Source organism: Pongo abelii, chromosome 3 (assembly GCF_028885655.2).
Source record: "Pongo abelii isolate AG06213 chromosome 3, NHGRI_mPonAbe1-v2.0_pri, whole genome shotgun sequence".
Lineage (NCBI taxonomy): Eukaryota > Metazoa > Chordata > Mammalia > Primates > Hominidae > Pongo > Pongo abelii.
The window spans coordinates 33,031,858-33,103,946 of record NC_071988.2 but is presented as its reverse complement, the minus strand read 5'-3'; the positions used below and the strand labels follow the sequence as shown (position 1 = coordinate 33,103,946).

At 34.4% G+C, this 72,089-nt stretch overlaps 1 long non-coding RNA gene across 1 annotated transcript; it reads right to left on the bottom strand.

Annotated features, from left to right (window-relative positions):
* Window positions 1-15,205: 15,205 nt before the first annotated feature.
* Window positions 15,206-47,903, bottom strand: LOC134761348 (uncharacterized). Its single transcript, XR_010139869.1, has 3 exons — window positions 47,793-47,903; window positions 21,532-21,618; window positions 15,206-15,657 (listed from the first exon to the last, which is right to left on the bottom strand). It is a non-coding gene; the product is annotated as an uncharacterized LOC134761348 (long non-coding RNA).
* Window positions 47,904-72,089: the final 24,186 nt, after the last annotated feature.

Sequence of the window (72,089 nt, the reverse complement as noted above, 5' to 3'; positions counted from 1 at the left end):
ACAGTTCAGGAGAAAGGTTATTGACTACATGTATCTATAGTATTGTCTAAGCAACCGTTAGGAGTTTAGTTTGCATGTTTATTATTTTTGAGAGTACATCAATGTAATGAAATGTATTTAAAATTGTACCCATATATGCATAATTATATATATATATTTTTTACAGCAGTGTTTATCCTTGGAGCTGATTCAATCAAATTGCAGAAGAGACACTTCTAATTAGTTATTGGGAAGTACAAGCTAGGATTATTGTTTTCCTGAAAGTTTGTGACTAGCAATGATCTCTTACAGACATGGGGGTCTGGACACTTGGACCTTAAATTGGAAATGGTTAAAAAATTGTTATCCAAAGAATGAAATGGTCTGTTTTCCAAGTCTTTTTGTTTTGTTGTGTTTTGTTTTGTTTTTTGAGATGGAATCTTGCCCTGTCACCCAGACTTGAGTGCAGTGGCGCGATCTCAGCTCACTGTAACCTCCGCCTCCCTGGTTCAAGCAATTCTCCCACCTCAGCTTCCTGAGTAGCTGGGATTACAGGCAACCGCCATCATGCCCAGCTAATTTTGTATTTTTAGTAGAGATGGTGTTTCACTATATTGGTCAGGCTAGTCTTGAACTCCTGACCTCAATCAATCCATCGCCTCAGCCTCCCAAAGAGCTGGGATTACAGGCGTGTGCCACCGTGCCCAGCTGCCAAGTCTTTTTGTGTTAGAATTGCTATTGAATATATCCAGTGTTTTCATTCAAGAAAATACTGAAAAGCCATTTTAGGGTAAAAGAACCTTTCTCAGAACTATCACTGTACACATCTTCCTGTTTCACTGATCCCTCTTCTCTCCTTTAGGTTTAGCCTTTTGTGGTAGCTCTTTACGCATCTTCTCCTTCTGGGGTCATTGAAGATGTGTTCTGTCTTATTGATGTCTGTTACCACTAAGTACTTCTTATCCCTAAACAGGTGGTTTGATTTTATGACCACCCAGACAACTCTTAAGTAAAATGCAAGCACGTGCTACTTTCCCCTACTCTACACTCTTAAACTTCAAACAACAATTCCCTCTTCTGTCCACATCTTCCAATAAGGATATAGACTTAGAACTTTTAAAATCGATGGACAACCACTCTTTACTGCAAGAGTGGAATACTATATTGGACCATGATTATAGGCAAGATCACCTAAACAGAACGGATAATTTTAACTCTACAATGTGTGTTTAAGTACTCACTAGGCACTCTCCTTGTAGTGTCTCTACTTGACAGAGAAAAGTATTAGAAGAAAAATGAACAGCTTCATTCTCATGATTTATAATATGTCATCATAAATATGAGGTCCTTCATTTCTGTTAAGCAGAAACCCAAGATGATACTGCTTTCAGAAAACCATCTGTCCATGTTCATCTATATCAACAAACTTCCAGGCAATTTGCATTGGCACAAGCTGTTATTTCTGTCTTTGCCAATGTTTAACAATGTCAGGTGATTCTACTTCTTCCCAGGCAGCAAATTCTATAAAATTCTCAATGACATATTTGATACTCTGGAAAGATAATATTTTTATTCTTTACAGGGTAGAACATGCATTACAAATTCTGTGATCAGTAAAATACGTGCAATGAAATGGTTTCAATTTCATGTATGAATAATTTTTATGATGGTTATCTAATAAACTAAAATATTTATATTTCAATTAGTGTTTTACTTAATACTTTGTATTCCTTCCTTTTAATCAATCAGAAAAGAGGTATTACCTGCCCAAAGGAAGCTTAGCTATGTATTGTGCATTGGAGACTACATTAAGGAATTCACTAGGCAATGAGTTCTAGATGTTAAAAGGGGCATTAATTTAAAAAAGAATATTAAAAATGTGAAATTTTAAAATCCTCAGTCTTAGGTATTTCAGGATTGGTACTGGTAAACTAAAAGACATGTGAATAAAAAGTTTAAAGAAGAAAATACTGTGTTGACTGAACAATATTTATTTTTTCCCAAATAACTAAGCTTTCAAATCAGGGACTAATCATGAAGAACCACATGACTTATTTTTAAATTAAAAACCATATTGAAATATCTTTTTCTGGTTGAAGAGAGTTTTATTCTAAAAAGAAAAAATGTCTATGAAGCAAAAAAAAAAAAAAAGACAACATATGCTCTCTTTTCTTATGTTTGCTCAAGCAGAATTTACCTCTGTGACTCATACAATTGGTGCTATAATTATGTACAGATATATTTTGATACTTCAAATAATCTATAAAATTCCCTAAATGAAAATTATTTTAGATTAAACATGATTTTAATGATCAAGACAGCTTTTTTTTTATAAGCAAGTTAGATTATATTGCTTATGAAAGTTAGTTTTTTATATTTTTATTCCATGGATCATGCAAAAAATCATGCTAGACAATGAAAGGATATCTTGTTTTCTCCTTCTTTTTACCTTATTACCATTTTTTTTTCTGTGCTTAATTCTGCCTTTGCTATATAGTTTGGAAATATAAAGAATTACAAGAATTGCTCAGATGTCTTTTTCAAACCTCCAGGTTGCCAATATATTCACCTCATCACTCTTTTCTGATACTCACACATTCCTCTATGATCCTACTGAGCAGTATGTTTATTGTAAAATCTAACAGACCACCCAACTATGGTTTGCAACATCATACCATCACGCGTCTTGTACACAATATATTAGAAAATTGGATTTTTATATATCAGAGTAGAAATATATTTCATACATATTTGAGGCATTCTGTTATATTTTTAAACAAATAATATTTTATTTAATTGAACCCACATGATTTTTACTATGATGTAATTACTCATTGACCACCAAGTCTACAGACAGCCTCTACCAGAATCAAGACACACATAGGTAAATGATTTTGAATATCTTTTGAAATCTGGGGTGCTCAATTTGATCCACGCAGATTACCTTAATTAGTATACATCTATTGGTCATTGGCATACTTTTTAAAATGAGATATAAAAATTATACAAATATCTATAAGTTCTCTACAACATCTTTTCCTAGCAGGATTTTACAGCAAGCAGAGGAGGTTGCCAGTAGGTAGACAAAACAAAAAATAGAAACACTTCTTCTTAAGCATACTTTTTTTTACATGTCATAACATGAATCTACTATAATTTTTTTGATTTTTACTTTTGTATTCTGAAAAATGTTAAAATTGGTTATTACCACTGTCTCTCTCTTCTTTCCTAATAATGTCCTTTTCCTCTATTGTCAGCATTTTAAAAAACATTCTTGATCTCTCTAGAAAATTCTGCTGACAAATTAAGTGGCAGCTAGAACAAGAGGAGATTTAAAGAATTATTGTTGATAATGAAAGCAATTAAGTGCATATTTGGCATGGGCATGTTGCATGTTGACAATATATTATTGCATAAATATTTGAAATACTTTTCCTTTATGAAGTAATTGTCATCAAGATTGAAGCTATTGAATATATTTGCTGTATAACATTTTGTATAAAATATTTTATCTTGCTTTGAGATGAGCAGATATTTGCAATGAAACTGTCCTTGGCTAGAGATGTTATGTTCATATTATTTTAATTTTGTCTTATAACTGTCATTGGCAAAAATGTATCTAATTCCTTATCTCTTTCCTCTTCTCTTTCCCCCAATCACACACAACTGAAAGATGCTAGTTCTGGTAAAGTAGTCTTCTAAAATTCTTTTTCATTTATGTCTAGAGAAAAAAATGTACAAAAATTCAGGACAGATTTTTCTTCAAGGTGTCAAGAGTAGACCATACTTTTTTTCCAATAAATTTTGAAAGCTATATTTTAGAAATCAAAAGAGAAATATTTGCATTAAAACCATTATTCCCTTAATTTTAGAGGATTCTGTTTGACTTTGGCATGAATAAAGTCCATTTTCTTATTTGCAATGCTATTAGATATGAGGAGTTTTAGCAGAGATTCTGGAATAACTTCTGCCTATCAGGGTGTGAAATCAATGACATGGAGTCCTGTAGAAACTATTTACTTTGCAATTTCTCCTCAATATATGTATATACAAACAAGATCTTTGGCACTGGCTTGAAATCCACAGCAAGAGGTACACCAGGAAGCATCAAAAACTATTAAGTATAGACAAAAATAGTTGACTGAATACCTCAGTTAGCAATGTTAACAGAGTTTGTGTCCCAGAACCATTAGATTTTGCTACCTACAATTATCAGACCAAATTAAAGTAATATAAACACAACATCTCCACTCAAGGACAGTATCTTTGCAAATATCTGCTCATTTCAAAGCAATATAAATATGTTTTATACAAAATGGCACATAATAAATGTATTTGATAGCTTAAATCTTGATGCCAATTACTTCATAAAGGAGCAAATATTGTCAAATATTTATGTAATGATGTATCATCAACATGCAGTTTGTGTTCCTTTAACATAGTAAATGCTTTCTTCTGAGAGGAAAGGGGCCTTGATTCTTCTATTTATTCATTCTTGCTGGAAAATTTTGCAAGTATAGGAAGAAGAATAATCTCATATATATACATGTATATGTATACATATGTATATATACACATATATACGTGTATATATGTGTATATGTACATATATACATATGTGTGTATACATACGCATATATACACACATATGTGTGTGTGTATATATATATATTTTTTTATATATATATATATATTTTTTTTTTTTAACGGAGTTTTGCTCTTGTTGCCCAGCCTGGAGTGCAATGGCACGATCTCAGCTCACTGCAACCTCCGCCTCCTGGGTTCAAGCGATTCTCCTACCTCAGCCTCGCGAGTAGCTGGGATTATAGGTATGCACCACCACTCACGGCTAATTTTGTATCTTTAGTAGAGACGGGGTTTCTTCATGTTGATCAGGCTGGTCTCAAGCTCCTGACCTCAGGAGATCCACCCGCCTCGGCCTCCCAAAGTGCTGGGATTACAGGCGTGAGCCACCGTGGCCGGCCGAACCTAATAATTTTTTAGACCCTCTTTCGTGCAAGCCAGACATTGTCCTAAGCATTTTAGAGACACTACCTCATGTATATGTTTGGAAAAGTTATCCCTATGAAAGCTAATGTTTCTAAACTGTGAAAGATACCTTATTTGCTCCTTTAAATTCATGTGCCACTTTTTTTCCATTACCTTTTTTAACGTACATTTTGTCTTCTGGGTCCTCTGACTTCTAAATGGCCTCAGCTAATGGTGAGCCTTTAACAGGAGCTGCGAAGGATGAAGAGTTAGACAAATATACTAATTCATCTTGCTTCTTTCCTGTAAGTAGCTACATCTTTAACCACTGATTCAAACAAAGCACAGACTGTACAGGATGTTTTGCTTCTGATTTTGATCTCCTTCAGATGTGCTTATGGTAAGGAAATGGCTGCTAGGAAGTGACAGGTTACTTCACTATCCTTTGTGGTATCTCTACCCCAACCCTAACACATCCATTTGTAAATTAACCCTTCAAGAATTACACTAGTCTCAGTGTTCTATGTGTACTGTTTATGAACTGACATCTGTGTAAACTATTGAGAATTCGAGAAGCTTAACTCAGACCTTGTTTGGACATCTTGTGGAAATAGAGGGTGTGTCTCCACATTTCTATGAATATTAATAGAATTGATTTTTACTCTCTGTTGATTTTTAGCTTCAGTAAAGGTAATTTTTATGTTTTATACTTATTTTTATTTATCATATGACTATTAATTGCTCCTAGGTAATGTGGACTAAAAGGGCTTTCTTAGTTTACACACACTCATGCACACACATACATAGACAGATACGCATGCACACACATGAGACATTTGCAATTGTAAAACCTACTACGGAGTGAAAACTCCGTAAATGCCATGGCTTACCTACAACTACAATGTGGATATTAGATATTTATCTTTTGTTCTTTCTTCATAGAATTGCTTTAACTGCTCAGGCTTTTAGGGACTCCAAATGAATTTTAGAATTTTTTTTTTCTAATTCTGTGAAAAATGACATTCATAGTTTCATAGGGATAGCACTGAATCTGTAGATTGCTTTGGACAGTATGGCCATTTTAACAATATTGATTCTTCCAATTCATGAGCATGGAATAATTTTGCATTTGTATCATCTATGAGTTCTTTTACCAGTGTTGTATAGTTTTCTTCTTAGAGATCTTATGCCTCCTTGGTTAAATGTATTTCTAGGTATTTTAATTTTTGTAACTACTTTAAATGAGACTGTGTTCTTGTTTTCAATCTTAGCTTGAACGTTATTGGGGTACACAAATGTGACTGATTTTTGTACATTGGTTTTGTATCCTGAAGACTTCCTGAAATAATTTATCAGTTACAGGAGACTTTTGTAGGAGTCTTTAGGTGTAGAATAATATCAGGTGAAGAGAGATATTTTGACTCTTTTTCTATTTGGATGTCTTTTTATTTTTTTTCTCTTGCTGATTCCTCTGGATAGCAGTTTCAGAACTATGTTGAATAGGAGTGGTGAGAGTGGCCATCCATATTTTGTTCCAGCTCTCAAGGGAATGCTTCCAGTTTTTGCCTGTTCAGTATGATGTCAGCCATGGGTTTGTCATAGATGGCTGTTATTAGGGAGCATGTTCCTTTAATATCTAGTGTCTTGAGAATTTTTATCATGAACAGATGTTGGATTTTATTGAAATATTTTTCTGCATCTCTTGAGATGGTCATTTTTTTTTGTTTTAATTCTGTTTATGTGGTAAATCACATTTATTAAATTCCACATGTTGAACCAAATTTGCATCCCAGGAATGAAGCCTACTTGACTTGGTGAATTAACTGATGTGCTATTGAATTTGGTTTCCTAGTAATTTGTTGCAGATTTTTGCATCTCTATTAATCAGAGATATTGGCCTGTAGTTTTCTTTGTTGTTGTTGTGTCTTTGCCAGGCATTGATATTAGGGTGATGCTGGCTTTGTAAAATGACTTGGGGGGAGTCCTTTCTTCTGAATTTTTTGAAATAGTTTCAGTAGAATTTGTAACAACTCTTCTACATACATCTGGTAGAATTTGGCTGTGAATCCACTTGGTCCAGAATTGTTTTGATTAGTAGTTTGTTTTTTTTTTAATCACTGATTCAGTGTCAGAACTCAATATTGGTCTGTTGCAGTGTTTCAATATCTTTCTGATTCAATCTTGGAAGATTGCATGGTCTCAGGAATTTATTTCTTCTAGATTTTCTAGTTTGTGTACATAGAAGTGCTTATAATAGTCTCTGAGGATCTTTTGTATTTCTGTGTGATTGGTTCTAATGTCACCTCTGTCATTTCTGTTTGTGCATAATTAGACCTTCCCTCTGTTCTGTTAACCTAGCTTGTGGTCTAACAGTCTTGTTTATATTTTCAAAAAATAAACTTTTGGTTTTCTAATTTTTTGTATGGGTTTTGGGGTCTCAATTTCATTCAGCTCCACAATGATTTTAGTTACTACTTCTCTTCTGCCAGCTTTGGAGTTAGCTTGTTATTCTTTTTCTAGTTCCTCTAGATGTGATGTTAGATCATTAGTTTGCGATCTTCCCAAATTTTTGAGGTAGGTATTTAGCTATAAACTTTCCTCTTAACATTGCTTTCACCATATCCCAGAAATTTTAATATGCTGTGTCTCTCTTCACTTATTTCAAAGGATATTTTTCATTTCTGCCTACATTTTTGTTGTTTGCCTGAAAGTTATTCAGGAGCAAGTTGTTTAATTTCCTTGCAATTTTGTGATTTGAAGATATCTTCTTGGCATTGATTTATATTTTTTCCTCTTTGTTCCGAGAATGTGGTTGGTATGACTTCTATATTTTTCTTAATTTATTGAGACTTGCTTTATGGCTGAGCATGTGGTCCATCTTGAAATGTGTTCTATATACAGATGAGAAAAATGTGTATTTTGTCATTGATGAATGGAAAATTCTGTAGATGTCTATTAGGTCCAGCTGACCAAATGTCAAGCTTAAGTCCAGAATTTCTTTGTTAGTTTTCTGCCTTGATGATTTGTCTAATACTGTTGGTAAACTGTTGAAGTTTCCCACAATTATTGTGTGGGCTGTCTAGGGCTCCTTGTAGATCTAGAAGTATGTGTTTTATGAATATGGGTGCTCCAATATTGGGTGCATATGTAATTAAGATAGTTTAGTCTTCTTGTTGAATTGAACCCTTTATCATTATTTAATGCCTTTGTTTGCTCTTTTTTACTGTTACTGGTTTGAAGTCTGTTTTATCTGATGTGAGAATAGTAACTCCTGCACTTTTATGTTTTCCATATGTGTGGTAGATCTTTCTCCAACCCTTAGAGCTTATGGATGCCATTACATGTGAGATGGGTCTCTTGAAGACATCAGATAGATGGGTCTTGGTTGTTTTTTTTTTAATGTTGATCATATTTTAGAAAGGCATTGAGAAAAGTTTTCTTCCTGATAAATGTCATACTTTAGTAACTAACAACTTGAGATTCACATCACAGAATTTGCCTTAGAGGTTGAGCAATAATAGCCTTTTTTTGACTAGGCTTGTAGCTTCTCTAAAAATTCAGCATCTGGCCAGGTGCAATGACTCACGCCTGTAATCCCAGCATTTTGGGAGGCCGAGGCAGGTGGATCACAAGGTCAGGAGATCAAGACCATCCTGGCTAACACAGTGAAACCTTGTTTCTCCTAAAAAATACAAAAAATTAGCTGGGTGTGGTGGTGGGCACCTGTAGTCCAGCTACTCGGGAGGCTGAGGCAGGAGAATGGCATGAACCCAGGAGGCGGAGCTTGCAGTGAGCCGAGATTGCGCCTCTGCAATCCAGCCGGGGCGATACAGTGAGACTCCGTCTCAAAAAAAAAAAAGAAAAGAAAAGAAAAAAAAAATCAACACCTAACAATTTATACTTTCTTCTAGTCAATTTATTTCTATTTGCATCATAAATTAATAACAAAAGAGGTAGGTATTTTATTAAGCCATGGTCCCTGAATCAAAACCACAATCTGGAGGTTTCCGTCTCTTAATAAAAGAAGTTAAAACTCAGTATGTGTTGCTAGATGTCATTTAAATGATCTTCATACTTCTCTGTCCAAGAGCAATGGGAAGTATTAGGCCAGAGAGAGAGATATAAATAATCTTTTCCCAAACACCCCATGCTGGTCACAGAAGCTGGCTCTTTAAAGTTTGAGGAACTGTCACTTTGTCAGGCATGGTTATAAAGTTGCCAGAAAGAACTAGTAAGGAGCATTAATATCAGATTTCCCCAGATGCCAATTTTGTTTTCTGCTGTATCTCCCTCCTTTTTGAATTTCCTTATACAATATTTCATTTAAAATGGAGAATTCAGCTTTCTTAATCCTATAATAAACACATTTATCTGTCTTGATTTGATACAACTTCTCTTGGCAAGCATATTTTTTTTTTTCTTTTCTTTTACAAATAGTCTGGCATTTTATAACAAGACACATTAAAATATCTTTATAGATAGGTGTTGCGGGAAGTCAGGGACCCCAAATGGAGGGACCGGCTGAAGCCATGGCAGGCATTTTATAACAAGACACATTAAAATATCTTTATAGATAGGTGTTGCAGGAAGTCAGGGACCCCAAATGGAGGGACTGGCTGAAGCCATGGCAGAAGAACGTGGATTGTGAAGATTTCATGGACATTTATTAGTTCCCCAAATTAATACTCTTATAATTTCTTATGCCTGTCTTTACTGCAGTCTCTAAACATAAATTGTAAAGATTTCATGGACACTTATCACTTCCCCAATCAATACCCTTGTGATTTCCTATGCCTGTCTTTACTTTAATCTCTTAATCTTGTCAGCTGAGGAGGATGCATGTGGCCTCAGGACCCTGTTATAATTGCATTAACTGCACAAATTGTACAGCATGTGTGTTTGAGCAATATGAAATCTGGGCACCTTGAAAAAAGAACAGGATAACAGCAATTGTCCAGGGAATAAGAGAGATAACCTTGAACTCTGACCGCGGGTGAGCTGGGCGGAACAGAGCCATATTTCTGTTCTTTCAAAAGCAAATGGGAGAAATATCACTGAATTCTTTTACTCAGCAAGGAACATCTCTGAGAAAGAGAATTCGTGCCTGGGGGTAGGCCTATGAACGGCCCCCCAGGCGTAGCCGTCTCTTATGGTCGAGACTGCAGGGGTGAAATAGACCCCAGTCTCCCATAGCGCTCCCAGGCTTATTAGGAAGAGGAAATTCCCACCTAATAAATTTTGGTCAGACCAGTTGATCTCAAAAACCCTGTCTCCTAATAAGATGTTATCAATGACAATGGTGCCGGAAACTTCATTAGCAATTTTAATTTCACCTCAGTCCTGTGGTCCTGTGATCTTGCCCTGCCTCCACTGGCCTTGTGATATTCTATTACCTTGTAAAGTACTTGATGTCTGTGACCCACACCTATTCGCACACTCCCTCCCCTTTTGAAAATCCCTGATAGAAACTTCCTGGTTTTTGCGGCTTGTGGGGCATCATGGAACCTATCAACATGTGGTATCTCCCCTGGACGCCCAGCTTTAAAATTTCTCTCTCTTGTACTCTGTCCCTTTATTTCTCAAGCTGACTGATACCTAAGGAAAATAGAAAGGAAAAGAACCTACGTGAATACTGGGGCAGGTTCCCCGATAGATAGGCACATGATCTGATATCTGAACTATAGCAGTTAACTCTTTAATATTTAATGTATATCATTCAACAGGTATTATCCACTTCCTACTTGGAAATTAAACACTTTCCTGCTACATGTCTCATCTCAATTAATAAATCTAATTGTACATGCTAAAGTTTATTACTTGCAACACTCCTTTAACAAGTACAACTGACTCAGGAACATATGGTAAAAATACTACTTAACTCTCTTAATAACCAGCTTATAACCAGTGTGAGCAAGTAAATATTTAAGAATCATCTCTCCACCAGGTGCCGTGGCTCACAGCTGTAATCCCAGCACTTTGGGAGGCTGAGGCAGGAGGATCACGAGGTCAGGAGATCGAGACCATCCTGGCTAACATGGTGAAACCCCATCTCTACTAAAAATACAATAAATAATTAGCCGGTCATGGTGGCAGGTGCCTGCAGTCCCAGCTTCTTGGGAGGCTGAGGCAGGAGAATGGCGTGAACCCAGGAGGTGGAGCTTGCAGTGAGCCGAGATCACGCCACTGCACTCCAGCCTGGGCGACAGAGCGGGACTCCATCAAAAAAAAAACAAAAAAAGGAATTATCTCTCAGAAAAGTTTTATATGCAACTTTTTTTTGTGTTTTACTAATATAAAGATGCATAGCATATAACGCACAAGTAATAAAATAGTAGTTCCCTTTTCAGGGGGAGTTTTTGTTAATTTTTGCCAAACTCTTAAATCCATAGATAGTGACTGCAATTAGCAAATGAATAGAGTTTCAGTATGAATATTGGTTACTATTTTTATTTACATTAGTGGTAAGATAAAAGTAAAATTAATTAAAACCTTTACTTGTTCACCAATGATACACTTTTCTGAGAATCATAATTTTTTAATACAAGGATAATATGTCTTTGTATATTGGGGTGGTTCACAATGTAATGGTTACAGACACAATTTAAAAAATAATTTGCATTATTAACATACTTTTATTCATTCTTTATTTTTACTTTTATTAATTACTTTTATTAATTCTACACAATCAACAAAATATTAAATTGAACCCTGATATGCGGTGTTAATTTTCATGCTGTAAATACTGTCTTCATGACTGAATTACAGGCTACAACCTGAGGCCACTAATAGGAAGTCGGAGACATGCACATTAGCTTGCCATTGTACAGTGTTGCCATGATACAAACATCATCTATGTAAATATTTTCAGTAGTATAAATCACAGCAAAATACTTAGGAAGTGATGAATTTAAATAATTTATTTTCCTTATTTTTAATATAATTTAATTATAAATTAACATGTTTATTTTTAATAATTTCTGTGTCTAAAAATGACCTCAAAAAATTTCTAAAAATTTAATAGTTGGATCTCATAAGTTGATGTGAGATAGCTCTCAAACACAATTGTGTATAACTAAAAAGTCGAGAATTATAGCTAGTTTTAGAGTCAGGAAATAAAATGATGTGGTCAGAATTTTATTTCTCTCATCTAGGGAACAGCTAAGATTAAATTTTATGTCTAGATTGGGTCACATGTTCATATCTGGAAAAATTAATTACAACCATCCAGTTGGAATACACTAGTCAGAACTGGGTCATGGACAACTTCTAGAATTTGCAAATTTATCAGGTTCACCTAAACCTCATTGATTCAAACTTAAAAACATTATTCCATCAAATAAAATTGGCTAAAAGAACTGCTAAACATTTATTGCATAGTCTTTCCAAAAATATACACCTACAGTATAAAATACTAACTAGTAATGAGAATATGTTTATTGAAAATTTACTATATTTCAAACACTGTGCTAAAAACTTTTATACATTATCTCATTAGATAAAATAATACAACTTTATCATTCATATTATTTATTTTCATTTTAAATATGAGTAAGTCTCTAGTTATATTTTTCTATTTAAGATCACATATGGAAAGTATTAGGATGGTGCAAAAGCAATTGTGGTTTTGCCACTAAAAACAATGGCAGATTACTTTTACTTTGTGATGGTAGATTGAAATACGTGTTAAAATCTGTATTCCAATCTTGACTCCAAAACTTACATTTTACATATAGAATGCAACACACTTAGTGAACCCCACATTCTTATCATTAAAAGTCCATTCACTTTTGTTCATGGCCCTTTTGATCATAGTGTCATAAAATATTTTAGCTGCAGAACAAAGCTACCCATTGTCTAGAACATGAAAATAAGTGAGAGGTACTGTCAATCTAGGATAAAAAGAGTAAGAACATGGTTCTAATGTATGAAGAATGTCTTCTTTAGGAGATCAATAAATAGTAAGTTGGTGATTGACTAAGTTTGAATAATGAAAAAAGAAAGAGAAGACTAGAGTGGCAAGTAATGAGCTGAAGCTGGGGACACATGGAAAATTAGTAGAAAAAACGTATTGAAAGAAAAAGTTGCAAATGCCTTTATTTTTATTTATTTTAGGTCTGTATGGCTTGATTAAGCTTTTCTTCCCAAATCCATGTATTCCAGGTAGATACAGTGAACTTCATTAGATTTGCTTCCCATAGTTTGTAATCATTGTTTAATTGGGGATTTTTCTGCTACTGCAAATATCATATGGAATCCCAGTCATCTCTTAGTGTCTTTTTTAAAAATGAATTTGCCAATATTTTATAGGTAATGCAAGTCCAGAATAGTAAAATTAGCCAATAAAGGCAAGCCAACTAATCAATTAATCTGAAAATAAAATTGTCACCTGAAATTCTACTATGTAGGGGTCACTGCTGTTAAACATTAGGGCCCTCCACTCTTGTGGGGCCAATTTAGTTCTATACACTTTCTGATACTCTCAACTTTGTCACTATAACATGTATCCCTTGTCCCGAACACCAAGTCTTTTTCTTATTCTTCTACTCTCTCAAATTCTTAAAATTAGACCCAATATTGTCTGAAGGAAGAACATTGGGCTGGGAATTAGGATGTTATCAATGAAAATGATGTAATCTAAAGGTCACTGGATATCTTTAGATATATATTAACATAGATGAAATATGGCTAGCAACATAGAAGCATAAGATATTGTGAACAGAAAATAAGAAGAAGATGAAATTATCTAAGATAGGAAGTATAAAAAAATCAAGGACATCGGAAGTGAGCCTGGGGGAGCAAAGTTTACTCTATTTTTTAAATAATAATTTTCTTTATTTCTTTTAATAACATATTCTTTAGAAATTATAAAGCTAGGTATTAAAACGTGATATCAGTGTGCTCAAATTATGTCTACCCGTTGGAGAGTCTCACTTTTATCTTTCAATTTATATTTTAGAAAAATTACTTGTCCCTGTTTAAATGTATATTCATCCCAATATAAAATACAAAAATAAAATGATATAGTAGACTCAATACTTTTTTAAAAAAACTTAAATTCTAACATTCTGTAGTTCTTCCACATCTTATTTGTAAAACAAGTAACTGATTTTTAAATTAATCCCCCATAAATAGGTAAAATTTATTTTTAAATTTGCCCTCCACAGAAAAGGGTTGTAGCATTTTATTTTCAAGATACAATATCAATCTAGATATTGAAATAACCTTGTCATTGGCAGATATTCTAACAGATGAACTAACCACTAATTTTTGCCAATGATTTGTAGCAATTTTTTATTTGAATCTGTAGGATGTAAGACACTTTTTACGCTGAACATGTCACCAAACAGTACAAGACTAAGGTAAAAGTAGCTAGGAAATGTACAGGGACTCTTAAGTTATTTGAAACAAAGATTTCACGAGGCTTATCCTCTGGTGAAAGAAAAAAAAAATCATTTCTTCATCTCCGATAATGTCAGAATAGATAGGCCATTATTGCACACATAACTGAGTCTGTAAGAATGAATTATCCCAAGTGAAATCGTCTAAATGCTTACTTAACTCTATAGGATGAAAATTTGCAAGTGAGAAAAGTTGCAAAGCAATCTTGGGGGAAGGAACAGAGTATCAACATCACAATGAAATCTGCATTTGCCGTTTTAAGTCAGATCCTGTAACAGGACTTAGAGAAGCCTGCTGTGTTTAAAAATGATCTTTTGCCCTTGTGTGTATATTTTTCAGCATTGAAATAATCAGTCCTCTTTCAAGTATAATTTGATAGCATAATTAAAGTACCCCACTAGCACAACTTTTGGAGCTAAGCTTTTCCTTTTTCTAGTGCACTTAGAAATGTTTTCACTTGTATTTGATAGCCCAGACCAATTGACTTAGAATTCCCTGTGTGATATTGTGAAGAATTTACTTCTATTTATGTCTTTTAACACATAAAATGTTCTAAACTGTCACCTCTAATTATGGTAGCATGTAGGCAATGAAGCCTAACAGGACATCTGACTAAACTAGATGTGACATGTCAGTATCACAATACATCAAATTTGATATAATGCCCTTTTTTCACTTTATATTATAAAATATTTGATTTTGCTTTTTCATATTTTTTTGCTTTTCTTTTTAGATTCAGTAATATATAAAAATATCATGTTTTAAAATTTAGTGAACCCAAGACCTAACACCTTGAAGTAATTAACAAATAAGACAACATGTCTTTGCCTGTGCATATGCATTTAAACATATTTATTAATACAATCATGTTGGAGGGCTTGATTTACACAGCATCTTTTAGATATTCAGGTTACTTTGGAGCAGCCTAAACTTTTGACCTTTAACAATGTTCTTGCAAGCCAGTCATTCAATTCTACTGGAATGAGATTAAAACAATCCAAGTATGGCTGTGTATTCATATGCTTCTCCTTGTGTCCCTCTCCACTCCCACCACCCCAAGGCTCTGGAAAGAAATGTTTGTTTTTGTTCTCCAGACTCCTTATATAGGTCTCATCTATTACTCTTTATTCACCAATGTCTGTATATTGTAGTGACTAATTTCTTATTATTCCTCTACAGAGACTCTTCTGCAAAATTCTTGAGAAAATGAATTCATTAAGTCTTCTTACATTCTGGTTGCAGTTTATGGTTGGCCCTTAGATTTCAGGATTCAAGTCTACCATTCACAGCCTAGAGAGACAAACATGAAAGCAGTTGTTTTCTTTTGGATAAAGGAGTTAAGATTTCTTCCATATAAACAGTTGGGGAAAAAGCAGACATATTTATTAGGCCCCATTTAAGAGTTTATTGACTCTGTTTAAAAAAGTCGTTAAAAACTTCAAAAAAAAAAAAGCAACGACAGTGTGGAAGGAGCTTTCAATGCTGAATATTGAACATTGAAATTTGAACATTAAAGCTTGAACATTGGCTTACAAACACACCAACAAAACAGTTATTATATGTATGTAACTTTGACTATATGAATTTACATGCCAACTTGTAGATTTCTCTTTGTAGAAAAGAAAACTTGAAAGATTAGTATATTGTTTTATAGGCCATTAACAAGTGCTGTATTTTATCTAGCAGTCTTATTTTAACATTTCTCCCCAAATTATCTTTATATGCCAGTTTCACAAAATGTCTTTTAAACCAGTTTTACCTTCCTTTTAGTTATCTCATTAATGAGTTGTATATAATCTTAAAATATGTTTATCTTATGTTTGTGTGAGAATCACCTTTTTAATATTAAACTTCTAACTTTTGGTTATGTCCCAGATAACAGATAAAAAGAAGTGATTATACTTGAAGCATTTTTTATTCCAATTAATCTTCATAATAAATCTATTAAATTTAGCTCAAGAAATATTTGTGGAATGACTACTTATACAGGTAATGTGATAGCACCTGAAAGGGGAAAGGTTTCCTTGTCCCCCTTGCAGGGCATGTGACAGGGGAAGTGGCTTGCTTCTTCAGTGCCCTGCTGCTCAAACCTCTTGGGGAGGATACAGATGGGCAGGCTGTGGGGCTCCAACCCCACGGCAGTGTCTAGGGGTGAATGTTTACAGCTCCTGAAGCCCCAGTGGGCGAGTGTCATAGTTTTTAGTGTTGCTGTCTATAGGCTTCTGTTAACCACCTCAATTACACCCTCTACCTTGTTGCAAGGACAGAGGGCTTTCTGTACCCCAGGTTCTTGCCTTGATGTACTGGAAGAACTGGCTCACACCTGGGCTTGGAGAATGAGTGCAAGGATTTATTTAGTGGCAGTGGCTCTCAGCAGATGGAGCCAGAAGGGAGATGGTTTTTCCCTGGTGTGGGGCCGTGGAGCTTCTCCAACTGTTCTGGCCAAATTCTGCATCATTCTGCTGGTCGATGCCCTGCTGGCCTGCTGGTGTCTTCCACCTGGGTGCTCCTCTTGACATCCTCTTGACGTCTAGTCACTTGTGTGTCTGCCTGCTAGGGTCTCGGGGATTTTTATAGGCACAGGATGGGGGCCTAGCGGCCCAGGGTGGTCTTAGGAAATGCAACATTTGGGTAGAAGGCAGGGGAAGCCTTAGACAGGGACCATGCCCTCCTTTACCCAGCACTTCCCTTCCCCACTTCCGTATCATTTAAAGGGACCATGCCCTTCCCTTCCCAGCACGCCCATATCACAGCTACTCACAAAAAGTGTCTGCTGTCTGGTCGCCACTCCAAGAGATACATGTAAGAAAATTTAAAAGAAGATATACAAGATAATAAACGATAAACATTTATAGATAGTTATAATAAAGTGGATCATAAGAAAGGTGAAAGGCTGTAGAAACTGATGAAATAAAAATAACTTCATCTACAAATTCAGAGAATATACCATTCCTACTAAAAATTAAGTACATATTCAACTTATGTTAAAAATAACTTCATAACCACTCTTCTACTCTCGATGAAATCAACTTTTCTATCAAATTTAAAGAATGATACTGTATAACATTTCTCACTAACCATATTTTTTCAACTTTTTTCTTTCTATTCTAACAACCCTTTAATTTTCTAAACATTCTTGGCCAATGCCTCTTACTTAATGCACCAAGTATTCAACTGTCAGCTACTTGGAATGTGACTGATATGGTGGATATGGATGTTTCCACTGCCATTAAGGACATCAGCTGTAACTGAACAGTAACTACAGACAAAAAGCCTTATGAGAAAATAACTAGTTCTCCACAATTCTACACTCTTAGTAAAAACCAGCCATGATTTCATAATGTAACATTCTTTATTTTGGTATAAATATGAAAAAAATCAGATTCATAATACATTTGTCTTGAATTTTTTTTTACTCATAAAGAAGAATTTTATCAGGAATGCTCACCACTTTTACTGCCTCAGCTTTCTATTAGGCATGATTTTAGATGCAAAAATGTTTCTTAAATGAGGTTTTATATTGATCTCCCATTATACCCAAGGACTCCCTAACATAAAAACCTCACAAGTACATAGTAAGTTTGAAGATGACAGATTTATAATTTTGATTTTCAACAGAAAGTACTTTATCCTAATTTACTTAGAAGAGAATAGCATATTTAGAAATGAAAAATAGTTTTCACTTTTTAATGCAACTAGTTAAAAATAGTTAACTGAATCTCATCAGGGAAAGGCATTTTGTAGTACTTAAGACAAAAATGATATACTTGTAAATATTACAGATATATTTTAAAGTTGACAAAGTATTCTCAGCCATTTTAAGTTATAATCTGTCAAAGACAAAAATATGCCACTACAGAGGATCCAAGATGATAGGTCTGATTTGTCAGTCATCAAGGTTTGTAACAAATAGTATAGATTGAAGCAGATCAAGCATGAAGTAGTATAAAATCATCTAATGCTCTGTTATGTTGGCAAATTCCAAAGGTGTGGATATTATAAAATTAGAAAATGGCTAGTGAATAGTTTGAGAGGCAGTGGGCTCATCAACCGAGACATGACATAAATAACAGAATTACTTTACAAAAGGAAAATGGACATTTTTCAGAAACTATCATCCCACATATAATTGCTTTAACTGGTGCAAAAATGACTTCCTGAGATGACAGGTATCAATCTTTCATCAACCTTTCTCTGCAGTGATGCATAAAACAGATGGTGTTAAGGTATCCAATGGAAGTGGCAGGGTAAATAACATAGGACATAATAACATAAAATTACTGCAATACTTATTCCACTGTTAGAAAAAAAGATAACAAAAAATAACATACCAGATTACTGGCGTTGAGGTTGAGCATGACTTTGCAGGAATGACAATAAAATATTCCTGTCATTTATTTCAATGGGTATTTATGAAGCCACAACTCTGTTCATATATTAGACAAGTTGTTGGAGAAAACAGAATGAGAAAAAGAGAGGTGTGGTCCCTCCCTGCTGTCACAAAGTTTACTCAAGTAACATGTACTCAAGCAAGCAAGCAACATAGCATATTGCAATAGTGTTTCAATAGGAAAATACAAGTTAACTGCAGCAGCACATTTAGGAGAAAACAATTTTCCAGGAAGGATTTTCAGAGACATAATTATTATACGAGTAATTACTCATCATACTTAATACATGTATACATTTATAATAGGTTCTACTTTTGTGTACTACAATTCAAATATGCCAACTTATTTTCTTTAGTCTATATGAGTTTATCTTGCCCCATTACTCCTACTATATAAAAAAAGAGAAGAAAAATACATATATACATATGCATATACACACCTATGTGTATATGATAACTCAGTCTCTACTGATTTAAAAATAGTTAATGCTAATCAATTCAAATGTTCTCTCAAAGTTGACCAAAATTAATAGCCCCTGTTCAGAAATCATACATAAATCTAAAGTCTTCATGCTTATGCTGTACCATCATGAATTTTTGTTTAAGGAAATCAATATTTTATGCCAAAAATAGAATGCTTCTTAGAAAATAATTGAAAGAAGGAAATTCATTATATAACAGAAGAGTAGCAGTTGATTGAGACAAGGAGATTGTTATATGCATGAGTTAAAATGCTTAATTGTGTTTGGATCCTATATCAGAACTAATTTCCTCTCTTTTTAGGTTAGCATTGAGGTGAGTCCCTTGATGATAAAGCCATATCATCACTTGTTTTACTCTAAACAAAGATATTTATAAAAATAGTAAACCTGATTGTATTTCATAGTATTAAGACAGATTCTTGTGTAAGATTGTTATTAATTTTTACAATGCTCCTAATGTCAGCTTAGGTAAAATTAATTAGAACAACCGTATCTTAGGAAAATAGAGTCAATGAACAAAGATTGTCACATATTTAAAGGAAATAAGAGCAGATGAAAGCTGTTCCTGAGGAATCAAGTAAAGAGAGTTTGAGACAGTGGCAGATGGAACAGGAAGAAAAAAATAAGATAAAATGGTGACATCTGTTAAAATCATTTTGGAAGAGTCATTTACACACTATGGATGAAGAGCAATTTATTCCTGGAAAATGCTTGTTGCCCAGGTTGTGCAAATTCTCATTTATGGATAGATTTAGTTGTTGATCAATCATACTGCTTTTGAGAATTTTAATCTGTTTTGATTTCTTAAAAAATTCCCATGTATATAAACAAAGTCCATTTACTTGATGGCATTATATTAGCCTTAGGATATTTGGAGGACTTGCATCCTTGGAGACAAGGGCATTCTAGATGTCAGATGTTTTCAGGACAACCCTCTCACCCAGTGAGACAGATTGTATGTTTTTTCCGCTGTGGCTTGCTCCTACTATTTATTTCTATTTCCTTCAGCCCAGAAAGGATTCTTGTAATATATCAAGTTCATCAGCATTTTTAAAATTCTTACATTAAGCTATTTAAATTGAGGTTCTATTTTACCTCAAACATATCTATAACCCGTATTTATCTATCCAATCGAGAGTTCTTGCCATGTAATTTTTTTTAAAAACATTCTGCAATTTCCCTGAAGTTTTTAAGAGATCTTTGTTTGTTTGTTAGAATAATCCTCAAGTTTTTCTAATCATAGCACTTTTATTTTCTCATTCTTCCAATTAAAATTCTATCCTCTTCATTTACAAAGGTGAATATATTTGGAACTGTCATCTCCAATGAATGAAATGTTATTAGAAACCCTAGAAATGATATTTGAAATAATTATTACAAAGCATTTTATAATTTGTTAATTTTTCCAGATTTCTATAAAAAGCAAATGCAAATAGGAAAGAAACAAGAACTGGGCTTTCATATATTTTCCAATCTGAGCTGATTTCAAGACTTGAAGATTAAGTAGTGGTAAACAAGAGAAAAAAAAGTTAAAATAAGGAGGATGATAAATGTAGAAGTTATCAAAGATTACAATTTTTTAAAATCTCAAAGCTTTTGTTTAAAGAGATTCCCATCAAAGGCATTTGTGTCAAAAAGAAAATTAATAAAGCTGAAATGGAATTAGAATCAATAAGAAACTATCAGAGCTGGAAGGACATTAATAAATCCATAATAAAAACAGCATTATACAGATAAAAAAAAAAGTCAGGGGTCAAGAAACTTACTTGATTTGTCTAAGGTCATGTTACTATATCAATTCATTTCCAAGACCAGTGTTTCTCCAAATAGAGATTAATGAAAAGAAGAAAGAAAAAGAAGAAAGAAGAAAAAGCGGATCTCCACTTATTATTATTATTTTTTTTTCCACCTGGAGGTCCTGATTCATTTGGTGTGGAACGGAGCATCCAAATTTCCTGTTTTCTTGGCTAACAGCAGAAAACTACTAAATGGAAAAAAATATGATATGAACTGAAGTGGTAGAAAAAAATAAAGAAAAAAAAAACAGGAGACTTTGTTTTTGGCAGTTTTTTTTATCATACATATATCTCCCTCAGCAGCCACATGAGTGGGGATGGCTGGGTCTTTCTCCATTCTTTGGGCAAGTATATTTCAAAATATGTTTGAGACTATCACATCCAAATCACCAGACAGGAGATCATAGCTATGCCCAGGCTTTTTTCAATGTAACTTAATAAAAATCTCTGTGAATAGTTCCCCAAATTCTGCATTTTTAACAAGCTCCCCACTTACAGAGCTGTCTCCTTGAGTGCAGGAAGGACAGGCTGTTTTACTGTATAACTGGGACACCGAGTACAGATTCTGGTTCATAGGAGGTGCCTAGAAAATAAGTGATTGGTAAATAGTTAAATTGAATTAATAACTATAATAAGCAGTAAAGCTTAATAAATACTATTTTTTTAAAAAAAATTGTACATATCTACCACTAGATATAAATTTTGGTTGGTGTTATTCCTCATTTACCAAAGTGTTGGTTTTTACACTTTTCCAAAAAATGTCAATTGCTATTCTGTACTCTATACAATCAGAAGGGAGTCAGTTTGAGCACATAAAAATGACATAATATTCCTCAGTATCAAGAATACACGGCTTGATACTTCAGATTTATTTTTATCTTTGAAATATGTTAATCAAATAAGTAATTTTAAAAAAACAGATTTTAATAATTGAAACAAACATACTAATTATGATAAGAGTAAACATGTAATGTAGCTGTAGGTTGAAATAAACTTGAAACAGTCTAGTGTCTGTATACCTTTTGCTTTCCCCAAGAACTATTTCTGCAAAATATTCACTAGACTGCAGAGATAACCCACATAGACTATGTTATTAATATGCAATCTTCCTTCCTGAAACAGTTTACATATGCAGTATACAGCATCTGGACCTTGTAATTGAATTTTCAAAGTTTGCTGTGGTTTGGGAACTGCATATGGGTCAGTAATCATTATCCAGACACCATCATTTATAGTACACATACAATTAATCAACTCATTAATTATGGAAAAAGAGTCTCAGGGAAGGCTAGTACACCTATTTCTTAAATATGTTACCCTTGAGCTGTAAAGGTAGCATTTCCATTAGCCATTGCCTTAGATTATTGTTAGATATTTGTTCTGGGATCTTTTAAAACAAGGCCCATAAGAAGAGTCAATATAAAAATCTTTCAGACATAAGGCCCATCATATATATTCACAGAATTTAATCACTTTCTGGTTAACTCACTGCTCAAGTCAGCTTTGGATCTTTATCTTCTGAAGCTAATGTCAATAACACTTTATTTTTAATTTAACTAAATTCAGCCAACTGTAGGAGAAACAAATCATGCTTCTTTTATTATTAGTTTTAGTAGATGGTTGCCAGGGCAAAATTGGTAATTAGGGACAGTAAAGTATTCTTCAAATTTTTTTTTCTTATTATACATTTGTAAACCCAGGAGGTTGTTAAATGGAGATACTTTATAGATGCAGAAAGGAAGAAAAAAAAATCAGTAAATATATCTTCTCATATTCTTGGCTCATTAGCTAACCTGACCAATTTCCTTTCCTCTTCGTCAATCCCATTTTTTTGCTATTTTTTTTCCCTACTGCGAGCAATTTATCTTCATGTTGCCCTGACTCACATGACCTACAAAACTCCTTGCAAAAAGACACACAACATTAATAAGAAAAAGAGGCTAATTGTGTAAGATAGATGCCAAGCTAAAATAATGATAAAATACAATTTGATTTCAGCTTAAGGAAGAGAGAGGAAGGGCTGTTTAATAGAGTTTTTGCTAAATATATGGTGAGCTTAAGGAAGAGGAACAGCTGTTTGCCATCTTCACTGAAGTCAGATGTAGCTTAGACTTAATATGAGAGACATGAAGAAGAGATTTTTGTCTGTAGATTTCTCATGGGAATTTTAGTCAGAGGACCATGTAACCATAGAATTTTATTTCTTGTAAGATGTAGAGACATATGAGATAATTTATGAGCCATTCAACTTAAAGGTAGGAGGAAAGATCAATTGGTATTTTAAGGGTTCCTCTTTTCTGATACCACATTGTCCTGACTTCTTTGAGCCTCAGTTTTCCATCTCTGAGCTCCTTTGCTTTGAAGTTGTAAAATACCACAGAGATCAAGGCTTACACTTTTAGCTGTTTGGGACAATGTCTGGTAGAGCATGAGCAATGACCAAGAGTAAGCTGAGATCCTGAAGTTTTAGAGTTGTCTCTTTTGTCTCAAAATTTAACCCTTTCAAGTGCTTTTAGTGGAGGATTGTGCATGAAAGAGACACCTGCTTCTTACTTATTATCTAGACCTTGTCTATATCAATTGGATATATTTCTATCTCACTGAGGTACACTCCCAAATACTAAATTTGCCCCAATTATCCGTGTGCCCTTGTTTCATGGCCAGTTGTGAAATTTTGTTCTCCATACTGCTAAGAAAATAAATGTACAATGTGGTAAGTGGTGTTATGTAAAATGTGGGAGTTGTAGACTAAAGAAAGCATCTGGCAAAGAAAACATAATAAAGTCAACAAAATGCTTCAAGATTGTTTTAAATGGTTATAAAGAGGAAACAACATAAAAATATGGTATGTGAAGGTAAAGAATTTCATGGAGGTTTTCAACGACACTTTAGCTGTGGATATCTTTTTTTTTTACAAGCAAGCTTTTGAGCTACTTTAACATGGACCTTAGATAAGCACTGAAGTTCAATTGGAAAAACAGTAGGAAATTTGAAGCTTCTACTAAACCTCAGGGCATGTGGAAATAGTTTCAGGAACCATGCATTTCTGCTCATATAACCAATCTTAAAACCATAGCCCTCAATGTTACAGTCAAGTTTTGTAGTAGCAAAAGGGCATAATTATATTTACATTGATACCTTTAATATATAGCAATATACGATTTCTTCAAACCACATAAATGTAGACCATTAGTATTGCCTTTATGTCTTTTGCCTTAAACCGGCTGCTATCAAAACACAATGTAATTCCAGTAAGACCATGAGAAAAGAAGGGAAGTGGTATTCTGGCCCCCTAATTCGGAGCAGTAGGGAGGGAACTATCACCTATCACTCCGTGTATATGCAGGGCCGATTAAACCATGGAAGAATTTCTAAGATGAATAAGTAGCTAACAACATCCTGTTTCTTCTATTTAAATTAATGAAAAAAAGTTTTGAGACTTATTTTAGGGCTTATTACCCTTTTCTTCTTAAAATATCCATTTCTACCATCTCTGGAGATCTACTACCTTACTTATCCCTTAAGTCTCTGCTTTTATTAGTCAGTGTTCATAATTGGAAGTATCTTTTCACCTCCGTCTTTCCTTCATGATTAAACATTCTGTGAAGAACAGGGCTCATGATTGGTGAATATTCATATATCTATGTTAACTTATATGGGACAACATATTAATTATTAAAATATGAATGTATCATACAAGACTTTTTGATATTGGAGGCTTCACCCATGAGTCCAGACAAAGACACACCTATTATACAACTTACATTTTCACAGCTAATGGCCCATGTCTAAAAATGTAAAATTGAAGTATATCTTTAATAATTTTGCTTTTGAATAATTATATTTTCAGTGTTTCTGGAGTCTGTTTTGTTTTCATCTTTTTTATTCCATTAAAAAGCTCACAGATTTTAGGAATTTAGATGTGTGTTATACCAGTCTAGATAATAAATGCTGATTACAATTAAAACACTAGGTCAAGTGAAAACTGGAACCAAGTTTAAAATTATTTTTATATCTCTTCACACTTAGCCAGCAAAATACCCATGCTAGATAAGATTATTGTTCAAAATTATTGCTGTCTTCATCAAAGCAGCTCATATATTCCTTGCTAATACCATGTAACACCCACTGCTTCTCTGTGGGAGGAATATACTTCACACCGCTACTGTCAGGGTTGAGGATGTGACTTAGTTGGTGCATTTGTCAGCTTGTGCTGTAATAAGAAACTACTCTAGACTAGGAGGCTAAAACAACATTGATTTCTCACAGTTCTGGAGGTTGGAAGCCTGGGATCAAAGTGCCTGTAGGCTTGTTTTCTCCTGAGGCCTATCTCCTTGGCTTGCAGATGGTTACCTTCTTTTTGTGTCCTTGCATGGCATTTTTTCTGGGTCCACACATCCCTGGGTGTCTCTTGCTTTCTTCTTAAAAGGACACTAGTCCTGGCTGGGCACGGTGGCTCATGCCTGTAATCCCAGCTCTTTGGGAGGCCGAGGCAGGCCGAGGCAGGCAGATCATGAGGTCAGGAGATCGAGACTACGGTGAAACCCCGTCTCTACTAAAAATACAAAAAATTAGCCGGGCGTGGTGGCAGGTGCCTGTAGTCCCAGCTACTCGGGAGGGTGAGGCAGGAGAATGCGTGAACCCGGGAGGCGGAGCTTGCAGTGAGCCGAGATCTCGCCACTGCACTCCAGCCTGGGGCGACAGAGCAAGACTCTGTCTCAAAAAAAAAAAAAAAAAAAAAAAAAAGGACACTAGTCCTATTGGATTAGGGCCCCACCTTTATGACCACATTTAACCTTAATTGCCTCCTGAAAGGTGTATCTTTGAATACACTCACATGGGCTGTTATATGCTTCAGCATGTGAATTTTGGGGGGACAAAATTTAGTCCATAACACCTGGGCTGATGGAACATGATTTAAAGTTTTTGCAAATTCTGAGTAAAAGATGAAAGGTCCGTTTAATGGTTGCTACAGCTCTCTTCCCTCTGCCATGAGGCCACCATGTACTCAAACAAGGCTGCCTCTTTACCCTGGGCTCTGGATTAAACAGGACATTGAACAGAGCTGTATTCTACTTGTTACCACCACGTAAGGAGAAAATCAAGTAAATCTTTTTGTTTTCACCATTATGATTTCGAGACTTTCATGTCTCTTGATATCACAACTTAGCCCAGCAAGAGCTAAGTAATAAAGTAATCATTACTTATAAATAGAAAGCTTTTATTAAATTACGTGGCTTTGGTTTTGGAGTCAGGCTCCAGGCAGCAAGGGATTCATTATTAAAGGTTGAATAAAATGCAGTAACAAACCATTTGGTAAAACTATTAGCTGCAAGTACCTAAAAGGCAATTGATTAAGCAAACAGGCTCCTGGTGATGTTACTAGCATATCACTCTCTCCCGCAACCACTAATTAGCTACATTTACTAGAGCTACAAAAAGTGCTACAAGAAAAAGATGAGCACAGAAAAGCATTGGCAGCTTAGAAAAATTAAAAGAGAAAAAAATCCAGAAATTATCGGACTTGCAGGATTAAGATGTAAGTATTTTTCATATCCAACTTGTTAAAGATAAATTAAGAAATGCTTTGAGTGACAAGTCCAATTAGGACTCAGTCTTTGATTTAGACAAAATCCAGAAAACAGCTTTCATATCCTCGTTGAAACCAACTAATTAAGCAACATGCCATAATTCCTTTCAGTTGGACAAAAGAGCTCCATGAAAAGAGACTAAGGATGGACTTTTATCTGAAAGTCTGATAGTTTAATAAAACTATATTTTAATTTAGAGATAGGCTTGCATATGCAAAATATCATGGATGTCACTACAGGTATGTTAAGATGACTATAAATAAGAAAATCAATTTTAAAAATTCCATTGCAGTTTTAGAGAATGGTTCTGCCAACAGGGCCACAGTACTGGATTCAAATGGACTGTGGCAATTTAGGACTTAAAATGACTTTGGAACATCTAATATTCTGCAGACAGAATAAAGGTTGGAAAATGTATTCTAATCTCCCTTGCTCCCTCACAAGGAGGACATATTTTCTAGAGTCCTCTTCAGATTTTTTAATGGAAGATAAAGGAAAAGGAATAACCTCTCCAATGTTGTAGTCAAGCATTTTGGAGAATAAGAGATAGGGGAGCTACTGATGGGGAGCATAGTTAGGGACTTTGATGAAACATTAAGACTTCAAGTAAGATTTCAGAATGACCTGGTCTTCTCTGAGCATTCTAGTCTACTATTTGAGAATGAAAGCTTGTGAGTATGTGTGTATAATTGTATGTGTGTGTGTGTGTATGTATATGTGAATGCATGAGAGAAAGAGAGAGACAGACTCAGAGAGAATAGTTATTTTAAAACAGACTCATATTTTTTTCACAATTTCATAATATAGTATATACTATTACAGTTTTTGCATTATTTGAAATTTACCTGTGTCAGTGTAGATTTTGTTAAAATTATTCTTATTTTTTTCTCTTATCTCACTCTCTTTCAATTCATCTCTCTCTCTTTCTCTCTGTCACATAACACACACACATGCACACACACACACACACACAGAGATGGATTTTTGTAATAAAGAAGGAAATACAACTTTGGGCTAAGCAGCTAAGTTAATAGGTTGGCTGAGTTGACAATGACCTTCATAGAGAAATCTAAAAGAGAGGAAAGGTAGCATTCTCTGTCCAAAGAGTGAAACCTTTGTCAATTATTTTATGGTATGTTATTTTTTTCTTTCTTTGTTTTTTTGAATGTTTGATATCTATTTGACTTTCAGTTGTACCAACTAATATTCCATGGCCTTGTAAAGAATAAGATTTTTATTATAACTTTAAATCTGTTAGGTCCTGAGTTCAAGACTCTTCAGGAACAGAATGGAGGATAGTATGTGGGTGTAGAGTCTAAGATTCTCAAAGAAAAAAGGAAGACAAGAGACAGAATGGGGAAGTTGGTAGACATCTTCAAGCTCATATTTTTGTCTGTGTTTGGAGGTATTTATAAATGGAAGTTTCTAAATCCTCTTGTTCTTGACATTGTGTATATTTAGAACCTACTTTTCAGTTTCTCATCCTCAAAAAATACTTTAAATTTAAGAGGACACATTTATAAATACCTTATGTAAATAAATCAAAATCTAAAATTTTATTTTTATATGTTAAATATTTATTTGTTGTTTACTCATTTATGTTGACACCATAGTGGTGTTTAGTTTATTATGCTGCTGAAGTAGCTTCTTAGTACTATGTACTAAGTACTTAGTACTTAGTACTATGGGTAGTAGAAGTACTTCTAAGTACTTCTTAGTACTTAAATATATGATGGGATATATTTAATACTGCAGAACATTTCTGTACTAGACATCACACTGCCTAAGTTCTGCTTATGGGCAAAATCAAAGTCTACTCCTCTACAATAGGGAGATTAATGGGAATTCAAAGAGTAAAAAACATATTACATCCAAGTCCCTTGTTACACTAAGCTCATCTGAGAATCATTCTTCAGCTACCTATTGAGTAAGTTGTTTATTGTTAGGGGCCTCTGTTGAAGAGGAAAGGAGTGATTGTAATTGAAGGTGTTTATCTGGGAAGGTTCTGGGAATTTGAGAAAGACGAGGTCCCAGCACTGAGACAGGGGGAATGGATTTCAGTGATTGGATGGCAGCATAATGGGAAATAAGATATAATGAAGGAGAGAAAGCCAACAGAAGTAGGAACATGGAACAAGCTTTAAACAATTGCTAGGAGAAAGCAAACTAGGCCATTGTATCAATGTGCCTATGCAATGTTATTGTAGCTTGCAAAATTACAGAGAGTAAGAACCTCCTTTAGAGAGATTGCACAGGGACATTAAGTTTTAAGTAGCATAATCAAATTCAATAAGGCAAAAATAGAAACCATTTTATCTTACAATTAGTTTCAAAATTAAATCAGACATCTATGCTATCAGGCTGACTATATATCACATACTTAAACTCAAATTAATAAGTATTTATTGATGGCTTGCTATATACATGCAATAAATTATAGTAAATAAAGAAATGAGAGTAAGACAGATTCAGATTTTCAGAAAATTACTTTTTAACTTGTGGGGACATAAATCAATGTTTGGATAACTGAAAAAACAAGGTATACCAAGTTCCACATTAGGTATACAAAGAGGTAATTAAAGAGATCCAGTGGAGGAAAACAACTTATCTAGTAGGAACACAAAATTTTTTTTAAAAGATGATATTTGCTTGGAAATAAAAAAAGAAAAACCTATATACTAAAAAGAAAAATGGTGGATATACGTTGTATGCAGGAAAAAATATGTAAACAAGTTCAAGAATTAGAAGAGTGAATATATTTGTTCCAATTTGTCAAAATAATTATACATATATGCATATATAATTATATATTTGCCATATATACACATATACACACAAACACACTATATATATATATACTCATGTAGTTGGGACTCCTGCAACTCGTGTAGTTGGGACTATATATATATAAATATAGTATGTGTGTGTGTGTGTGTCTGTGTGTGTGTATAAATGGCAAAGGACTGATAAAATGATTGAGATTTATAGTATTTTTTCCCCTCATTACCCATTTCCAAACTAATAATAAAGTCTACTCTCATAAACACATAAAACAAGTTGGGAAAATAAAAATTCACTCTTCTCATTGCAGTGATTACATATTTATTCTTTTATTTATTTAACCATGAAAAAAACATTTTGTACTTTTCACATAACAGAAAATGTATATAAACTACTGGAATAAACAAAGTAAAGTGCCCATTTCTACAAAGTTCATATTCTAATGAGAAAATTGAGAAACTGATGAAGAGAATAGAGCTATTTGACAAATGATAAAATCTTTCTAAGGAAATAACATTTAAATGGAAAACTTAATGTAATGAATCAAGTATAGGAAGAGCCAACAAAAGAATATTTCAGAATTCTGGAAGAAATACAGAGTTGTTAGTGTGAGGAAATATGCTATGGCAAGTCACAGGAAACAATAACTATGATATTCCAACTCTTCACATCAAGTGGTAGAGTCAACTTCCCCTCTACTTGAACGTGGGCTGACTTTGTGACTTTCTTTAGCAAAAAGAATATGGTGGAAGTGACTATGTGCCAGTTATAAGACGAGGCCTTGACACTGCAACTCTTGTAGTTGGGACTCCTGCTATTTCCATGACAACAAGCCCAAACTAGCCTGTTGGAAGACAAAACATTATGCAGAACTTAGTTTATTTATCTCATTTGTGCAAGCCATGGACCCAAAACTTATATGAGAAAGCCCAGCCAAGAGGAACCAAAGTGAAACGCAGCTGATCTGTTAGATGACCATGGTTGCATGATCAAGTCCAGCCAAGATCAGTCTAGCTTGACCAAGATCAAAGGAACTGCAGACCCAATATACAGAATCTTGGAGCAACAAGGAATTGCTATTTTAAGTGACTAAATTTTAAGGCAAGTTGTTAATCAGCAATAGATAATTGATACAATATCTTAGTAATAGATTTTTAATTTCACATTATAAGAAAACTCAAATTGGTTCACTCTGTATACCAGTATCACCAAAGACCAAGATGTCCTGTCAGCTTCAGCATATTTTTGCTTGTTTTTTCATTTATTTTTTGTCTTTACACTGACAGTCTTTCTTACAAGATGACTGATACATTTCAAAGCACCATTTCTTGTTATAATGGCACTCCAGGTAGGAAGAAAAAATACTTCTTTTCCTCATTTCTCTTTTTTTTATTTCAGGAAAATAAAATCTTACCCAGAAGTCACTCAGCACACTTCTGGCCAAAACTGAATCATTTACCCACTGAAATCCATCATATATAAAACAAATTGATAGGAAATTGACCAAGTTTTAATGTTATGATTTACTCCATAGGCATGCTGTCACTCAAACAAATTAATCACCTAACATTAAAGAAGATGATAAAGAAAACTGATAGAAAACAAAACACTAACACATTAAAATTTTTTAAATGCTAATTACTCTGAAGTCTGCATACAAGTTTAGATGCATATTGGAGAAGAGGGCAGGATCCATTCATACAAATAACCATAATAAAGATTTTGGATTTTTAAATAAGTGAGGAAAAATTATAGCAGCAATTAAGGAGAGTGGTGAATGGATTATAGGTGAGAAAAAGAGGAGAATCAGAGAAAAAAAAGGAAACTAATTAGGATACTATGTTCCTAAGTCCAAGTGAGAGAATATAACTAGTGTGACATAGACTAGACTAGGAAAGCTATAAATAGCCAAAAGTGTATGGATTTGTAATGCGTTTTAGGGGCTGACTTGCTCCTGAAGCATTTTCTGTCAGGGAAACATACCACTCAGGATTTATTCCACTGTTTGTGTCACTGGAGTTCATGGTTTGGCCATTTCCTAAAACTGACTGTTACTGGGGCAAGGTTTGGGAGAGGGAAGGAGTGTACTGAGAACGTTAAATGTAAGACACCCATTCGACATTTAAGTGGAGCTGTTCAGAAAGCAATTTGATACATGAACCTATATCAACTGAGGATTTAGTACTGGAAATACTGATTGAGGGTTCAGTATATTGACAGTATTTGAAGTGCTGGGCGAGAATCAAGTTACATAGGAGAAAGTAGAGAAAGACTGCATCTACTAGCATTACTTCTCCAAACTCATCTCTCATTACCTAAAATTGTACAGTTGTACAATATACAGCCTCAAACTTTACATGTTAAATAGAATCCTAAAGTAAAACATGGGTTCAAAGGTTAACATGCTGCCCACTTTCAAATTTTATTGATTTACTGCTATTTTATTAAAATGTCTTAGAGGGTGTAAAAGAGTTACTAAAGCTTTTTTTTTTTTTTTTTTTTTTTTTTTTGAGGCGGCGTCTTGTTCTATTGCCCAGGCTGGAGTGCAGTGGCGTGATCTCAGCTCACTGCAACCTCCACCTCCTGGGTTCAAGCGATTCTCTTGCCTCAGCCTCCCGAGTAGCTGGGACTACAGGAGCCTGCAACCATGCCTGGATAATTTTTGTATTTTTAGTAGAGATGGGGTTTCACCATATTGGCCAGGCTGGCCTCGAACTTCTGACCTTGTAATCCACCCTCCTCCGCCTCCCAAAGTGCTGAGATTACAAGTGTAAGCCACTGCGCCTGGCCCCTAAAACTTTTAAATATTGCTGTGATTTGCTTCTTGGGAGCATTTAGCTCAGTAAGTACCAGATCAACCCACCAACTTGTGATATTGTTTAATACATGTGAATATCACCATTCCAGGGAAATTTACAGTATCCAGCTTTGCAAGGGAATAATTACACGTGTCTTAGGAGCTTTTATTTTACTTTATTTCTTATATATGGTGACTTAAAGCAGGGTAACAATATGCTGTGATAGTACACTGTTATCAAAATTTTAAAAAATAGTCTATGCTTGCATAATTAAGACCAGTTCAATTTTGCAAGCATGTGGGGCAAGTCTACTCTATTTCTATGGAACCCAAATTTAAACTTTGTTCACTTACAACTATATGAATATATAATTCCTCCCATCTTCATTGCTCTCACAGATTTATAACTGCTTCATGTAATTTTCCTTAGATTAATTTATGCAGAATTATTGAAAAAGTAAAAACAATTTGTTATAAAAGTGCTTATTAATTGAATTTATATTCATTATTTTTGATACAAAATCACTTAAAAATTAATAGCACACATATGATCCTGCAATTCCACTTCCAAATATATATTTAAAAGAATTAAAAGCATGGACTCAAATGGAAATTTTTACACCAATGTTCACAGCAGCATTATTCAAAACAGCGAAAAGGTGGAAGCTATCCAAATGTCCATCAACAGATAAATGGATAAACAAAATGTGGTATATACATGCAAGAGATTACTACTCAGCCTTAAAAAGAAATGAAATTCTGATAAAGGCTACGACATGAATGAACCTTGAATACATTATGCTAAGTGAAATAAACCAGAACCAGAGGCAAAAGGCAACTATTGTTTCACTTATCTGAAGTGCATAAAATAGTCAAATACATAGATACAGTAAGTAGAATAGAGGTTAAAGGGGCTGGAAGCAGAAGGGAATGGGAAGGTGTCTAATGAGTACAGAGTTTCAGTTTGGGAATATGAAAAAGACGTGAAGATGCATAGTAGTAGTGATGGTTGCACAATGTAGTGAATGCACTTAATGACACTCAAGTGTACATTAAAAAGTGGATAAATGGTTAAGTTTATGTTATGTATGTTTTATCACACAAAAAATGTAACAGCACAAAATGACCTAGATCAGTTCTTATGTGGTACAGTATTATTTTTCTCCTTTCTCTTTTCTAGTTTGAAGTGGGCTTTACTATCAATAAATCAGCTTTCACAAAATAGATTTGGCTTATTTTCTTCGTAAAATACCCCTACATCCCATTGATAAGTCTTACTGATTCTATTTTCACATAGTCTAAATGTATTGTATACATAATAATAAAACATTAGATTATCCAATATCCCTTTACTAATAGCATATGTGTTCCAGTATTTCATGAAACCATTGCTACTGTCTCATGGAACCACTCACTGGTCATAATCACTTGGTTATAAGCCCTAAAATGGCTGGCACCACAACAGTGTAGTGCATTATTGTATCCACAGTGCTTAACACAGCTCCATTCACGTAATAGTTGCTTAAGGAGTACCTGTTTACAAAAATGAACTAACACACTAATGATGAGTTTATTTCTTGTCCTTATTTTCTTGTTCTCTCACCATAAAACATCTTGCTTCACCTTTTCAAATGGAGTGTTATATGTGGTAGAAAAGAAAAAAAGGAGAAGAGGATGAAAAACATATTATAGAGAAGCAAGAGAACCCAGCTGAGGGGTAGTAATAAACAGGGTCTTGCTGAAAAATACATGGAACATTTCAAGGTAATCATATATTATAAAAAAAGAAAAAAACCAAGACTAAGTTAAAAAGCAGCAGATTTTCCTAAATATGAAAAGTAATAGTTCTATTCTACTCTACCCTCTCCTAGTAATATTATCCAAAATCTTTTTCCAATTATGGGCACCAGATATAAAGAGAGGCATTGACAAGCTTCCTGAATTGAATGAAGTTGGATGTGTTTTCACAGTGCCAATTCAGTTTGACAAGTGGGAAAGAGATGTTTGCCGAGCAGGGAGAGAATATTTGAAGTCCAGAGGAATTGATTACACGGATGACCCCAAGAACCAAGGTGAATGAGGCTGTACAGATGAGATGCACCTTTCCTTTGCACTTTGAAAACTGGAATATTGCTTTGATTGTTCTGACAAAGTACCATCATTCTCAATGTTCTTTAAAACTTCTATTAGGATTCATAAGGTCCAGGAGGCTAGTAAGCAATTATTGGCAACTTGTGTTCATTTCCCTGACAATTTCATAACCCTTCTTCACCTGCCCAGCCATGTGACCCCATTCAAAAGTCCATGCTTCTCCTGCATAATCACTTAATAACTCGATTTCCTGGATCCAACCATTTGTAAACTTCCTCACCTAATATTGTTTATAAATCAGTGACACAGAAATAGTAAATATTTGAACATTTTATAAAGTTAAATTAAGATAATTTAGTTATCAAGGGAAGCAACAGTCTTACTAAACTTTCTGATCAGACAGTATCTGTTATGTTTTACTCTGGGGATACAAATTTTAGGAGACACTTTGGTAAATTAGACAGTGTCTAGAAAAAAAAAGTATCTGAAAGAGAAGACAGAAGAAATGACTGACTAGATTACGAATATTAACCTTGAAAAGGCAATACTTAAATGACATGGTAGCAGCATTCAAATATTTGAATTGCTTTTCAATAGCAGGAACAATGAATCCATTCTGTCACCTCAAAGTAACATACTAAGAAGGATGGTTGAAAATTATAAAAGAAGATTAATTTGGCTTATAATAAGAATGATGTTTTTAAATATTTTGATCTTCCAGAAGTAAAACATTTAGCCTTATGAGGTGAATTCACCAAAAGTTCAAAGTTTTAGCCATGACCAGGTTAGTATAGATGCAAGATTATGAGAAATAGATTTTAATAGATTATAAGTGGGATATTGGAGCATATTTTATAATGTATTTTATTTTTACTATAACTTAATAATATTGATATCATTATTTATACTGTGTATATAGAAAATGAGACCAAAACTCTAAGTAGCTAGACAAGTCTATAGCAGTAATGAGTGGTAGAATCTGAATTTCAGTCGAGTTCTCTAGACCACAAAAATTTTCCTTTGAACTGCGTGCTATACAGCACTGGAAAACATTAGAAAGAAGAGAAACAAAATGGCAATAGCAATGTTCTCTGGGTGGTAGAATTAAATTTTTACACTTTTACTTACATGTATTAAAAAAATTTTCCCAAGTAAATATTTATTATATTAAAGTATGGCTATATTGTGTGTTAAGGCAGAAATAAGAAGAATGCCTTATTTCAACTAATCTCTTCTAATTGCAAGTATTTTGTTTAATTTAGGAATTTGTCTTCCAAATACATTATTTTAGCTTTTTGTTTTGAAATAATATAAATCAAGAGAAAAATAGCAAGATTCAAAGAACTTATGCATAGTGGGAGTTTCCCTGTTATAATTTAATTACATTTATTTTTACTTCTGTCTCTTCTCTCTGTATGTGTGTGTATATATTTTATGTACATGCGTATCTATCTATCTATCTATCTATCTATCTATCAATCATGTACCTATATGCCTTCCTGTCACTACCTCTAAAGTTCTACTTCAACACCATGGGATTCATTCAAATCTTCTTTCTATTTTTGTAAATTTCTTCATTACTAAAAAATATGGCTCCCATTTTCATCAAACCATTATTTATTTATCTGATCAATCATTGTATATGTGACCAACATCCCAACCACAACTACCATTTCCTTAGTCCGAGCCCAACTGGCCCTTACCATGCCACTTTTCACCTCAGTCAGGGCCTACTCCATCTACCTCATCAAACAAAAGTAGTGCATAATTTTGCCAAATTTGCAGCCTGGTTAGGGGCTAGCAAGATGCAAAGAAGAAAGGGAGGCTACCTCTCAGTATACATTTGATTTTTATAATATTTTATATATTCTCGTCTTTAAACATTTTTTTCTAGGAACATGTATTATCCAGATGTTGGATCTTTGCTATCCAGAGTTTAAAACTTCACATCTTTTATGATTTTCATCTCTACTTTTCTTTTCCATTATCATAGGACTTATTTATTTATTTATTTATTTTTGAGACAGTGTCTGGCTCTTGCCCAGCCTGGAGTGCAGTGGTGCAATCTCGGCTCACTGCAACCTCCACCTCCCGGGTTCAAGCAATTCTTCCACCGCAGTCTCCTGAGTAGCCAGGATTTCAGGCACCCACCACCAGGCCCGGCTAATTTTTGTATTTTTAGTAGAGACGGGGTTTCACCATGTTGGTCAGGCTGGTGTCAAACTCCTGACCTCAGGTGATACACCCGCTTCAGCCTCCCAAAGTGCTAGGATTACAGGTGTGAGCCACTGTGCCCAGCCTCCTCATAGGACTTTTAAAATGAGTATTTTAAAAGTGGTAGTATTCCACACCAATAATTTGATTACCTGAAGTTTCCATTGTGTTTATGATTGACTTCAATAATTTAATTTTAATTTTGCTATTACATTGTGGTTAACTTGCAGAACTTCCTTACATCAACACTTGTTTCAATAGAAATGAAACTTTTCTCACTGAGTCTTATTTTGTTCTTTTCCAGTGGTCTCTTGATTTTGTCTTAAAGTGATTGAATAGATATATTATTTTTTCTTTTTTTATTGGCAATCATATTCAGAGTTATACTCTCTTTGCCATATTCTCATGTTTAGTATATTTTATGTATCTGTGTTTAGTAAATATAATATGTACATACATATTTACAGTAAATATAATATATACATACATATTTACAGTAAATATAAAAAGTACATATTTGTTTATGCTTTTCTAAAGAGTTTTGTATAAATGTAATGTCTTTTAAGAATCAAGATGAAAATTACTTATCTTTTCTTATGATGCACCTGAGAATTCTAAAATTTTCTGCTAGAGAGCAGAACAATTTGTAGAACTTCACTCCCAATTGCCACTCTTTGGCAAGTATTCTATTAATGAAGACTTTCAATTTTGATAGAAAAAATCAGAACTTTCTTCTTTTGTTGCCTGGAAATGATATTTATCTCAGATGTCATACACGAAAAGTCACATTTTCTTCCACGTACTGCACTTCCCTTGCTCCTTGCCTATATTCCTGTCTGCTTGTCTAGAGGCACTGTTGGTGTAATGGTGACGGCTCACACAGGCTTTCAAGGAGCCTGTTAAGCACGCTTCTTTCCAATTCCCTGTTCATGAATGATACGCTGGTAGCTTAAACAGGAACATTGTGGAAATATTTACAGTATGAGAGAGGCAAATACTACAAATGAGAGCTTGCATTTCTGCAAAGCCTGTTGTTAAACAGTCACAAGAACACCACCAGATCAACACGTTTCCCTACCTCCTATTAAAACAAAGGAATTTCTATGTTTAAGAGGGGTTTCTGCTCTGAAATATGCAAGATGTATTTCTCATTTAAAGTCCATACAAATAGTAGAACAAAAAATCCTTCACCAATTCAATAATTTGACTATGTGTCTTAATTTGTATGCTATTATAATCACAAAGATTTTCTTTTCATAAAAAAGCTGAGAGGCTAAAAAATTGAAGAAGATTTAAAATAATTTTTTCTGGGATTTCTAGTCTAGCAACATTTTAACTTAAAAGCTTTAATTAAAATTATTTTAATAACTTTTTCTATAATGTATCAATAGAAGTTATTTGTTATAGTCATCCTTCAAAATGCAAATGCAAAAGTGTTATTATGTAAATCAAACACCTACTTGTTAGGTACAAAGGAGCTGGAAGTTGCAACATTCTACTAGGTATTTCTTTTCTGCCTTTTACTTTTTCATGGTTATAAATTTCTGGATATTGAAGATACCTTAAAGTTTATTTAGTTTTTAACTTTCAAGACATGATTAGCCCACATTCAATTCCTTTTAAATAATACAATAATTCATTTATTATCTAATATTTGTTTAATGTCTAATCTAACAAAGACATTCTTCTTATTGAAAAGGTGCGGATGCAACAAGTATTCAGGGCTTCATGGTGTTATCATTCTGTTTGGGAATTTTCAGTTTAGATTATTATTTACCTGTTTATTTTGAGAAAATGGCTTTACTTCACTTTTTTTTAATCCACCTATCTCTAATATCTGATTCTGCTGTGGCATTTTGTCATTGACAATATATTCAGCCTTTATGTTGTAACTTGCTTTAGGCAAAGGCAATAAAGACAGCATCAGCTGAATCATCTGAAAAATATGAAAGAATATCTCTTTCCAAATCTCTGTGGCATACAATTTGCTTCCATATAAACAGTCCTCTTTTAAAATAAATGTACCAGGTAACATGACTATATATACAGATACTTGTTTATTCATTTTGTTTACATCAAAATGTGTGTAAAATATCTATAAGGAATATATTTAAGGTATATGTATTTAGTAGTTTTTCTTCTTACAATGAACTTTGTTTTACAAGGATCTTTGGTTGGTCCTTTGTTTTACAAAGGATCTTTGATTACTTTTTAAGGTCAGTAATGTTAATGAATACCATGCAGAAATCTTCTTGCAGGTATTCTGTATTTCTGGATTAATTTTTTGTGTAAGTAAGAGAGTGTGTGTGTGTGTGTGTGTGTGTGTGTGTATTTGTGTTTAATAACAGAGGCATAAGAACAGGAACAATAGTGTTTACTTATCTATGGTTATACTGCAATCAAAAGACACATGTATGCAAAATAAAACTACTCTCTGATCTGAGTGCTCTTTATAACCTTTCCCCATAAACATTAGAAAATCTAGAAGGAAAATATAACATTTCAAAAATGTATTAGTGATCCTACCAAAATAAAAGAAGAAAGAAAGGAAAAAAAGGTCTTCAGATATTGTAAATAGAGACAAACCAACAACAGATTTGTGGGCTTATGAGTTGAGAAGATGAGGCCACTAGTCAGTGTGGGAAGGGGCAGAGGAGAGTGTGACCTAAACTAAATCTAAGCTCTAAAGAACAAACTATGATTTGTAACTGTAATGTGTAGAGTGGGAGTAAAACCTTTTCATAGTGGTGGGGCTTTCAAAAAATCGTGCATTCAAGAAAAGGCGAATAAGCTATTACTTGTTTGTTCAGGGAGTTGGCACAAGGTTTATCTCTACCCAAATTCTGGATAGACAAATAAAAGTCTACTGTGAAAAACAAAGAAATCATTAAAAACCAAGTGTACATCAACTATAGAGCTTAAATCTAAATTACAAACCTTCTTCATGGAGGAGAACACAAGGACAAAATTTAACATAAAATTCATAAGGCACTTTGCTAAAAACAAAACAAAACAACAACAATAACTACTGTCAAAGGACATAGCCACAACCTGAAAAACATTTTGTCCCAGCATACAAAACAAACATCTGCCAAAAATGAGTTTACATTAAAAACTTATGGCTGTGAGTGGTGGCTCATGCCTATAATCCCAGCATTTTGGGAGGCCGAGGCGGGCAGATCACCTGAGGTCAGGAGTTCAAGACGAGCCTGACCAACATGGAGAAACCCCATCTCTGCTAAAAATACAACATTAGCTGGACATGGTGGCACATGCCTGTAATCTCAGCTACTCAGGAGGCTGAGGCAGGAGAATCACTTGAACTCGGGAGATGGAGGTTGTGGTGAGCTGAGATCGTGCCATTGCACTCCAGCCTGGGCAACAAGAATGAACAACTCCATCTCAAAAAAAAAAAAAAAAGAAGAAGAAGAAAAACTTACAAGCCATTGTGATCAGAATCAGTAAGAGAAACAAGTAGGAAAATTAGTCCTTCAATTCTCAAATGTATACGGTAATGGGACAATCTGAAAATGATTACCAAATATGTCTTGTACCTGACCACTTCTTATAGTCATCACTACTACAGTCCATTCTAAGCAACTATCATCTCTCACCCAAATTATTGAGAGGTCCTAAGTCATTGTTACTGCTTCCACAGTGCCAACTATGAAGTATTCTCATCTTAACAGGCAAAGAAAACATGCTAAAACTTTAGTCATGTAACCCCTTTTCTCAGAACCTTCTGCTAGTTTTCTTGCTCACAAATAGCAAGAACTGAGATTTTAGCAATGGCTTAAAATGTCTGACATGCTATGCCCCCTACCTCTTGCCTCCCTCATTTCATTTTCTGTTTCTCTTCCCTTCGTTTGCATCCCACAAGCCACACTGATCTCCTTGCTATTCTGTGAGTATGTGAGGCATCCTCCCAGGTCAGGACCTTTGCATTTGCTGTCCTTTCTGCTTGATACACTTTCCCATTGGATTTCTCTCAATTCCTTCAAATATTTACTCAACTGTCTCCTTCTCAGTGAGGTCTTGTTCCTACCCAATCCAAAATCCGAAACTCTAACCCAATGCCCAACTCCCTCTTTACTCTTTGAGCTTTCTTTTTTCCTATTTTACATACTATTTAATAAATCATATCTTATACATACTTATTTCCTTATTGTCTTTCTGCTAGAAGTTAAATTTAATGAAGTTCAAATTTTTCTATTTTATTTTTTGTGTTTGGGAGCACCAAGAACAAATCCTAAAATATTTGCGTCCAATATACTCAATAAATGTACATTGAAACAATAATTATGCAACAGTTTATAAGCATATAAAGTAAATTTGTATACTAACTCCAAACAATTAAAAACCATCATAAAACCGTTAGAATAGCAAAAAAACATAGAAAACTTAAAGGTAACCTACTAGGCAATGGAAAAGCTCACTATGAAAAATTATACAATTTTATTAAAAGAGATAAAAGATGAAAATGAGTAGAAATATGAATAATTTCCATGAGTTGGAAGGGTTTACACAATAAAGATGAAAATTTTTCCCAATGAATCTCTGAACTCAATGTAATTTCAATCAATATACAAACATGATTTTTCCAGGGTTATGATATATAAATCCAATCTAAATTTTATACAGATGATAAAAGTAGCAAGATGGCCAAGATATGTTTCAATTAGATAAAAACAGTAGTGAGAAGGCAGGATGTGTGGACCTGCTCTAACAAACATATCTTTCAAATAAAGAATATTTAATCTAGGTACTAGTTTGGCAGAGATAGAAAAATAATGCCTTAGAAGAAAAAGTGAAGCTAGAAACATGTTCAGATATTTTTTAGAAATTGATGCATGTGGTAGGCAGAAAACTAGTCCCCCAAATATGCCCATGTCCTAATCCTGCAATTTGTGAATATGTTACCATACATGGCAAAAGGGACTTTGCAGATGTGATTAAGGTTAAGATTTTGAGATAAGAAAATTATCCTAGATTATCTGGATGAGTTCAATGTAATAAATAATAAAGATCCTTCTAAGTGAAAGAAGGAGGCAGAAGTGTCAAAGAAGGAGATGTCATGATGGAAGCAGGAGCCAGAATGATACCACTGCTAACTGGAAGTCAGCCACAAGGCAAAGAACAAAGGTGACCTCCAGAACGTGGAAGAGGCAGGGAAACACCTTCTCCTCTAGATCCTCCTGAAGGACTACACTTTTGCATACTCATTGATCTTAGCCCACTGAGACCCATTTTGGACTCCTGAATTTCATACCTGTAAGATTATAATTGGTATTGTTTTAAACCAGACAGTGTATGCTAATTTGTTAAAGCAGCAATAGGAAACTAATACAGTTTAGGATAAAAAGACATTACAATTTGGTAGAAATCGGATGAATGATTTGATCATAAATACTTCCTTGTGAAAAGCAAAACTTTAAAATTTAGGTATTAGAAAATATCTTTATGGCATTCAGGCAGAGGAGAATTTATTAAATAAGATACAGAAAGTACAAATCAAGAGAGTAGATCTTGATAATCACAAATAAATGATAAAAAGATGGCATCTGTTTGTCAAAAGCCACCATATCAAAACAAAAATAAAAGCTGTAAATGGACTGTATTAGTCAGTTTTTATACTGCTATAAAGAATTGCCCAAGACTGGGTAATTTATAAAATTAAGAGGTCTAATTGACTCACAGTTTAGCATGGATGGGAAGGCCTCAGGAAACTTACAATCATGGCAGAAGGTGAAGGGGAAGCAAGACACCTTCTTCACAAGGCAGCAGGAAGGAGAAGTGCTGACCAAAGTGGGAAAAGCCCCTTATAAAACCATCAGGTCTTGTGACAACTCACTATCACAAGAACAGTGTGGGGGAAACCACCCCCATGATTCAATTAAGTCCACCTGGTCTCTCCCTTGACATGTGGGGAGTATGGGGTTTACAATTCAAGATGAAGTTTGGGTGGGGACACACTGCTTAACCATATCATGAACTGAAGTGAAATGCATAATAAAATGGAAAAATAATGATTTTTCAGACTATAGTAATGCCTACAATATTGAGCCAAAAATATAAACAAAATATTTTCATCAGAAATAAAACAAATGGCTAATGAATATATACAAAATTACTCAAATTCAAAGTAGTCATGAAAATCAATTTGAAAGTTATAACAAAATAACATTCCATCGTCTTAAATTTATAAATATTTAAAATGTATTGAAATTAACTTTTTTTTTCATAGCATAAACCCATCTGGTCATGATTTTTTTTAAATATTTTTTCAGATGCCTATTTGATATTTATTTCTATTTTATACTGTGGTCAGAGAACATGCTAGAGTAATTTTTGTTTGTTTATTTTGATATTTTGTCCTCATTATTGAACAATTTAATTATTTTATGCCTGTGTAGTGTTTTAAATTGTATACTAGAAATTTGTAGTGTGGATAATCAAAATATTCTACCCCATAAACCAATTTGGTGTAAGGATTATTTTGAGCTGAAGGCATTTAAGGTCCAACAGATACAGAAAGAAGTCTTGGAGCTTCCATTATCTAATTAAAAGCAGAAACTTCTGAGAAATTATAACCGCTATTAATTCCTTTTCCCCAGGGCAGTTTTATGGCCTTGAGGAAGATGAAGTCAGCAATGAGATGAACCTACAGAAACCTTTCTCCTCAATGGGTCCATCATATGTGTACTCTCCCACTGTTTGCTGCCCCTGAAAGCCTAAAACCCTTTTTCTTTCCTTTGTTATTTCTCTATATATTCATCATTCTTTGCTGGGATGCTATATCAAGCCCAAGTTCTAACCACCTTTTTGAATGACTAATCATTGAGTGCAGGTGTGAATACACTCTGTTTGCTTTGTTCTTGTTAATCTGTCTTTTGTCAATATAATTTGCCGAGCCATATCTGGAAAACCTAGAAGGATAGAGGAAGAGGTTTATTTTTTTTTCCTCCACTGCAATAGACTCAGTATGTTCAAATTATGACAAAGACTCCAAACTGGGTCTCCCATGCAGATCTTGTCATGGATTGGTTTTAGACTTCGTTAGGACAGGTCTAGAAGAGTCTTCCACAGTGTGGTCCTTATTCTTGAAGGCACAAAGTTTTAGTGTCCAAGGTGGATACCATGCTATTAACACAGTCTCTACCCCGTGGCTATGCTGGAATTTTAATGTATTCCAGCAAAGCTCAGCATCTAGGAATTTTTTTCATCACTCTTAGTCTTATAGCAGTCACTGTCTGCTAAGACCTGCAAACACTCAGCTCAGCCCTTAGCCAAAGAGTAGCAGAAAACAATCTCCCACTGTCCACTCTTTGTACTACCATCCTTCTCTCTGATACCACACCTCCCAGTTTCTAAGCACCTCAGCAGCAGTGAATGCTGATCTCTGCCTGTTTTGCCCAGTGCCCTCACTCTGCTCTGTTTTGCGCCAGCTCCTTGCAGCAAAGTTGGGAAAATATTCCCAGCTGGAGAGGCAGGCAAATGTAGGGTTTGTTTCATGAGATTCCTTTCCTCAGGAGGATCATAGTCCTACACTGCTTTTGTTCAATGACTGAAGTTACTTTATACAGCTGTTCAAGGGCTATAGTTGTTTATGTCAGAAGGTGTAACTCTGTGCCAGAATTTACAAAAGCCAATTTATTTGCTTCTGAACATATTTTATAAAATTTGTAAATGAATACTTATGTATATCTAATTTACGTGAAGCTCAGTGTTAAGTATGTGAAGAGATTATGATTAACAATATGGGCATGGTTCCTGACCTAATGGGATTTGCCAATTAGTAAATTTAATGCAATTATATAAATATATGCATACAAGTTTAGTCTCAATAAATTATGTTGCCATTACTGAGGATCATGTCAGTAATTAATATGATTATCTTCCTAAGCTTGAAGGGAATAACTGATGTCAAATAGTTACCTGTAAGGCTTCCCACCTAACCAAAGAACTTAAAAGAAAAGGGACTAGAAGAAGTACATGTGTGTGTTTTAATCAATGTATGTGTTATTTTTCTAAATATCTGTTAGTACTATATCATCATGTGGAGAATACAGCACATTTTAATAAGATTATTTCAGTTTTTCAAGTATCATCTATTTCACTGTAAATAATAACCTACAACACCATTTCACCAATACTGATAATCACATACACAACTTTTTAAAGTGTTGAATTTATTTAATTAAATCTGTAACCTTTGTTTGGAACAAGAGTTTAATTTCTTAAGCTGGGCATGCTGTTTATTTATTTCACTGAATGGAAGTATATTACGGGCATTTCAAGAGAAATAAATGCAATGTATTGCACAAGAAATTAATCATAAACATGATTTTTATATAAAGAATTCCCACAGAAAATCCTGTTAGACTTGCAACTTTTTTGTTAATAATACACATGTTTCATCCAGGGAACAAAATCAAGATTAATTGAATGGGAATATCCAAGTTTAAGACTGCAATAGAATCATGACTTAATTAACATCAAAATCTCGTGGTGTCCTTCAAGTGAGACCATAAAGAAATATCAGTAGAGAGGAGTTTGAAATTAATTAAACATCACAGTGAATAATAACCCACATATGCCTTTAGTAAAAAAAGCTGCAGGTTAAGTTAAACAAGAAGAAATTAGAAATTTCGCTTACTTGTGGATAAAGTAGACATTTGATGTCTGATAATATTGTGGGAATATTTGTATTGAAACATACATAATTGTTTCTTTTTAATTTATGCCTAATTATTTTACTAATTTATCAAGAAGTCTTATATTACAGTATTATCCTTTATTATCCCCATATTTTACACCAAGGAATACTTGAGCCAAAAGGGATTAGAAAACACACAATATAATATTACAATCGTATTTCTGAGTCTTTGGTCCAGCACAAAGTTATGTGACTGAATGTTCATGCCCTTCAAAATTTCCAACAATAGAATCTAATTAATTGTCTTAATCAAAGTTTGACCTTGGAAAAATTGGCTATTCCACTTACCAGCTTCATTGACTTCAGCAAGCTGGTTAACATTTCTGCTTCATTTTCTTCATCAATGCAAAATGAATACTGTTATTTATATTTAGCATTAACAAAACAGTAAAATAAGAGAAATAATGAAAATACATATTGTTTTTCTCTTTTTTATAAATGTCCTCTCCACTACTCTTCCTTCTCTTTGTGAAGAGATTTGAATTACAATTGCTAACTTTTTTCTTTCTCCTTTATTCTCTCTCTCACTCTTTGATGTACATATTTAGATATATTTTATATCTAATTTCAATATTTTATTGCAAGCCTAAAAATCTACATTGCTGCCTGTTTCTATATTGAGCCAATGATTTAAATGTAGACTTATTGTTGGCCACATTCTTTACTGATATTCAAATGTCATCTTTCAAACTCAAACAAAAATTATCCTATTTGCTTGGCAACTTCTCAAAGGGAATGCTCTGCTTTATTCGGTCTTTTGGCTTTGGTCCTCAAATTGGTCTCTCTCAAGCCCCACTGTATCCCTTGTGTCTCTTTCCATACATATAGTGCTCACCCACCTCCTCTCAAAGGAATCCAATTCTACCTTGTCTCAGTGTCCAGCTCAAATTCCTTTTTGACTGACTGCTAGTACTTACTGACAGATGCTCACATAGACATTTTCCAATTATATGTCCTATTTCTCTAGGACTGAAATATAAGTCCCTTGAAATTAGTCTATGAGTTAGGGTCTTTTGGTTTCAAGTAACAAGGAATTAACTTTGCCCAACTTTAGCAAAAAAATAAAAAAAAAGAGAGAGAGAATTTATTGGCAATATATTGGGAAGCATATTGTATTTATTGGATAGATTACCAACTTGCAAACAGGTTAGAAAACAGAACAGATGGCCAGGTGCTATGGCTCACACCTATAATCCCAGCACTTTGGGAGGCCGAGGCAGGCGGATAACCTGAGGCCAGGAGTTCGAGACCAGCTGGACCAACATAGAGAAACCCTGTCTCTACTAAAAATACAAAATTAACTGGTCATGGTGGCTCATTCCTGTAATCCCAGCTACTCAGGAGGATGAGGCAGGAGAATTGCTTGAACCCAGGCGGCAGAGGTTGCGGTGAGCCAAGATCAAATCATTGCACTCCAGCCTGGGCAACAAGAGTGAAACTCCATCTCAAAAACAAAAAACAAAAAACAAAAACAAACAAAAACAGAACAGATACTGCCTGGCTGACTCCATTCCAGGTATAAGTTCAGCACTACTGCTGAACTTACCCTTGCCCTTCAATTTCTCAGGAGTGGGTTAGTTATCTTGGGAGTGGATCCCTGATGAAAGGGTGAGTTTGGCCTTCACTTGCCAAACTTCCAATCATTTTTACCAATGTATTTGGTAAAAATGATTCCATAGGAAGGAACATTGCTGGTAAAGGCAGAAGAGGAAAGAGTTACTGGGGCAATGTCTGGAGTTAGCTAGAGGTGGTGGCATGTATTATCCAAGTAAAATGTATGGCAATTGCCCTTCAATCTCTCCATTAAAAATTCAGTCCCGGGGGGGAAATTAGTTAAGTTAGCTGAGTTTAGATTGCATTCTTTTCCTCCTATTTCTGTACCAGGAAAATCAGAAGACATTTTTTTGACCAAGATAGCTTCCAGATCCTTTTAAACTTCTGAAATGGTAGGATAGAGCTACTTTGTTTACTAAACCACCAAGACTGCACACAATATTAGGAAGGAAATTCCCACAAAGGAAATTCATATGCTCTTAAGAAAAAAAATGCCAAAAAAGAAGAAGAACAAACACTACTAAATGTATGAGACAAATTTTTTGTTCATATTTTAAGTACGAGCTTTTCATTGGGGCTATAACTCAATGAGATACTATGAGTTCATATTGTGTTGCTGTAACAGACTATAACAGACTGAGTAACTTAAAAGAAGGGGCAGGGGTCGAGGGGCTGGTGGGAAGGCCCAGTGTGCTGGCTCACATCTGTAATCCCAGCACTTTGGGAGGCCAAGACAGGCAGATCACCTGAAGTTAGGAGTTCCAGACCAGCCTGGACAACATGGTGATGTCTCTACTAAAAATACCAAAATTAGCTGGGTGTTGTGACAAGTGCCTGTAATCTCAGCTACTAGGGAGCCTGAGGCAGGAGAATTGCTTGTACCCAGAAGACTGAGACTGTGCCACCGCACTCTAGCCTGGGTGAGAGAGTGTGACTCCATCTCAAAAAAAGAAAAAAGATTCACAATTCTGGAAGCTGGAAAGCCCAATATCAAGGTGTCAGCATTTGAGTACCTGGTATAGACCTTCTTGCTGCATCATCCCATGGCAGAAGGTGACAGGGCAAAAGAAAGAGAAAGGAGGCCAAATTCACTGTTTTATCAGGGATCCACTCCCAGGATAACTAACCCACTCCTGAGATAATCATGTTAATTTATTCATGAAGGTGGAGCCTTTATGACCTAATCACCACTTAAAGGAGCTACTTCTCAATACTGTTTAATTAAGGATTAAGTTCTTAATGCATGAATTTTGGGAAACAAATTTGAACCATATCAGATACCACTTCTGCACTGTTATTAGTAAATACACTATTTAATGTGTTTAGAGAGTGGTTGTTGAGGGAACCCAGAAGAGAGTTACTAAAACAGGCAAGGGTAGCAAGGAACACTTTTAGATGTTACAACACATTACCTAAAGGAAGTATTACCTAGTATTTATTATCTAATACTCAATAAGCTTATTCTTGATAAGTTAATGAATGTGTCTATTTGGAAGTGTTGATTAGAAAGCTTATAACTAGTTCAGTTTATAATCCGTAGTCATATCAGCCATTGTTAGAGGCAGACTAGCAATCAATAAAATCTGACTAATCTAAGAAGATATGCTCACTTCTCCCACCACATCATTTTTTTCTACCACTATCAACACTTATATAATCCACCTTCTCACCTGTTATTATAGATGAACTATTTCCACTCCTATTTAATGCCATACATTTTACTTGGGTACTACATGCCACAACCTCTAGCCAACTCTAGACATTGCCCCAGCAACTCTTTCCTCTTCTGCCTTTACCAACAATGTTCCTTCCTATAGAATCATTTTTACCAATGTATATTTTAGACTGAATAATTTTCCCTAAACATATCCACATCTTAATCCCTAGAAACTGTAAATATATTACCTTATATGGAAAAATAGACTTGGCAGATGTGGTTAAAGGTTTTAAAATGAGGGCTTATCCAGGTGGATGTGATGTAATCACAGGACTCCCTATAAGAGGAAGATAAGAGATCAGAGGGAGAGAAAGCCGTGTGATGTTAAACACAGAGAGACATTGAAGATACAATGCTACTGGCTTTGAAGACAGAGGAAGGGGCTGTGAGTCAGAGAATGCAAAGGATAGAGCCCTAAAAGCTGAAAAAGGCAAGCAAATTTATTCTTCCTCAGAGATTTCAAAAAGAATCATCCCTGTCAGCACCTTGCTTTTAGCCCTGTATGACTTATGTCATATTTCTGACATCCAGAACTGTAAGAGAATAAATTTCTGTTGCTTTAGGCCACTACATTTGTAGTAATTTGTTACACAGCAACAGAAAAATATTATACTGCACAAGCATGCTTTTATTACTATGTATTTTGAAAAAAAAATGCAAAAAAACTTTATGTAAACTAAAGTTTCTCCATTTGCTACCACCCAATTTCTATAACCCTCTTAGTGGCAACAACAACAAAGTCTCTTCAAAAGACTTGTTTGTTCTTTCTGTCTTCAACTTATCTCCTCCCATTCACTCCTTAACTCACACCAATCAGGTTTTCATGCTCATTTCTCATGTTAAGGTTGGTGTTCACTTACACATTGCTAAATCCAATGGTCTGCAATTAAGTCCTCATTTACTATAATCTCTCGGCAGAATTTGATAGTCAGTTTTGTTATATTTTCTTTAATCAGGCTGAGGGAGAAAATATTCTTCTTGTTTTCATTACTAAGTCATTCATAAATTATTCTTGATACCATTTTTTCTATTCTTCTTAAATCTTAATGCTAAAGTATTCCCAGACTCCGTCCTTAATACTATTCTCTATATAGTCTCCCTTATTTGGTGATTATATGGAGCGCACTGGCTTCAAATGCCATCTCTGCGCCTGAAACTCACTATGTCTGTACCTCAGATCCCTTCTCTAAATTTCAGCTTCATATATACAAATTTCTACTTAAACATTAAGCAGTTATCTCAAACTCAATAAGTACAAATCTGAACTCCTGATCTTCCTTTCCCACATACCCCAAATTGATTTTCTAGTAGCCTTTCTGGTCTCAGTTGATAACAAATGCACCCAATCCCTTGCTCAGGCCAAAAACATTAAATTATCTTTATTTTTCTCATAGCATATCCAATTTGCTAGACTGTCCCTTCTCAATCGTTTATCACCTTTGTTCAATTCATCATTATTGTTCTTATATTGTTTGAATAACTGACAGTTCTACTTCAATTCTTTTATCCCTACAAGTTGATTCTTGGAAGCCAGGGTAACCCTCTGTCCTAAATTTTCTGGTCTTTCCCCTTCCCTCAGAGCAAAAGTCAGAATATTCAACAAGGAACCAAATAATGTACACTTTCTCCTCCATACCCTTAATTCTCTGAGCTTATCTCCTACTACACTTCCACTTGCTTATTCTAGTGCATTCCCACTGCTGCCTTGACCTTTGTCGAATATACAGCACATTTCTGCCTTAGTGACTTTGTACTCACTGACTGCGAGTTTTTCCATCTGGAATAATAGTTATTTATCAATAATAAATAATATTTATTAACTCCACTCATAATTATTTATGATGCTAACCTATTTGGAGCCTTTTCTCAAATTTTATCTTGTCAATAAGTTTTAATCTGACCATTTTAATTTATATTGCTATCTCAATTTCTACCCTATAGTCATTCAAATACTTATTGCATTAAATAATGCACACATCCAGAAACAAATCTTGGTCTGGAAGGTTGTACTCTAGAGAAAAATTATAGATTAATAACTTAAGACATATACCAAATATAATAATGATGTAATGATGCAGAGAGATCCAATCCAGAAAGCTCTTCATTGCAACTCAAGCAGATTTATAGTAACATGCTAACCCATTCATAGTTTCTTCTACCCTTAGTAATGAAAGCATTCTGCCTTAGCAATGAAAAGCATATGCAAGAAAAGAGCAAGTAAACAAGCATTTTCATGGTGGATATTTTCCATTTTAAATAGGCAATAGAGAGAGTGAAATTAAAAAGCTAAAATTGCCTAGTAGGTAGGAGAATCACACTTATTCTCATGTCTGTGTGACTCCAAAAGGACTTCTGTTTACAAATGATGAATTAATTAAAACTCAATAAAATCTTTTATGATAATGTTGATTTTGGGGTATGCATATTGCATATACACATACACAGAATTATATATTATTTTCATAGACAGGTCCTGAACGCTAACAGGCATGCATAGTTGTACTAAATATTTACTTTGAAAAATCCATTACAAACTATCAAGTAAATAATAACTATCTTAACATGCCTGCAATTAGGCATTTACACAATAATCTATAATGACTCCAATGGAGTGTTCACATAGGATAGAGTAAGTAATGCACAGCATGTTAGTGATTAGGTATTTACATAATAGTGTATAACAGCTCTGAAGAAACCATCACAGACTATCAACTAAATAAAGCAGATTTTTGAAATATGTAATTTACTATTTACTTAATTTTGTCAATCTTGTAAATACATGTAATAAGCATCCTTATCTTTTCTCTTTTGATAGATACTAAGCACTGTGAAACTACGCCAAAAGTTTAAACCACAACTTTATTCCTATATCTTTACTCCCCCTTACAATACACTCTGAGCAGCTGTCTAAATCTGCTTTCTCCACTTCTACATTTCCAATTCTGTTTTTAGCACACTGCAAGTATACTTTCATGCCTATTGGTCTGCTGAAACCAGTCTTAGCAAGGTCTCCTCTTGCCAAATCCATTATTTATTTTCAGCTCTCATCTTACTTGAATTATCAGCAGTTCACACATTTGATCATGTGTCTTCTTCTTGATTCAATTCCATAACTGGTCCTTAAGAATTACGTGTTTTCTTATTTCACTGGCACCTCCTTCCAAATCCCGTTAGAAGACTTGTCCTCTCACTGACTTTAGTGCTGCAGAGTATTAAGTTTAATTATATACTCTTTTCTATCTTTAGTAACCCAAAATATCTCAATAAACCCTTTGAATTTAAATACCATTTATTGTTTAATAACCTGCATTTGTATGTCTGAGCCCCAGTTGTGAGTAGTATCTGCCTACTTAAAATCTCCATGTGGATGTTTGCTAAGTAGTGTGGTATAGGGATTAGGGATAATTTCTGCCAAAAAAAAAAAAAAGCTCAGCAATACAGATTAGATATATTCTAGAAACCATATAAACGCCCTATTGAGATAGGTGGTGAAAATAGAAGGGGTTTCAATTCCCTTTCTTGCACATTATGTTCATGTGAAGTCAAACTACCTGTGACCTCTTGAAACTCTGGGCTTTCTCATTTTTGACACTTCACTGATGCCCCTCTCAGGGCATTTTACAAAAATGTTATCTGTGCTCATCTTACCTACCAGGCTTCTAACGATTCCATGTTTTGAAGGTGATAGAGAAATGTGCAATGATCTTTCCGTGGCCTAGAAACCCATGCTTCTGTAAATGTGCAATGATGCAGAGATACTTTTTGTAGAAAAGAGAGTGAGATTACTAATTTTTTTTCTCAACTTTTGATAGCTTTTTTATTTTCATCTTTTTTCTTTCTTCTTTTATCTTTTATAATTATATAAAGTTGGCCTCATAATCAAATTAAATTCAATTAGCTGGATTGTCTAAGCAATTTACTGGCGTTCTTGGGACATGGGAATTGATATTTAGTATTCTGAAAACCTTATTCTGATTCCAAATAAGACTCATTTAGATTAAATACAGAACTGAAAATGCTAAAAACATTACACCTGGGAATCACATCATCATATTCATAAATTAATCCGAGCTTTGATGTTCTTTGGACTTTGTATTCTCAATTCAGTGTTACCACTGAATGAGTATTCATATGCAACCATATGGTTTTAAATAGTTATAATGCTTTTTTGATTATACAATTTCTGAGTATTTCTATACTTAGGAGATATGTTATGAATAAATTTCTACATATTTTCCATCAAAATAGCAGTAATTTTTAAAGTAGTTTATTAGGTTAAAATTGATGTTCTATTAAGTTGAGCATGTATAAACCTTTAATGATTTAATGACATTTGCTTATTAATTACATGGAAAAATTACAGATTTTTGAAGCTAATAGATGAATATTGAATTTAGTTAAAATTTATTTGAACTATTATAGACAGTTGTAAGACTTTTTTTCACACTGTTCTATAACAAGAGGTTAGTGTTAAGGGCATAAAATAAGAATAGTTTTATTGCACCAAAATACTGCAGTAAAAGTATTATATTTCTCCAGATGTTTAAATATCTAAAAGGTTGACGCTATTTTGTCTTTAACGCATATCGGTATCTATGTTAAGGTACTTGCAATGTTACTCTGTCAATATGTTCATTAATGGGAAAATTTAATAAATTCAAAAGTATGAAGTATTTAATTAATGCCTTCATGATACTGACCTGAAAAAAGTGGGTTTAAAAATCACAAACACTAAAAAATCACAAGCACTATATTTTATTGGCTGCTTGAGTGTTACTGAGTAAGACTACAATGCCTCTGTTTTTCAAATTATGAATCTTATTAGCTGAATGAAATAAATTTACTGGGCTCTCCCCAGCATTAAAATATAAATTAATACAGTAGAATAGGGTATAGTAGAATAGAAAATATCCTAGCTTACTGGTAAGTGTAAGCATTATTTTGTACCATTCTTGTTTCACATGCATATATATGTTCATGTCTGCACCTGGACCTTATGTAAATATTTTTTCCTTGGTTTCAATCAACATATTTTGAGAAATACTTATTTAGGTTTTATGTATCTCTTTACAGTCCCTGTTCCTTTAAACTGTAAGTTAATTTTGCAATCTATGACAGAGTAAAGACACACGTTTGATAAGCAATACAAAAATATTTGAAAATTATCCATTTTGAAGGACAGTTAGAGAATAAGAGAAACTTTCTAAGAAGATACCGTCAGTTGGCCAGAATTATGACACTTGTACATGTTTGTAACGATTACTTTGCAAGGAGAGTAGATTAACATGATTGTAATACCTCTATTAAGGTTTAACTGCTTGAGACTGGAGAGAGTCCCAGTCTCTTGGAAAGCAAACCACTGTTAAGGAAAGAACACAATTGGTGTTCTATTGGAAATCAGAAAAGGTGGTCAATGTCTGTTGGCCAGATGAAGAACAATGTCTGACAAAACATAGCTGAATGGCAGACATTTTAAGAGCTTCATTAAGGAATGCTGTACATGAAATAAAATGTATACATTGCAAGGATGTATTTTAATGTGTTTTAAAATGTACATAGAGTGGTGCAGTCATATAGAACATTTTCATCACCCAAAAAAGTGGATTTTTGGTCTTTTGGGTCAGTACCTTTCTCCCATCCTTGTGCCCAGGCTACCATTAACACAGCTTCTAGTTTTTCATATACATGGAACCATGTAGTATATATCCTTTTGTATCTGATTTCTTTTTAGCATGCTTTTGAGATTTATTGATGGTGCCTTTACCATGAGTTTGTTTGTTTTTTTATTGGTGAGTAGTATTCTAATTCATGGTATACCACAATTAATCTATCCATTTGTTAGTTGATGTTTATTTGGGTTATTTTTTTATTTCTTTCTTGTGAATAAATATATAATGAATATATGGATATGACCATTTATTATGGGCGTATATTTATGATTATTTGGAAAAATACTTTAAAATCAGTTTGATGGGTCACATAATAAATATATATTTAACTTTATAAACAACTGCCAAACTGCTTCTTTAAGAAATGCTTTATTTTGAATTGCCGCAAGAGTTCAAAATACTCTGAAATCTCAAAAATATTTGATGTTGTCAGTATTTTAAATTTGAAGCATTCTAATGAATTTTTTTTGTGATTTTTACTGTGGTTCAATATTGCATTGCCCTAGGGGCTAATGATATTCCAGTGATCATAAAATCACCTGGGCATAATTGACTTTGTGTCTTCGGCTTCTATTCCATTCCCAGTTTTTTGAGTTCTTGTTTTACCATGAAATAATGCTGAATTATTTACAAATAAAGTTTCATGGTTCTATTGAGATAATCATTTATTTTCTTATTTAGTTACTAAATATGCTGAAATATATCGATTCATTTTGGGTTAGACTACTCTGTATTCTTAGGATGAATCTTACTTCATTATGTTGTTTTCTTTCTCCTACTGTACTGCAATAGTTATTTTGTTAAAATATTGTTAAGTATATGTTATTAATCATTCTTAAGAATACAAGTCTGTTTTCTTTTATATAAGGTATTTTTTCTGATTTGGGGTATGAGAATAATGCTGCCCTCATTAAATAAGTTGGGTAGTGTTTCCTTCTTTTATCTTCTGAAAGAATTTGTGTACAATTAGTGCTGTGATTTATGTAGAATTGTGTTGATTAGCTATCTTTTAGAAAATGTTTGATAGAAATCACCAGTTAAATCACCGTGGCCCAGATTTTAATTACTAGGGAAGAATTTCATCTACTAAATCATAATAATCATAATCATAATAACATATAATAGGGCTATTCAGATTATTTATTTCTTCTTGAACAAGTGTTAGTGTTTTCAAGAAATTTTTTCATTTCAACTAAGTTGAATTTATTGACATATGTGTATTCATTATAATAATCATGGATATTTATTGTCTAAAAGAGCTTGTTGTAAGGTTTTCTCTTTTATTTCTGATATTGGTAACTCATATTTTCTTTTGTTTCCTTGAACAGTTAGGCTAGAGGTTTATTAATTTTATTGATATTTACAAAGAATTAGCTTTCAGTTTCACTTACTTTCTTCCTTTGTCCATTTTCTATTTTATTGATTTTTCTCTTCTATCTTTATTATAAACTTACTTTTTGTTTATCTTAGACCTAATTTTCTCTTCAATTCTTATTTTTTAAGTTGTAAGTTTGTATTAAGCATTGCTTTGTCTTTATCCTATAAATTTTTGTTTTACTTTTAGTTTAAAATACATTATAATTTCCTTTGTGATTTCATTTATTATTTTTTCTGGCCAAGGTTTATTTATAAGTATACTGGTCAATGTTCAAATATTTAAAAATATTTTCAGATTTTTGTCAATATCTATTTTAATTATATTTGGGTCCAAGGACATACTTAGTATAAATATATTTTAAAATGTATCGAGACATATTTTATGGCTTAAAATTTGATTGATCTTGGTGAATGTTATATGTATACTTGAAAATAATACTTTTTGTTGTGATTAGTTTTCCATAAATGTTAATGTATTTAATCTCATCGATAATATTTTTATCATAATATTTAAAGTGTTGTTTTTCTAGTTTCATTAACTACTGAAGGAGTATTACAGTTTCCTAATGTAATTGTGAATTTTTCAAGTTATTTTAATTTTATCAGTGTTTGATATACTGTGTGTCTATATATATATATATACATATATATAGACTTCTATATATATATACATTATATAGACTTCTATATATATATACACTATATAGACTATATATATATATACACTATATATAGACTTCTATATATATATACACATATATATAGACGTCTATATATATATAGACGTCTATATATATATATATACACATATATATAGACTTCTCTATATATATATATATATACACACATATATATATATAGACTTACCAGTTTGTAGATCTATCTAGTATCATTTTCCTTCTGCCTGCAAAAATGCTTTCAAATTCCCTGCACTATGTCGATGATAAACTCCCTAGGCTTTTGTTTATCTGAAAAAAAAGCCATTATGCCATTATTTTAAAAATATATTTTCACTGAATATAGAATTCTAGGTTACAAATTTTGTATGCATGTTTGTTTTTCCAGTATGTTAAATATTTGGTTCTACTGGCTTCTGGATTGAGTAGTTTCTGATAAATAGTGTGCTGTCATTTGTACATATATTTGTTCCTGTGTGCATAATTTCTCTCTCCCTCTTTTTTTTTTTCTTAGCAATAGGATTATAATGTGCCAAGACATGGTTTTCTTTTTTTTTCTTTCTTTTTTTTAGTCTTTTTATTTATTTATTTATTTATGTATTTATTATTATTATACTTTAAGTTTTAGGGTACATGTGCACAATGTGCAGGTTAGTTACATATGCATACATGTGCCATGCTGGTGCGCTGCACCCACTAACTCGTCATCTAGCATTAGGTATATCTCCCAATGCTATCCCTCCCTGCTCCCCCCACCCCACAACAGTCCCCAGAGTGTGATGTTCCCCTTCCTGTGTCCATGTGTTCTCATTGTTCAATTCCCACCTATGAGTAAGAATATGCAGTGTTTGGTTTTTTGTTCTTGCAATAGTTTACTGAGAATGATGATTTCCAATTTCATCCATGTCCCTACAAAGGACATGAACTCATCATTTTTTATGGCTGCATAGTATTCCATGGTGTATATGTGCCACATTTTCTTAATCCAGTCTATCATTGTTGGACATTTGGGTTGGTTCCAAGTCTTTGCTATTGTTATTAATGCCGCAATAAACATACGTGTGCCTGTGTCTTTATAGCAGCATGATTTATATTCCTTTGGGTATATACCCAGTAATGGGATGGCTGGGTCAAATGGTATTTCTAGTTCTAGATCCCTGAGGAATGGCCACACTGACTTCCACAATGGTTGAACTAGTTTACAGTCCCACTAACAGTGTAAAAGTGTTCCTATTTCTCCACATCCTCTCCAGCACCTGTTGTTTCCTGACTTTTTAATGATTGCCATTCTAACTGCTGTGAGATGGTATCTCATTGTGGTTTTGATTTGCATTTCTCTGATGGCCAGTGATGGTGAGCATTTTTTCATGTGTTTTTTGGCTGCATAAATGTCTTCTTTTGAGAAGTGTCTGTTCATGTCCTTCGCCCACTTTTTGATGGGGTTGTTTGTTTTTTTCTTGTAAATTTGTTTGAGTTCATTATAGATTCTGGATATTAGCCCTTTGTCAGATGAGTAGGTTGCGAAAATTTTCTCCCATTTTGTAGGTTGCCTGTTCACTCTGATGGTAGTTCCTTTTGCTGTGCAGAAGCTCTTTAGTTTAATGAGATCCCATTTGTCAATTTTGGCTTTTGTTGCCATTGCTTTTGGTGTTTTAGACATGAAGTCCTTGCCTATGCCTATGTGCTGAATGGTAATGCCTAGGTTTTCTTCTAGGGTTTTTATGGTTTTAGGTCTAATGTTTAAGTCTTTAATCCATCTTGAATTGATTTTTGTATAAGGTGTAAGGAAGGGATCCAGTTTCAGCTTTCTACATATGGCTAGCCAGTTTTCCCAGCACCATTTATTAAATAGGGAATCCTTTCCCCATTGCTTGTTTTTCTCACGTTTGTCAAAGATCAGATAGTCGTAGATATGCGGCATTATTTCTGAGGGCTCTGTTCTGTTCCATTGATCTATATCTCTGTTTTGGTACCAGTACCATGCTATTTTTGTTACTGTAGCCTTGTAGTATAGTTTGAAGTCAGGTAGTGTGATGCCTCTAGCTTTGTTCTTTTGGCTTAGGATTGACTTGGTGATGCGGGCTCTTTTTTGGTTCCATATGAACTTTAAAGTAGTTTTTTCCAATTCTGTGAAGAAAGTCATTGGTAGCTTGATGGGGATGGCATTGAATCTGTAAATTACCTTGGGCAGCATGGCCATTTTCATGATATTGATTCTTCCTACCCATGAGCATGGAATATTCTTCCATTTGTTTGTATCCTCTTTGATTTCCTTGAGCAGTGGTTTGTAGTTCTCCTTGAAGAGGTCCTTCACATCCCTTGTAAGTTGGATTCCTAGGTATTTTATTCTCTTTGAAGCAATTGTGAATGGGAGTTCACTCATGATTTGGCTCTCTGTTTGTCTGTTGTTGGTGTATAAGAATGCTTGTGATTTTTGCACATTGATTTTGTATCCTGAGACTTTGCTGAAGTTGCTTGTCAGCTTAAGGAGATTTTGGGCTGAGACGATGGGGTTGTCTAGATATACAATCATGTCATCTGCAAACAGGGACAATTTGACTTCCTCTTTTCCTAATTGAATACCCATTATTTCCTTCTCCTGCCTGATTGCCCTGGCCAGAACTTCAACACTATGTTGAATAGGAGTGGTGAGAGAGGGCATCCCTGTCTTGTGCCAGTTTTCAAAGGGAATGCTTCCAGTTTTTGCCCATTCAGTATGATATTGGCTGTGGGTTTGTCATAGATAGCTCTTATTATTTTGAGATACGTCCCATCAATACCTAATTTATTGAGAGTTTTTAGCATGAAGGGTTGTTGAATTTTGTCAAAGGCCTTTTCTGCATCTATTGAGATAATCATGTGGTTTTTGTCTTTGGTTCTGTTTATATGCTGGATTACATTTATTGATTTGCGTATATTGAACCAGCCTTGCATCCCAGGGATGAACCCACTTGATCATGGTGAATAAGCTTTTTGATGTGCTGCTGGATTCAGTTTGCCAGTATTTTATTGAGGATTTTTGCATCAATGTTCATCAAGGATATTGGTCTAAAATTCTCTTTTTTGGTTGTGTCTCTGCCCAGCTTTGGTATCAGGATGATGCTGGCCTCATAAAATGAGTTAGGGAGGATTCCCTCTTTTTCTATTGATTGGAATAGTTTCAGAAGGAATGGTACCAGTTCCTCCTTGTACCTCTGGTAGAATTCGGCTGTGAATCCATCTGGTCCTGGACTCTTTTTGGTTGGTAAGCTATTGATTATTGCCACAATTTCAGCTCCTGTTATTGGTCTATTCAGAGATTCAACTTCTTCCTGGTTTAGTCTTGGGAGTGTGTATGTGTCAAGGAATTTATCATTTCTTCTAGATTTTCTAGTTTATTTGCGTAGAGGTGTTTGTAGTACTGTCTGATGGTAGTTTGTATTTCTGTGGGATCGGTGGTGATATCCCCTTTATCATTTTTTATTGCATCTATTTGATTCTTCTCTCTTTTTTTCTTTATTAGTCTTGCTAGCGGTCTATCAATTTTGTTGATCCTTTCAAAAAACCAACTCCTAGATTCATTAATTTTTTGAAGGGTTTTTTGTGTCTCTATTTCCTTCAGTTCTGCTCTGATTTTAGTTATTTCTTGCCTTCTGCTAGCTTTTTTTATTTCTTGCCTTCTGCTAGCTTTTGAATGTGTTTGCTCTTGCTTTTCTAGTTCTTTTAATTGTGATGTTAGGGTGTCAATTTTGGATCTTTCCTGCTTTCTCTTGTGGGCATTTAGTGCTACAAATTTCCCTCTACGTACTGCTTTGAATGCATCCCAGAGATTCTGGTACGTTGTGTCTTTGTTCTCGTTGGTTTCAAAGAACATCTTTATTTCTGCCTCCATTTCGTTATGTACCCAGTAGTCATTCAGGAGCAGGTTGTTCAGTTTCCATGTAGTTGAGTGGTTTTGAGTGAGATTCTTAATCCTGAGTTCTAGTTTGACTGCACTGTGATCTGAGAGACAGTTTGTTATAATTTCTGTTCTTTTACATTTGCTGAGGAGAGATTTACTTCCAAGTATGTGGTCAATTTTGGAATAGGTGTGGTGTGGTGCTGAAAAAAATGTATATTCTGTTGATTTGGGGTGGAGAGTTCTGTAGATGTCTATGAGGTCCGCTTGGTGCAGAGCTGAGTTCAGTTCCTGGGTATCCTTGTTGACTTTCTGTCTTGTTGATCTAATGTTGACAGTGGGGTGTTAAAGTCTCCCATTATTAATGTGTGGGAGTCTAAGTCTCTTTGTAGGTCACTCAGGACTTGCTTTATGAATCTGGGTGCTCCTGTATTGGGTGCATATATATTTAGGATAGTTAGCTCTTCTTGTTGAATTGATCCCTTTACCATTACGTAATGGCCTTCTTTGTCTCTTTTGATCTTTGTTGGTTTAAAATCTGTTTTATCAGAGACTAGGATTGCAACCCCTGCCTTTTTTTGCTTTCCATTTGCTTGGTAGATCTTCCTGCATCCTTTTATTTTGAGCCTATGTGTGTCTCTGCACGTGAGATGGGTTTCCTGAATACAGCACACTGATGGGTCTTGACTCTTTATCCAATTTGCCAGTCTGTGTCTTTTAATTGGAGCATTTAGTCCATTTACATTTAAAGTTAATATTGTTACGTGTGAATTTGATCCTGTCATTATGATGTTAGCTGGTTATTTTGCTCATTAGTTGAAGCAGTTTCTTCCTAGTCTCAACGGTCTTTACATTTTGGCATGATTTTGCAGTGGCTGGTACCAGTTGTGCCTTTCCATGTTTAGTGCTTCCTTCAAGATCTCTTTTAGGGCAGGCCTGGTGGTGACAAAATCTCTCAGCCTTTGCTTGTCTGTAAAGTATTTTATTTCTCCTTCACTTATGAAGCTTAGTTTGGCTGGATATGAAATTCTGGGTTGAAAATTCTTTTCTTTAAGAATGTTGAATATTGGCCCCCACTCTCTTCTGGCTTGTAGAGTTTCTGCCGAGAGATCTGTTGTTAGCCTGATGGACTTCCCTTTGAGGATAACCAGACCTTTCTCTCTGGCTGCCCTTAACATTTTTTCCTTCCTTTCAACCTTGGTGAATCTTACAATTATGTGTCTTGGAGTTGCTCTTCTCGAGGAGTATCTTTGTGGCGTTCTCTGTATTTCCTGAATCTGAATGTTGGCCTGCCTTGCTAGATTGGGGAAGTTCTCCTGGATAATATCCTGCAGAGTGTTTTCCAACTTGGTTCCATTCTCCCCGTCACTTTCAGGTACACCAATCAGACGTAGGTTTGGTCTTTTCACATAGTCCCATATTTATTGGAGGCTTTGCTCATTTCTTTTTATTCTTTATTCACTAAACTTCCCTTCTCGCTTCATTTCATTCATTTCATCTTCCATCGCTGATACCCTTTCTTCCAGTTGATCGCATCGGCTCCTGAGGCTTCTGCATTCTTCACGTAGTTCTCGAGCCTTGGTTTTCAGCTCCATCAGCTCCTTTAAGCTCTTCTCTGTATTGGTTATTCTAGTTATACATTCTTCTAAATTTTTTTCAAAGTTTTCAACTTCTTTGCCTTTGGTTTGAATATCCTCCCGTTGCTTGGAGTAATTTGATCATCTGAAGCCTTCTTCTCTCATCTCGTCAAAGTCATTCTCCGTCCAGCTTTGCTCCGTTGCTGGTGAGGAACTGCATTCCTTTGGAGGAGGAGAGGCACTCTGCTTTTCAGAGTTTCCAGTTTTTCTGCTCTGTTTTTTCCCCATCTTTGTGGTTTTATCTACTTTTGGTCTTTGATGATGGTGATGTACAGATGGGTTTTTGGTTTAGATGTCCTTTCTGTTTGTTAGTTTTCCTTCTAACAGACAGGACCCTCAGCTGCAGGTCTGTTGGAGTACCCGGCCGTGTGAGGTGTCAGTCTGCCCCTGCTGGGGAGTGCCTCCCAGTTAGGCTGCTCGGGGGTCAGGTGTCAGGGACCCACTTGAGGAGGCAGTCTGCCTGTTCTCAGATCTCCAGCTGTGTGCTGGGAGAACCACTGCTCTCTTCAAAGCTGTCAGACAGGGACATTTAAGTCTGCAGAGGTTACTGCTGTCTTTTTGTTTGTCTGTGCCCTGCCCCCAGAGGTGGAGCCTACAGAGGCAGGCAGGCCTCCTTGAGCTGTGGTGGGCTCCACCCAGTTCGAGCTTCCTGGCTGCTTTGTTTACCTAAGCAAGCCTGGGCAATGGCTGGCGCCCCTCCCCCAGCCTCGCTGCCGCCTTGTAGTTTGATCTCAGACTGCTGTGCTAGCAACCAGCGAGACTCCATGGGTGTAGGACCCTCTGAGCCAGGTGCGGGATATAATCTCCTGGTGTGCCGTTTTTTAAGCCCTTCGGAAAAGTGCAGTATTCGGGTGGGAGTGACCCGATTTTCCAGGTGCCATCTGTCACCCCTTTCTTTGACTAAGAAAGGGAACTCCCTGACCCCTTGCCCTTCCCGAGTGAGGCAATGCCTCGCCCTTCTTCGGCTCGTGCACGGTGCGCACACCCACTGACCTGCGCCCACTGTCTGGCAATCCCTAGTGAGATGAACCCGGTACCTCAGATGGAAATGCAGAAATCACCCGTCTTCTGCATTGCTCATGCTGGGAGCTGTAGACCGGAGCTGTTCCTATTTGGCCATCTTGGCTCCCGACTCCCAGACATGGTTTTCTTTATGATTCTTCTGCTTGAATTTTTACAGTAAACTTTCAAAATGCTTACTGGGCCAAGCACAGTGGCCCATACCTGAAATTCCAGAATTTTGGGAGGCCAAGGTGGGAGGATAACCTGAGACCAGGAGATCAAGACCAGCCTGGGCAACATAGCAAGACCTCATTGCTATTAAAAATTAATTATTTTAGCCAAGCATGGTGTTGCTTACTTGTAGTCCCAGTTACTCTGTAGGCTCAGGAAGGAAAATATCTTGACCCCAGGAGTTCAAGGTTTCAGTGAGCAATAATCATGCCACTGCACTCCAGCCTGAGCAACAGAGTGAGACTGTGTCTCAAACAAAACAAAAATGCACACTGATATCAATACTTACTTCAAAGCTATAGTAAACAAGACATTGTGATATGTGATAAAGGGTAAAAGATAGACACGTAGATTAATGGAACAGAAAAACAAAGCCACCTACACATATATGGTGAGTTGAATGTCAACAATATTGTAAGATGGATAGGCTTTTCAACAAATGATGCTAAAAAATTTTGGACATTTTAATGCAGAATAAAGACCTCAACTGAGACCTCATATTAACTCAAATGGATCATTTGCTCAAGTAAAAATCTAAATTATATAATTTATTGAAAGAAACATAGAAAACAACATTGAGACCTTGGATTACTCAAATATTTCTCTGATATGACAACAGAAGCATGAGCCATAAAAGAAAAATGTTGAAAAATTGGATTTTATCAAGATTAAAAAACTTTGGAATTTTAAAAGATACTGTCAAATTGAGAAAATAGGAGAAATTGAGTCAGAGATAAAAATTGCACAACTATCTAATAAAGGATAGAATAGAATAAATGTGCATATATGTGTGTGTGAATATATGTGTGTATGTGTGTATAAATATGTGTGTATACATGTATATATGTGTGTGTGTTTATATACACACAACATGCACACACATGCACACACAGTCATTATAATTAACATTATAGTTAACAGCCATTATAATGAATGTGGGAAGGATGATATCAACAAGTGGACACCAAATGTCTGAAGCTGAAAAAAAATCTATTTAAAATGGAAAGGTTTTACAGTGATATTGGGTTTATATCATAAATATGTATGAAAACACTAACAAAAATTTTTCCCAGTTTTTTTTTTTTTCTAACCTATCTTCTCCATTTTCCTTTTGCTCTATGAGACCTATGACCTTTCTAAGCTTTACCTATTTAGCTTGCCTCTCAAAGTTATAGTGAGTGTTTGTCTTTTGTTCTGTCTTTCAGCATCAGGATCAGGAGGTACCTGAATCAGTCTATTGTAGCCTATAGTGTCTGAGAATGATAGATTGATGGATAAGGGTAGTCTTCATGCTGTCTGTATGTGCTGCTTACTCTTTCCCAGAAATTACATTGTTCTCTGTCTCCCTCCCCGTCTCTCTCTTCTTGTAATTCATAGATTGCGGACCTGTTCTTAGGCAAGACAAAGTGTATCCAAACGGATACATGATACATGGAGGACTGTAGGAAGAGTAATAAGTGAAGTTTGTATGTGATCTTTTGGTCTTTTCTTGCTTTGACATTTACCTGCTGGCAGGGCTTTGGGGGACAGCTAGCTTGAGACTTGATGTTGGACAATGTTGTTGGTATCTCTGCTATATTTGCTAGTTTGACTTCCTTCTGATACTTTACATAGGTAAACACTCTTGGACATAACAATATATTTTCTGAGCCTTTTCTATTCTGAATAATTTATATTTGCTATTGAAATCTGACAAAAAAGAGAATGTACAATTTTCTTCTGTGAAATTATAAAATAAATCTGTTTCTCTCCATAATTATGGAAAATTTTGATTCGATTTTTTGAACAAAGATCAGAGATTTTGCCTTCCAGGGTTTTGTGAACATTAGAAAAAAAATATGACAGACACCTGTCACACTGACTGTTGCTAAATTAATGTTGCTTTTTGTTATTTTCAAGAAGCACTTTGATGTAGCACAAAAAGTACAAATTTGTGGGCCAGATGGCTCTTAAGTTGAATATCAGCTTCTCCATTTACTAGTTTCATTGCATTTTTGAGTTTTTGCACTCTGTCCTCTGAACTAAATATTCTAGTAATTATGCACTCCTTAAATAATTCAATTTCATGTAAATACTGAGATAATACAAGAAAAACACAATAGAGATTTTAGAATGTGCTATGTACCTGACATATATTATTTTTTCTTCCTTACCACAAGTAGATTTTTTTTTCAGTAATCAAACTCTTGTGAAAAATGGAAGTTCAGTAAAAAATTGAATTTAAATTCACCAGACTTTAAAAAATGGTCTTTGCACATGCTGCATTAGAATAAACAGGTTATATTGCAATTTTTGTCCTTGCCTTATAATTTTTAGAACTAATATTTTATTGAAATTATCAGTGCTAATTTAATCATTCTTGACATGTATTAGTTCAGCAATAATAGAGGGGAAGAAACTTTCATCCCTATTCTAAATAAAAATAGAATATTCTGACATTATTGGAAAAGGAAATCTCACAAGAATACAAAAACAGCAGTGACCTAGAGGCATCCAGTAAAGGCATATATGATATTAAATACAATTTTATTGAAGAGTGATATGCTTTGGCTGTGTCCCCACCAAAATCTCATGTTAAATTGTAGTTCCCATAATTCCCACTTTTCATGGGAGGGACCTGGTGGGAGGTAATTGAATCATGGGATCTTTCCAGTGCTGTTCTTGTGATAGTGAATAAGTCTCATGAGAGCTGATGGTTTTATAGGGGGAGTTCCCCTGCATATGCTCTCTATTGCCTGCTGCCATGTAAGACATATGTTGCTTCCCCTTCACCTTCTGCCATGACTGTGAGGCCTCCCCAGCAATGTGGAACTGTGAGTCAATTAAACCTCTTTTCTTTACAAATTACCCAGTTTCTGATTTGTCTTTATTAGCAGCATGGGAACAGGCTAATAGACACAGGCTCCTAAAAGTTGATATAATTTTCATGGTAAGAACTTTGCTCAGTGGATAGATGCATGGTTTATAGGACACACTCACTCAAAAACCATAATTACTAATCTCCCTTTTTCCTACTTTTCTAGAATGTATCCATTGTTCATTAGCATTTGGAACAGAAACATATTGTTATAAGCTATAGATACATTGTTTTCCCCAAAATCTTTTTCTGCATTTAATACACGGTCACAAGAAAATACATTCATTTCATTTCTGCTGACCTAAATGTGAAATGGAGTTTAAAAAAATGTAGCTCATATTCCCTGATATTAGATTGGTGAAACTAGGTAACTGAATAGCTACTGCACCCATATTCCCATTCCAATACAAAGATTTGAATTTATTATCTTTTAATACATTTTTTATAATTTCAATAATTTAACAAAATAATTTGGAGGACCCAGAAAGCAATGTGTCAAATCTTATTGTCTGTATAACCTGTGAGTGCCTCCACACTTTTTGGTCAACAAAGGTGAACTTTATTTACACGATAAGAAAGTGAATAATTAAATGCAGATGGCACTAATAAGATTTGTGAATGCTATATTGCATATTCAAGCTAGCATTAAAGTTGAAAATATATGATTTCTTGGAGAATTGAAAGACTGATCAGCTGGGAGCACTGCAGCTGGTGAGGGTTGCTAGAGTATTGGTCTAGTTATTTTACTGGTGTTCTAGGAAACTGGAGATGCCTTGAAAAGTTAAGCAGGGGACCTTCCTTAGTAACATTGCCGAAATGGTTGGACTTGTACAAACACATTAGTACTTATAAACTATTTTATATATTTTTTGTTGTTCTCTGTCATTATCTCTGAACATAAAGCAAGACCATTCCATTTAATTTTTTTATTCCAAGAATTTTCCTTTTTTCAGTTTCTCAAGGGTAATTGAGGCAAAGACCCTGACAGAATATTTTATGGGGGCGGGAGTCGGAGAGACGCAGGGTTACTTACTTGAGGTGAAAATAGAAGTAAGCCAACAACAGCCGAGTGTGATGGCTCATGCCTGTAATCCCAGCACTTTAGGAGACCAAGGTGGATGGATCACTGGATCTCAGGAGTTAGAGACCAGTCTGGCCAACATGGCGAAAACCTGTCTTACTAACAATACAAAAAATTATCTGGGTGTGGTGGCACACACCCGTAATTCCAACTACTCGGGAGGCTGAGGCAGGAGAATTGCTTGAACCTGGGAGGTGGAGGCTGTAGTTAGGTATGCTCATGCCACTGCACTCCAGCCTAGGAGACAGAGCGAGACTCTGTCAAAAAATAAAATAAAAATAAAAAATAAGTAAAGCACGAGAGACCTGTAAAGGATGACTGTGTTCAGTACAGTAATGTTCTCAAGATGGTCATTTGTAGCAGAACATCCACCCTGAGGGCTTAAGAAGGTGTCTGTAGGACGAATCAAAAGGAACCTATCCCTACACTGTGATAAAAACACTCTGGTTCTAGAAATGAGATATTTGAAAGGGAGTCATGTTTATTTGAGCTAGGACAAAAATCCCTATAATATACACACTCATGTACAGGTGACCCTTAAACAACACAGGGTTTAGGGGAGCTGTGTAGTTAAGTCTCACAACTTAACTATTAATAGCCTACTGTTGAGCAGAAGCCTTACAGATGACAAACAATATATTAGCACATATTTTGTATGTTATATGTATTATATACTGTATCCTTACAATAAAGCAAGCTAGAGAAAAGAAAATATATTAAGAAAATTGTAAGAAAGAAAAATATATTTACTATCCATTAAGTGAAAGTGGATCATCATACAGGTCTTCAACTTTATCTCCTTCATGTTGAATAGGCTGAAGAGAAGCAGGAAGAGGAGACCGTTGGTCTTGCTGTCACAGGGGTGTCAGAGGCTGACAAAAATTCATTTATAAGTGGGGACCCACAAAGTTCAAATTCATGTTGTTCAAGGGTCACCTGTATTCTATTAATTCTATTACAAATGAATAGAAATATGATTTATACTTGCAGTTTATATTTGTAGTCACAGGCTCCTAAGCCACCACAGACTTGTTATTTGAAGTGTTCCGTGTTTGTACACAGTGCAAACATTCATCCTTTCACGGTTTATTAGTGGAATTTTTAGATTTCTCTTTTAAAGCACTATGCCAGTTTCTACCTTAATAATATCAAGTTTTGATTTTCTCATCCTAATTATTTTGCATGAGAATGATTCACATTCCAGATATATTTATCTGTTACATTCATTTTCATGTCGTATGAACTGAGACCAAAAAATTCTAAACTTTTTTTAGGTTTAATTATCTATCAGATTTTACATGTGTTATTTCCTTTGGGTATAATAATGGAAGAGTAGTACATAGAAAAATATGGTTTATGGTTATTTCTTCTGTTCTCTTTAACATCACTTAAATATTGTACTGTTTTATAAAATTACACCTTGAAAGTAATATAAGAAAACACTAATATATTCAGAGGAAATTGACAAGTTTTATAAGAGAACTTAACACTTTCCCATATGGGGAATAACTGAAGGAAAGGAATGGTAAACTGAAGAAAAGAGAATTCCTAAGGAGTCATGAAAATATACTAAATGTACCAAATATGTAGAAGTACTTATCTTTCTGTATTTTCTTCATGGTTTTAATATAACTATATATGTGAGACAACATGTTTGAGAGAGTTAGGCATTTTCATTTCTCTTTGCCTCTAGAAAGTTGCATAAATCTGTGATGTTGGGCTTTTTGTACTTATTGGGGGGTGTGTGTGTGTGTGTGTTTGTGTGTGTTTGTTGTGTGTGTGTCCCATTGAATTATGAATAATGAGCTTATTGAGGTTGGCAACCTCATCCTGTACAGCTACGTAAGTGACCCTATGGGGGAGAATGATATAGCAATGTCCTCTTCCTCTTTCTCAACATCATCAATGTCAACATTATCAACATCATCTTCATCATAAAAAACATGAGTAACAAGCTCATTTTGGGGTAGGTATTGATGACAGCCCTTCACATGTCATTTTAGTGTAGGTATTGATGACAGCCCTTTACCATAGGCATAAATATTAGCAAAATAGCGGCCTATTTATATTTTCTTGCAGGTTTTTGCTATACTACGCAAGGACCTTAAAGCCACATACTCATAGATTCAAGTATACGACAGTCACAAAATACAAGATAGGTATTCTTAACCAAATCTATCTGTAAATCCAGAGATATGATAGATGGTCAGTATGGGTATTTTTTTTAAATAAATAAGTGAAAGACAATAAATGAATAAATCTTGCAGGTTTTTTTTTTCAACTGTGTACCTTATCCATGAGACTCTCATCTATTGGTTATATTAATCACTGTTTTCTTCTTCATTATTTTTGTCCAAATCTTTTGTTAATTTTATGATCCCAAATACAGATCTGTGTATTTTAGTTCTGTATATTGTTCATCCAAATATGTTAATGTCAGTGGCATTTCCTTTGTCTTTATACCATCTAAATATAAATGAATGAAGCAAGTGTAAAAGCAATAAAAATGTTGAGGTAATGCCTTCAACAAGTTAACTCTATTTGAGTTAACTTGTGTTTCCTCAAAAGATCCAGCTGTATAGAAGACTAAATACGCAGATTTAAGGCACAAGGTGTAACAATAAACAGAGAGCCTTTTCCTGGACGTAAAGATATTTTGTGGCATGCATCTCCCCTATGTTGTCTGTTTCTTTTTTATTTCAGAGTTAGAATTACGCTGAAACATCATATCTTTGTCTCTTTCCTTTACCTCCTTTCTTGGTGTTTCCTTCAAAACATTTCTATGAATATGCACTATTCTTTTTCTTCTGTTTGTAAGCAAAACATAGACCCCAGTGTCTGAAATTCAGATATTTTAACATATTACAGGTATCAGCAAGATATAGAGCTTCACTTTCTGTGTCTCTGTCTCTGCCATTCCAGCACGCTTCCTCTTTGTAAGACATTCCTTCTAACTATGTGTTTATACAAATAAATTTAAAAGATTTTTTTTATCCATATAAGACAGACTTCAAAGTTCCATGTGCCTGTAATGAGATTAGAATAAAAAACGATACAGACACCTGGTTTATATTTGCAGTTATAATCCATCGCTTCTATTTTAATATGAGAACGATTTCATTTGGGATTTGTTTCTTTCAAACATCAGGCACTAATTTCTTCTTTATCTGCAGATAACACAACAGCAACATTTATATTTTTATTTCCTAGGAGAGATACAATGAAAAGTAAAAAACAAAATAGCGTCTCATTTGGACAATAAGTACACACTATGCCAGCTGGGACCCTCTACAGGGAGACAGAATGGGTCAGCACATAATCTCATCAGCATTTCTTTTCTCCAGCAAATTCACCTGACTTGGCTACAGAGGAAACAGACTAGATGAGGCCTTTTATAACAAATTCTATTACTAAGAAGATAGCTTTTTAATTTAGTGTCCTAGTTAAGTTTTATTTTCAAATGTAATATTACCATCTTCAGCAAACCTTTGTAGAGGACGGTTTCATTGATGAGATATTTATTATCAGGATGCAGTGTTGTACAGTGGGGAGATAATGGGGGTTAGAATGGGGCAGACCCCAGTATAAATCCTGGTTGGTCCACTTACATTATCAGGGTATGCTAATTTATAGTAATTAATATTACTATATTAATTTATGGTAATTGCCATTGACTGAATGGTAGGCATATGGCACATTGTGTAAAAGTTTTACATGTACTGTCTCATTTATCTTAGATTCAGAGTGTAATAAAGGCTTTATATGTATGAAAAAAATGAAAAAGCAAAAAAACTGACAGTGGTTGAGTCAATTGTCCTGAAAGCCATTTTTTGCTAAAGAGCAAAGGTGACATTTAAATTCTGGCATTCCGACTCCAGGTTCCTCTTTGACAGAAATAGTAATAGCAAATACACAACTTATTGGTTTCTTTAACAGAAGCAGAAATAGATGATAACTTGACATGCTTGCATAAGTGACTAGGAACTTAAATCTTTGAAATCTTTCTTTTTCTTAAGATAATTTAGAACAAATGGCCAGGCCCTTGATAAAAGTATTATCTACAGTAAAATGACCTTATCCTGTGACCTTCATGACATTAGTTTATTTCAGTACAATTCTTCAAACATTGATATTAACAATAAAGACATGTAGTAATCAACTATAAAGTAATATTTGAAAAACATTTTTCAAAGATATCTATTTTCCACATTTCAAATATCATGCCATTCAGGATTATAACTTTTTTTTAACATCTAACATAATAAAGTTGCCAATGAAGCATTCACAGGAGTGAAAGAGAAAAGTTCATATAAAATAAAATTCAAAACTTGGCATGCTGGACTGTAGCACTAGATTGACCATAAGTATAGATCTTAGTGCTTAGAAGGCTAATTCAAGTGTGGTGTCTCATGCAAGTAATCAACATATTCATATTCTGGAAAGGTTATAGTAGGGATGATGCTAGCTGTTCATAATCTTATGAGAATACTTATTACTGCTTCTTTGGAAATCAGTTTTCCATTGAAACAATATCCTGTTTAAATTTTCATGAACAAATTTGTATCTATTGAAATAGTTCCAGTTTTTAAAAAAAGTTACGATTTTTACTTGCAGTTGGATTTGTATTTTTAAAATGCATGCTGATTGATATTATTAAGATTCATCATTCCGGAACTCTTTTCAAAATAAGTGTGTTCAGCTACAATTCTATATAATTTTTGGCTGGATACAAATTCATGTCATTGAACTTTTTTTTTCCTAATTTATACTATTATATGCCTGGTTTCATTGCTGACATTTTTAGCAAAGGGAAATGATTATTCTTTCTTTAGTATGTTATAAAAAAGTAAAAATAATTGTCTTTATTTTTGTGTTTCAAACGATGCAGTGTTAATTCCTAAAAGCACCTGATTTGCTTTTATCTGTGGCATGACTTTATGTGGGAAATGGGGAATTTAGGTAATTCTTTTGACTAGAATGACAAAAGATTCCATATACCAAATTTTTTAGATAATTAAAAGCTTTCTTTTTCTCATATTTTGGGTATAACATCACTAATTATATAATTATTTTACTCTTTATAAGCACCTTATCATGTTTTGAAGTTTATGTAAAATACAACACATAAATTATGAATCAAACCATCAATATTACTAAATTCCTTGAAAGCAAGTGATTTAATATT